Source organism: Mustela putorius, unplaced genomic scaffold (genome assembly GCF_011764305.1).
Source record: "Mustela putorius furo isolate JIRA1106 unplaced genomic scaffold, ASM1176430v1.1 tig00000695_pilon_pilon_pilon, whole genome shotgun sequence".
NCBI lineage: Eukaryota > Metazoa > Chordata > Mammalia > Carnivora > Mustelidae > Mustela > Mustela putorius.
In genome coordinates this window covers 4367582-4438968 of record NW_025421447.1, presented here as the reverse complement: position 1 = coordinate 4438968, position 71387 = coordinate 4367582, and the positions used below count along the sequence as shown (strand labels likewise).

General features: G+C 44.3%; 2 protein-coding genes and 1 non-coding gene across 9 annotated transcripts; 2 read left to right on the top strand and 1 right to left on the bottom strand.

Annotated features, from left to right (window-relative positions):
* Nucleotides 1-2194: 2194 nt before the first annotated feature.
* LOC123392919 (conserved oligomeric Golgi complex subunit 2-like) lies at nt 2195-18361 on the top strand. Its single transcript, XM_045083152.1, has 3 exons — nt 2195-2319; nt 3964-4091; nt 18180-18361. Exons 1-3 carry the CDS (start codon nt 2311-2313, stop codon nt 18331-18333), a joined length of 291 nt encoding a protein of 96 aa, XP_044939087.1. The 5' UTR covers nt 2195-2310; the 3' UTR covers nt 18334-18361.
* Nucleotides 18362-34315: 15954 nt separating this feature from the next.
* On the top strand, nt 34316-58295 carry LOC101686763. Of its 7 annotated transcripts, XR_006607618.1 has the most exons (10): nt 34316-34467; nt 37177-37357; nt 38191-38315; nt 43219-43442; nt 43707-43810; nt 45869-45984; nt 54990-55093; nt 56388-56552; nt 57066-57136; nt 57804-58295. It is a non-coding gene; the product is annotated as an uncharacterized LOC101686763 (transcript). The 7 variants fall into 7 exon arrangements; XR_006607617.1 differs by lacking the exon at nt 43707-43810; XR_006607619.1 differs by lacking the exons at nt 34316-34467; nt 43707-43810 and adding an exon at nt 34476-34594.
* Nucleotides 58296-59660: 1365 nt separating this feature from the next.
* Nucleotides 59661-67166, bottom strand: LOC123392944 (myomegalin-like). The gene is made up of 4 exons (XM_045083411.1): nt 67045-67166; nt 64301-64422; nt 62932-63198; nt 59661-59947 (listed from the first exon to the last, which is right to left on the bottom strand). Exons 1-4 carry the CDS (start codon nt 67164-67166, stop codon nt 59871-59873), a joined length of 588 nt encoding a protein of 195 aa, XP_044939346.1. The 3' UTR covers nt 59661-59870.
* Between the last annotated feature and the right edge of the window lie 4221 nt (nt 67167-71387).

The following is a 71387-nucleotide window of genomic DNA, read 5'->3' as shown; positions in this document are numbered from 1 at the left end:
GGCCCCTGGGGAGCTGGCCCTCCAGTGTTCTTCCCGTCTTTGCTGTTGCTGCTGTGCTCCTCCGATAGAAACACGTCAGTGAGCTCTGTGTCTACAATCCTGTCCCTTTGCAGCACTGTCCTTGATAAACAGACATTGTGCGCTTGCTTGCTCAGAATTACCTTGGAGGACTTTTTTCTCCAGAAGAGCAGCTCTGAGCTCTGGAGTCAGGAAAGCCAGAGCAGTGTCAGCGCACAGTAAATCCATCATGCTCTGCTAGGCCCAGAAATGCTGAGATAAGGATAAATAGAAAATGCGCATGGGATCAGTCAGTAGAGGTTGGGATTAGGCTTCCGCGTTGGTCGTGCCGAGCGCTTGCCTTCCCTCCATACCAGTTCTGATGCTCTGGGATGGGGCACACCGTGGCAGGTCTCCAGACATTTTTGGGTTTCCTTACAGTGTGTTTCCTCACTACCTGACTGCCCATCCTCAGATGTGGGATGCCTCATAGAGTCCAGCAGGGGCTTTGGGGCCTTTGTTGTGTGGTTTTTTTTTTTTTCTTTCACTGTTCAGCTTCCTTTTGAATGGGGTTGACACTTTCTAATGTGGGGGGCAAGAGGGAAGTGTATCCAGTCCACTTGATGGCAGATGCACTGTGAGTGATTTCTCACCAGCTCCCGGAGCACCGAGCTTGCTCTTTCTGCCGTTGGGTAAATTTAAACTTGGAGTCTGCTGCTCTGAGCGATTTCCCAGGTTGCTGCTAGGCGGTCAGTTTTAGCTGATTGAGGAGACAGCAGTAGTTCGTACTGGGGAGGTACTTGGGAGGGAGAATGAGGCAGGCAGAGAAGAAGAGGGGGATTCGGGTATGAATGGTAGGACAGGGGAAGAGAGAGGAGGGGGTTAGAGAATGGGAGAAGAAGGGAGAAGAAGGGCACGAATGGGAGAGCCCGAGTAACGTGGTGGAAACATGCAGTTGTACCCACACTGACCTAAAATAGCTCCATCCCCTTGCCTGGGCCCTGTGGCCCGGGCCAGGCTGTGTCGGTGGCTTCTACGACCTCTGCGCTCCTCACCCCTCGCACCTGGGGCCTGCTGCACAGACAGTTTGTCCTGAAAATTGATGGCGTGCATTTGCAGGTGCCTGAGCGCTATAAGGCATGGGGGGGGGCGATGGGGGTGGCAGGTTTTAACTTTGGGAATTACACTTCTCTAATTGTCTCTACTAGTCCTCTCTGGACTAGACAGATTTTGGAGAGAATTGCCACAGAATTTAACCAGTTACACTTTCATGCTGTTCAGAGCAAAGGCATGCCTCTTCTGGACAAAGTAAGACCAGTAAGTGTTGGTTTCGATTTTCAATTTGCTGTTTGCGAATTTCATGGATGATTTTGGTTTGACCTAGCATTGCCCCCTGATAATTGCTACTCTACAGGATTTTGAAGCTAGCTTTGAATTTTTTTTTCAGTATCTCCTGCTTGGGACCCTGCTTCCATTTTGTCACACTAGATAGATTTTGTGAAAGACACAAGCGTAGTCTCCAAACTATGCAAGTAAAATTAATTCTGAATTTCATGTAACTTGACACATCATATGATGTAGTCAGAGTTCATTTATCCAAAGCCCTTGACTGGGTTTAAATGCACGTTTGTCAGATTTACTCTGTAGCTTAAGAGGCAAATAACTTTTTGTCGTTCTGTAATTGTCTAAACTTCACTTTGATGAAGCCGACTTACTTTCAAAGAAATCATAGGGAGGGGACGCCTCAGTGGCTCAGTCAGTTAAGCCACTGCCTCTGGCTTAGGTCATGATCCCAGGGTCCTGGGATCGAGTCCCACCTTGGGCTCCTTGCTTGGCAGGAAGCCTGCTTCTCTTTCTGCCTATGCCTCCTTATGTGCTTGTGCTCTCTCTCGACAAATAAATAAATAAAAACCTTTAAAAAAGAAAGAAAGAAAGAAAGCAAGAAAGCAAGCAATCATGGGGAGAAGAGATTCATTGTTATTTTCTAGGAAATGTTGGGATTTTAATCTTACATATATTCTGGTAGAATTAGAGGCTCGCTTTATATATATAACACATATGTATATAAATTACACACATATATTTGAGCTTTTAGAAACTGTTGTGCCTGGACCTTCTTTCCTGGTCTCTCTGTTCTTACAGCATATAGACCACATTATGGCCATGCTGCAGCAGTCCCTGTGAGGCCTGCTGCTAGAAGGGCTTCAGACTTCCAATGTGGACATCATACAGCACTGCCTCTGGACTTACGCTACATTTGACAAGACACGGGATGCAGAGGCGTTAGTTGGTCAAGTACTGGTGAAACCGTACATGGATGAGGTTTGTGCCCCCATGCACCTCATTCCACAAACACAGAGCATCTAATCTGGCTTCGTTTCTTGACTGGGTACGAGAGAGCTCAGGGCTCTTCCTTGAAGATGCTCCTAGTTCCTGCTCTTCTGGTTGTAAGAAAAGGTTGGTCCTGCTTGGTGCCCATCAGCATGGCAGGAATCAGGCATGTGCTCTGGTCTCTTCCAGTGATGCCATAGCTCAGGGATCATCTTAATTTAGTAGGGGTGAGGGACTTGCCTAGGAAGAAGGTATGGATCAGAACATTTTCAGGTCAATTTCCATTTCCATAAGTTATACGTTAATGAAGTTGCCGAAAAGCGTGACCCCACCAAGGCGCCCGTGCCCACTGAAGGAGCTGGAAGACAGCTCTCTGCGCAGGGAAAGTCCGTGAGGGGAGGTGTCTTCGCAGAATTGATGTGGCCTAAGTCTTGAAGACCATGGAGGAGTTTCCCGGCTAGGAAGGTGGGAGGGAGGGAATATTCAAAGATAAAGGGCTTTTAAGGGCGAGTTAGCAGGGTAGTACCTTAAGTCCGGAACTTGGTTACCTAGTGTTCTTGACCTATGAGGATACAGTTAAATACAGGGAGTCAGTGTATCCTGCCGGAGTATGGGCTGCACTGTGTGAGGCCGCCAGCAATCAGCAGCTTCCCACTTAGAGCGTGTCAGTTTCATCTAGTTCAAGCTGACAGAAGTCATGAAGCCAGTCTCAGCGTTTGAGGGCTTTCTTCCAGTCACCTGCCAGTGCGAGTGCTCTTTCTGTCCGGTAATTATAAAGCTACCCACCATGACTTCAGGATGAAAGGCTTCCAGTTTTAAAACGGGACAGTATCCCAGTGATAGAAGTGAAATTGAAGGATTAATTTCAGTAATCATCTCAGCTTCATTAGGACTACTAAAAGTAAATGATCTGTCACTTCTTTGTATGTATCCTATTATAGTTCATAGCTCTCTCTGTGGGGGTGAAAAAGATCACATTATCCTTTGTCACTAAATGAAAATATTTTAGTTATTTAATTTATGCCCTTTTCATTGAACTGAATCTAATATGCTAAATTAGGGAAGTACTTTACGTTTCCGTGTCGTTAAATGAACTGTGGCCACGTTTGTATTTTAAGTTTGTATGCTTGTCATTCACCTCCTGCAAGTCAGCCTCACCAAAAAAAATAAAATACTAAAGCAAAATAAGATGTGTTTTCTTCCATCACTTTCCATATCAGCCCTTTCCCAGTTCTGGAGATGGTAGAGGATAAGGCCAGGGTGAAGATGGTACAGAGCTGTTGTCTACCGATACAGTATTTCGCTTTTAAGCTCAGAAGGGAAGCAGATGAGTGTGTGTGATGTTTTAGCTTCAGGCCAGTCTGTGTCCCTCAGCCTCTGTGTCTCCTAGGGTTGTAGCAGTATTCCCAAATCCCAGGACCTATATTTTCATGCCGTTGTTACTTACCTCCTGTTTAGAAAGCATACTGAGTGGGGAGGAGGAAGGACGAAGTGCATTTTTAAGGTTTACACAATTCTTTTCTCTGTAGTGTATAGTTCATACTTCCCTTGTAGGTGCTTTAAAAACAAACAAGAACACAAACAAACAAACAAACAAACAAATAAATAAAAATAAAACGCTCTTACTTCTGCTAGGTGATTGTAGAGCAGATCGTTGAGTCTCATCCGGACGGCCTGAAGATCATGTATGCTAATAAGCTCCTGGAGTTGGTTCCTCACCACTGCCACCTTCTTCGAGAGGTCACAGGAGGAGCCATCTCAAGGTGAGGTAAACTGCTGTGTATGCACCTGAGCTCAGTTTAGTGACCACCTGTCACCTCCTCATGTGCCGCTGATCCCTGACTGTCCTGTCTGACCCGGGAACGTGTGCTCTTCCCTATTTGTTACCAGTGCTGTGAGGCAGGTGTCGCTTGCCTGGGTTTACAGGGAAGGGAATGAAGAGTGGGGACGAATCTCAACGGTGACATTTGTGTGACTCCAGAGCCTCTGCTTTTCTCTGGTCTATACTTTCTCCTTAACCAGGTTCAAAATCAAAATTTGTTTCCTTCCATTATTGTGATGTCATCATCGGTCTAGAAATACCAATTCATTTTAATTCAACACGTTTTATACTGATGGCAATTAAAGTCATGTTCGGTTTTCCCTCACTCTCTTATTTCATTTCCATGGCTTTCCAGTTCTGTTTCATGAATATCCCATTACCTTCCACCATCTCCGTCATCCCAGTCCAGACCTTTGTCGCCTTTTGTTCGAGGGTAGCGGGCTCTCCCCACCTGGTCTCCCAGCTCCACCTGTCCCTCTTCATTGCAGCCCTCAGCTGTCCCACCTGCCCAGAGCTCTGCAGCCTTCCTGAGTCGCTCGTGGCTTCTCATCACCCACAAAAGAGCATCCAGTCTTCCTGGCGTAACCTGTGACCCTTGGTGCTTGAGTCCTAGTGGTTCTCTGCTGTAGAACTTTCTACTGTGGAACTTTCCCCCATACGACTATGGTTCCTGGCCAGACAGGAGCGCTTGACCTTCCCTAACACACCTGGTACAGAAGATCCCTGACTTCACCTTGGTTCAGTTTATGGTTTTTTGACTTTTTATAATAGTGCAGAAGTGATATGCATTTAGTCTGGATCTTTTCCCAGGCTGGCGATCTACAGTAGGGTCCTCTTTTGTAATGCTGTGCAGGGGCAGCGAGCACAGCCCCCAGGCAAACTATATGATCACGAGGGTCAGCAACCAACACACTTGAACCATCCTGTTCTGGCTTTCAGTGCAGTGTTCAGTAAGTTACATGAGATACCAGACACTTTATTGTGAAATAGGCTTTGTGTTGGAGGATTTTGCCCAACTGTGCAATACTGTAAGTGTTCTCAACACATTTAAGGTTGGTGGGGCTAAGCTCTGATGTTCAGTCGCTTAGGTGTTTTCCATGCATTTTCAACTAAAGAGATTTCCAGCTGAACAATGTGTTTATTAGAAGCTGAGGCCGTCATAAGCTGAGGAACATCTGTCTATACTGTGCGCCTCTGTGTTTTCCTTCATTGCTTCCTGTCTCTTATCCCTTTGTCTTTCTGTTGATCTGTCACTCCACATGAAGCTCCAGTCAAATACAACTTCTTTTTTTTTAGGTTATTTATTTATTTACTTATTAGAGAAAGCATAAGCAGAGGGGGAGGCAAAGAGTGAAGCAGGCTCCCCACTGAGCAGGGAGTCCGATGTGGGACTCGATCCCAGGACCCTGAGATCATGACCTGAGCCACTCAAGCGCCCCCAGGCTATGGTTATTTCAAGAAAAAGTCCTATTTGTGAATTCTTCATCTAGTGAAGATGAATTAAAATCAGAAAGTCAACTCTGCCACCTTTAAAAACCCAGGAACAGAAAAAAATTCCACGAGCAGGTATAACCCTATCCACAATAAATCACTTTCAATCCAGTCCTGAAAACTAATACAGAGTAGGAAGAAAGCATTACAGAAAAATTTTGTTTTCATTAATCATCTGGAAAATAATGGGCCTTACACGAATGCCCTTTAGGAAGACAGTTCTTATAGTTATATGTTGATGGAAACTAACATTACATTCAAAATGCATGTTAAAACCATGACTGTAGACTTTCAGTCGTCAGAAGATGAAAAATGGTCAAGAGTCACCCAAACTGAATCCTGGTTCCTCCTGGAAAATGTGTTCCTAAATATTTTCCCCCTGAACTACTGTGCTCTTTCTGTATCTTACACAGCAGACACTGCGATGCACAAACACATCCAGAAGGCCTTTGAGGGCTGACAGCCTGCTGGAACAATGAGGAATTCACTCGGGTTTCTGCCTTTCTGCCGGGCCCAGAAAGTTCTGGGTAACCCAGGTGACGTGTCATGAGAAAACAAGTGTACCTCACACCGTATGTATCATCTCCTAGGGTAGACACCAAAATCCATGTTCGTATATGAAAATCCGAGATGCGTACAGAAATCAAGAGTGATTCTGTCATCTTGAAAGAAAAACACACTGTTGCGCTGCCACATACCTCGTTTCTCCTTGAGTGACTGCAGGAAGTAGCGATTGCAGTCAGAAATCTCAGAAAGAAAAATTAGAGTAAGGGCAACACCTCAAGTTTACTCCTGAAAATACTTGGAGAACGACTGTGACCAATAAAGCAGGGCTTAGTTCATGAGACTATGTCAATGAGCTTATACCATCCCATGTCCTGGTCAAACCCTCATGTCTGGGAGATGGAGGGACATCTTCATCTTCCAGAGCTACTATTAGGGAAAAAGGTGGAGACAATACTGACAGGAGTCCCTACTTCAGCAGGAGAGCAAAAAACATCTTGCCCCTCCATAATCCCAAATGGAAATAAACATCTCAGGGCGCCTGGGTGGGTTAAGCTTCTGCCTTTGGCTCGGGTCATCTCAGGCTCTTGGGATCGAGCCCCACATCGGGCTCTTTGCTCAGCGGGGAGCCCACTTCCCTCCTTCTCTCTCTGCCTGCCTCTCTGCCTACTTGTGATCTCTGTCAAATAAATAAAAATCTTTAAAAAAGAAAAAAAAAGAACACAAAAGAAACATCTCATTTTACTAGTGTGCAGCAGTGACTATGCAGGAGAAATTATTATTATTAGATGATATTATTATTATTATTATTGTACTATATTGTTAACCTTTTGAATTCGGACACCTAAAATTTTTAATAAAATATGAAGGCCTTTTTTTTTTTTTTAAAGATTTTATTATTTGAAAGACAGAGATCACAAGTAGGCAGAGAGGCAGGCAGAGAGAGGGGGAAGCAGGCTCCCCACTGAACAGAAAACCCGATGCGGGGCTTGATCCCAGGACCCTGGGATCATGACCTGGGCTGAAGGCAAGAGGTTTTAGCCCACTGAGCCACCCAGGCGCCCCATGAAGGCTTTTTTTAAAGAACAAAAACTTCAGACTATATCTTTATCCTAGAAGTTCCCACTACAACTGGCTTCTGTCTTGGCCAACATTTAGCCATTCAGATAAAGTCCGTATTTAGTGCTTCGTGTGTATGCATGTGTAAAATAAGAGACAGTCATAAATCTTTAAGATTGTGTATAATAACCGTGAAATAAGGATTCTTGATACACAAGGTCTCGTCTGGGGAAAACAGCTGGAGAACAGTATGCAGTTTTCAAATAATGGAGGGGAAATACGCATTTGGTTATGAGAAAGGGAAGGAGAACAAGACCAAATATTAATAAAAGGGAAAAAAGCTTTTTCTGCCATCTTTCCATGCCACAGTAACAGTGTGAACAAATGTCCCACAGATGCCCTCAAGAACATTAACACTGCTGAAAGGGGGGGGGGCAAAGGCCAGGTTCTTAGGAGGCCATGCACCAAAGTCAACGTCCCGTTTCCTCACTGTGATTTCGAAGCATGAGTACATTTGCAAATTTGAAATTATTGATGACCACAGAGCTGGGAAAACTGCTGTGAACCTCACGTGCAAGTGAAACAAGGGTGGCATGACCAGCCCTAGACTTGTATAACTGAAAGATCTAGAAAAGTGGCAGAATATTTCCATCCCCTCAGTTTGGTTTCACTGCATGGAAAAATTCTTCTGGCATCATGCACCATGAAGAAGGAAGAATCCAGGCAGGAGGGAAAATCCTGGGATTCCTTTTTCCTAGAAATAATATACATGGCACGTGAAATGCCTCAATGGGGAAAAAAAAGGAAAATAAATTACAGTCAACTAATGTTTGACAAGGGTGCCAAACAATTCAATGGGGGTAAGAACAGTATTTTACTCCCAAGCAGCCACATGCAAATAATGAAACAGGAGTCCTGCCTCACACCATAAAGAGAAAATAACCCAAAATGCATCAAAGACATAAATGTAAGCATTAAAATGATAAAGTTCGGGATGCCTGGGTAGCTCAGTTGGACGGCTGCCTTCTGCTCAGGTCATGATCCCGGAGTTCCCGGATCGAGTCCTGCATCAGGCTCCCAGCTCCACAGGGAGTCTGCTTCTCCCTCTGACCTTCTCCTCGCTCATGCTCTCTCTCATTGTCTCTTTCTCAAATAAATAAATAAAATCTTTTAAAAAATAAAAATAAAATAAAATGATAAAGTTTTCAGAAGAAAACACAAACGTAAATATTAGTGGTCTTGAATCTAACAACGGCTCCTCAGCCATAACACTAAAGTACAAGCAACTTAAAAAACATAATAAACAAATAAATGGGACTCAACCAAAATGTCCCAGTTTTGTGCTTCCAAGGACCCCATTGACAAAGTCAAAAGACAAGCCACTAAATGGGAGAAAGTATTTGCAGGTCATATGTAAGGAACATGCATTCAGACTGTGTGAAAAATTCTTACAACTCAAATAAAAAGACAACCCAGTTAAGAAATGAGCAAAGAGAGGCGCCTGGGTGGCTCAGTGGGTTAAGCTGCTGCCGTTGGCTCAGGTCATGAATTCGGAGTCCTGGGATCGAGCCCCGCATCGGGCTCTCTGCTCAGCAGGGAGCCTGCTTCTTCCTCTCTCTCTGCCTGCCTCTCTGCCTGCTTTTGATCTCTCTCAATAAATCTCTCTCAAATAAATAAATAAAATCTTTTTAAAAAATGAGCAAAGGGGCGCCTGAGTGGCTCAGTGGGTTAAGCCGCTGCCTTCGGCTCAGGTCATGGTCTCAGGGTTCTGGGATCGAGTCCCGCATCGGGCTCTCTGCTCAGCAGGGAGCCTGCTTCCCTCTCTCTCTCTCTCTGCCTGCCTCTCCATCTACTTGTGATTTCTCTCTCTCAAATAAATAAATAAAATCTTTAAAAAAAATAGCAAGAACTTGAATATACATTTCTCCAATATTCAAATGTATACATTAATATATAAATGTATATATAAATATATTTTACATGATCATATATTTATATAAACATATTTATGTAAATATATTTACATTCTTAAATATGTATTTAAATGTAAATATAATATGAAATATATATATTTAAAGATACATATAAGGTATATATAAAATATATGGGACAATAAGCACGTGAAAATATGCTCAACATCACTAATCATTTGGGAAATGCAAATCAAAACCATGGTGAGATACCACCTCCCACCCACGTGGATGGCTACTATCAAAAAACCCAAAAGCAGGTGTTGGAAGGATGTGAAGAGCTGGAACCTGTAAATTGCTGGTGGGCTTGGAAAATAGCGCAGCCACATTAGAAATGGTTTAGTAGCTCCTCAAAATGCAGAACACAGAGTCGCCATATGACACACCAATATCACTCCTGTGTATAGAGCCAAGAAAAAAACTATGCCCACACAAAAACTTGTGCATGAAGGTTTAGGGTTTATTCGTAATAGCGAAAAGGTGAGAACAACCCAGATGTTCATCAACTGATGAAGAGATAAATAAAATGTGATCCATCCAGCCAGTGGAATATTATTCAGCCTTGAAAAGGAATAGAATTTTGATATGTGCCACGACACACAGGAGCCTTGAAAACATTCTGCTGATTGAGAGAAGTCAGTCACAGAAGACCACATATTGCATAATTTGATTTATATGGAATTTCCAGAATAGCTAAATCTACAGAGACTGAAAGTAGATTAGCGGTTGCCTAAGACTGGTGGTGATGGCTAAAGTTTTCTTTTGAGGATGATGAAAATGTGTGTGTAGTTCAGTATAGTATAGTTAACTATAGTGAAAGCCATTAAATTGTCCACATTAGATGGTGAGTGGTATGGCCTGTGAATTATATCTCAATTAAGCTGTCATCGAAAAATGCAAAGAACTTCTATATGTATCAAGTAGAAAAAGAATGAACTTGATTAAAAACATCAAAAATGGGGAAAATAAAAACAAAATAAGATGGGAGGAATAAAATCATGACTGTTTATCATTAATTTAAATGTGTACAGACTGACTTTTTCTATTCAAGCGCCTATCAGGGCTACAGATCCACGCTGTTCAAGAAACATACATAAAATGCAAAAGGGATTGCGAATGTATCAGGTGAGGAGATACCATGCAAAAGAGAAAGCTGGAATGGCAAAATTCATCGCAGACAAGTTGGGTCTAAAGTTATAGGTACTAAGATGAAGAGGGACATTTTTAAAGGCAGAGTTTGGAAAGAAGATGTAAAAGGTATAAGCAGGTATACATCTAACAACATAATACCTGAAGACTCTAAAAATGCAATAACAAGGTAAAATTTTAGCTTTTCAAATGGGAGTATCTACTAGAAGGAGGGAAAAACAAGGACACACAGAAAATAGATATCCTGGGGTGCCTGGGTGGCTCAGTGGGTTAAAGCCTCTGCCTGCAGCTCAGGTCATGATCCCAGGGTCCTAGGATCGAGCCCCACATCGTGATCTCTGCTCCGCGGGGAGCCTGCTTCCTCCTCTCTCTCTCTGCCTGCCTCTCTGCCTACTTGTGATCTCTGTCAAATAAATAAATAAATCTTTAAAAAAAAAGATTTTATTTATTTATTTGACAGAGAGAAATCACAAGTAGGCAGAGAGGCAGGCAGAGAGAGAGAGGAGGAAGCAGGCTCCCTGCTGAGCAGAGAGCCCGATGCGGGACTCGATCCCAGGACCCTGAGATCATGACCTGAGCCAAAGGCAGCAGCTTAACCCACTGAGCCACCCAGGCGCCCTAAATAAATAAAATCTTTAAAAAAAAAAAAAAGAAAATAGACATCCTTATTTCCCTCGGAAAACATTTCTTTCTTACACCTAAGAAAAGCCATATTTGTAAAGATTAATTGCATACTAGGCAACAAAGGAAACCTTTACAAGCCTTCCAAATTAAAGATTTAAAGAACAGTTCTTTGATCACAATCCAGTAGAATCAGAATTAGATAACCTGGTAACAAAAAATTGAAACTACATACAAGTTAAGAAATACAGTCTTCAGTCAAAGAAGAAATCATAAGACGACTGAAGAAAATCTTGAAAGCAATGGAAAGGAGACTATTTCATACCAAAACTTACAGAAGACACCAGAAGTTATACTCTAAGGAGACTTTAGTGTCAAATGTCTTCAATTTCAAACATTTTTTTGAATAAAAGAAACTACTCATTTAAACCCATCAGAATAGGGCAGCTCAATCAAAAGAAAGGAAGTAATTATAATAAAGATAAATTTTTAAACTAATAAAAAATATGAGGGGCAAATAAACTCAAAGTTGTTTCTATGAAAGACTAATGAAATAATAATAAAAATAAAACTTCACATGCCCTATTAAGGATAAGAGAAGAGGAAGATGGGGTGTGGGAGGAGGTGCGGAGAGAAGGAAGGGGGATGGGGAAAAGGGGGTTTCAGTGAGGAGGGGACAGAGAGAGGGAGAGAGAGAGTTGCAAAACAGATAAGGATTGGGAACAGATATAAAAGCAAATGCATAATATAAAAGAATCACTAAACTGCAAGGCACTTTATACTAATCAATTTGATAACCTAGAAGAAACGATGATTTCCTAGGGAAACAAAATCATCCAAATGATTCAAGAATGGATAATTCAGAAGATGAGTTTCAAGATCAGACAGGTTTGCAGCTGGATAACTGTTATTCTACTGTTAAATGGCAACAGGCAATTAAACAATAATAAGTCAATTCACTTGATGAAGCTGAGCACAATTTTAATACCCAAACCTGAGAGGGAGGAACGGGGAAGCTATTAACAAATCTGGCTTAGGACAGATTAGTTAACAGAAACTGAACTAATGTTAGCAAATAACAGAAGTCAGGCATCTATCAAAGGACAATATCCTGAGACCAGCTTGGATTCATTCCAGGAAAATAAAGGGAGCTCAAGACCAGAAAATCAATAAGATTTACCTCATCACTAAATTAACTGGGAAAAAACTCTTAAGACCATAGCAATAAATGCATTTGATAAAAAAATAAAGGCACCTGATAAAAGGTGAGCAGCCATTCTTTATAAAAATGAAGATAAAAACAGAAGGACGTTATGCAGGAGGGATTATTAAACGGGAAGCACTAGATCAAGAGGTAGATAAAATGAGTCCATATTTGTCAAACAGTGACAGAGCCCCATGCGTGCGTGGATAGGGGCGAATGAGCTCATGGATGAGCACCAGGCTGTCAACAGGTATTATAGGGACAAAGGCAGCGGTGAGGAGAGGAGAGTCTTAACAACAGGGAAGAAGGTAAAAGGAGGATTGCAGTTAAAAATTGTGCATGATACAAACACATGCAAATAAGACCGGATATTTTCCCGTATATAGTTTTTTAAAACCCTGCACACATTACTGGAACTACCAACTCTTGCTTTCAGCTCCGCAGCCCTCGCGTGCTTTCCCAGTACCACGATGCAGGGGTAGATCCTCCGTTGGTGAAATCCTATGTCATTGTACTCCTCAAGGGACAGGTGAAACAGGGCAGGGGCTGGAGGCCGGAAATCAGGCATCGCTTTGCCCACCCCAGCTCCCTGCTCGCCCAGCCCCCACTCTGAAGCAGCGGGCACTTGGAGCTATTAAGAAGCAGGGATCTGAGCAGTTCTCTGGTTTCCCCTGGAGCCATCTGCATCCATCATATTTCCCACAGCTCTCCCCGAGTGTTGGTGCTGGCTCCCCCCGAGTGTTCCCTTAGCTCCTAGCACACCCTTCTTATGAGAGCAACTAGTACTCCCCGTCACAGTGCTCTGTCTGTCACATGCGTCCATTGATCCACTTTGTGCTGGTTGAGGGCTGGAGCCCCCTCCTGTTAACTCCTCAAGTCCGTTTCTAATGCAGCAGCACCTGGCATTTAAGCACCCTGTCAGTACCTGCCAAATGAACGAAATGTACTCAAAACATAGTATGAAGTCTGCGTTCTGAAACTCCTTTTTGGAGCCGTTTGCTATCATTTTCCCAGGCAATTTAAAAAATTTCCAGCCTTGCTGCCAATAACCTGAAGGGGTAAATGAATGCCGGCGTGCCCCATGGGACATGTCACTCTGGATGGTCCTTTGGCAGCAGGGACTTTGATAGCGCTCTTCGAAACCCAGCAGGATGGTGGAATGGGTACGTGGCTGAGTGCCTCCCGGGTCTGACCCTGTGTGACAACACCCGGTGCCTGCAGCTGCCCTCTGGAAGGTGTTGCTTTAGCGGCAGAGCCGGAGGGCACCAAGCGTGTGTCTGTCTCCAAAGTCCTGGGCACCACATCACAATGCCTTCCTGAGAAGCAGAATCAAGGACAGTTGCTGATCTTCATTCCTTCCCACCAAAGGTAGCTCATACACCATCTTTGGAAGTTGGAGCCAGGGGGCGCCTGGGTGGCTCAGTGGGTTAAGCCACTGCCTTCGGCTCAGGTCATGATCTCAGGGTCCTGGGATCGAGTCCCACACATTTGCCTCCCTGCTCAGCGGGGAGCCTGCTTCTCCTTCTCCCTCTGCCATTCCCTCCACTTGTGCTTTCTGGCTCTCTGTGTGTCAAATGAGTGAATAAAATCTTTTTAAAAAGTTTGGGCCATACTCTTTAGCCATTCTACTTTCCCTGGGGTAATTTGCCACCTCCCTGAATTTACCTGCATCTTTCCCAAAATCTACTTACCTTCCAGCCTTCTTGACCATAATGAGTCTAAATTTTCAATAGACAGTGTGAACTTACACTTGCTAATATTTGCATAACATGCACCTCTTTCGATCTCAAAGAAAAGCTTCGCACCGCAATGGTCTCTAATCTCCAATTAGGTTCTGTTCCGGGATCCCACTGGAATTCTACATGCCTGTCCCCTAAGATGCCATAAATTGTGGTCCAGTTTCCCAGCCAGCCAAGGAAAGCACATGGGAAATCTTGCTGAAGGATGAGTAAGAGCCAACGAAAGGGAACATATTTATCTGCCTCGAATGCTGGGACCTGAGGAAAGCAAGTTTCATTACAGACAAATCAGAAAGGAGGTACAGATTGCTTTTTATGTCACTCTGGAGTGGAGATCTGCCATTGATCATTAAGGCCATTTCCTGCAATGCACTCACCAAAGTGATACTCACTTCAGAGTGGACAAAACTTAGGAAATGGCCAAGGGGAGCTCTGCTTACACTTTACACTCTCAGCATTTATTTGTATTAATTTCTTTATAGGGCAGTATAGAGACATGAGACAACATTGAAAAAGCAAAGCTTGTCATCCTGTGGCCTTGGGTCAAGGATAGAGATAGTGCTGCTCATGTCAGTTTCAACCTCCAGTGGCCAAGGGTTTGATCTGATGCTCTTTCAAGTTTTCACCATAGCCTTTCTCAAGCTCAATGGCCAATAATCCCACAGGAGATTTTAGGGCCCTCTCAAACTTCTGTTTTGCTAACTCTCCCCAGCCTGCTTCCTCTGCAAAAGTCACCACTTTGCCTGTGCATCTACCACCTCTTAGAGCTTTTGGAATCAGCCACGAATTGCAGTGCTGATTCCTTCCATGACCACATATTGTTTACAGGAAAACTCTTCTTCGTTATGCCTTGCCAGTCAGAGTGACGGTTTCATTCGCAACCTGGACCAGGTTCGGGAATGTTCTACACATAAATGTGAGCAAATGTCTTCTGTATTGAGACACATGTACATTCTGTAAATGGACTCTATTGAAAAACCAATACATAGGGTACACTTATGTCCTGACCCAGCTGGAAGGAGGCACTTCATTTCCATCTTTCAGAAAATTGGTGTAACACATTGATTTTCAAAACAAAGAAAGCAGTTTTGTGACCTCTACCAAAAGACTGTCATAGTAAGCAATAAATTGCCTCTTTGGAGTGAACAAATTAATAATATATTTTCTAAATTTCAAAATAACAAAGACAGAATGATGTCTGTAATGCTAAGTGCATACCCTTAGTTGTAGGACATTGTGCCATGGACCACCTGAGCAATGACACATGGCGGCCGGTAGTCTGATTCACCTGGCAACCTGTTAAAAGAAAGTCTTGCACATGACAAGCTTTCAATAAGACACTGACAAGATGGCCAGGAAGCCAGCCTTAGCTGCTTTTTCAGGTGTCTAGACATCTAGTCAACCTACCTCACCAACTCATCACCATGCTTACTGGAGTAAACCCAATCTCTTCCTTCCCCCCTGGAGATGGGAGAAGAGCCACTCACACGTTTGTATGGAATTCTCATTCCCCCTCGCTCTGTCCCCACATGGCGCTGTCCGTGTAATAAATAAATCTTTATGTCACCCGGAAGGTCCTGGGTCAAAGTATACAACTCGGACAATTTTAGGTCACTACAGCCTTTTGTTTTTCTCTCCACGTTAAGCCTTCTGGGTGACCAACAGCTATCTAAAACTCATGTTGCTGCCATATGCTGTTGTTCTGCTTCATCTTCCCAGTAAAGTTCAGTATTTTTACCTAAAGTTTGGTTTATCAGTATCTCCAGCATCTATCTCCAGCTCGGGTCACAATCCCAGGTCCTGGGATCAAGTCCCACTCTGGACTTCCTGCTCTGCGGGAAGCCTGCTTCTGCCTCTGCCTCCCATCTCTTATGAATAAATAAAGAAAATTTAAAAAAAAATTTTAAAAAACCATTTATATCTTCCCACTTTTAAAGATTAATTCTGGGAATTATTGCTATAAATCCAAGTGTCCTATCTCTTTCTTAAAAAGTCTTCTCCAGGGCACCTGGGTGTCTCAGTTGATTAAATGTCTGACTCAAGATTTTGGCTCAAGTCATGATCTCAGGGTCATGGGATTGAGCCCTAGTGAGGCCTCTGTGCTCAATGGGGAATCTGCTTCTCTCCTTTTCCCTTTGCCCCACCCCCCTACTCACATGTGCACACACGTGTTGTCTCTCTCTCTCTCTCAATAAATAAATAAACAAATCTTTAAAAAGTCTTCTCCAAAGGGAGTTTGACAAATAGTCCAGTAAGGGGCTGGAAGAAAATATTATAAGTTTTATTCATATTTCATGTCATCCATTTAACTGTTTAGCTTTTGCATGTCATTTATAATGTGCATAATAATTTAGTAGAGTAGTAGAGTCTATAATTTATCAAAAATTTGCTTAAATTGGTGGTATGTACGCAAATATTTTTGTATGTATGTATGTATGTACTTATGTATTTATTTATTTTTGTGAAAGAGAGGTGCACAGTAATAAAAGATCACTGCTCCAGGGACCCAGATATTTCCCCAAGTCCTGTTTCCTTCCATTCCCTCTGTGCTTCATTAGACCCCCTTAACACCAATCTTGTCCCTAAAACTTGCCCTCTGCAGCACCAAGTTCAAATGCTTAACTTGGGCCATCACTGCAGGGTGTACCGGGATGACCTTAGGGAAAAGGGCGGTGGGTCTCATGGGTTTGCTGTGTCACCCCCATGAACAGTCCTTTGTTCTGAACAGCTAGTGCAGTCCACGTTTGCAATCACAGGCTCTGGCACCAGAGTGGGCGTAGATCCCAGCTGGCCCCTCAGTAGCAATATGGCTTTGGGAAAGTTGTGTCATTTCTGGCCCAGACTTAAGGCTCATCCATAACGTGGAGGAGAAGACAGTGTGACCCTCAGTGGGCTGTTGAAAGGATCACGAGATGGTTCGACTCAGGTGCTCCGAGGTACCCAGCACACAGTAGGCCCACAGTAGAACAAAAAGTTGTTCTATTGATCTTATAGTTACTATTACTCATACTAACAAAACTGATCATTTGAGATGATTTTCAAGCGAAGTGTCTTCGCCTGGATTTCTAAGATTAACCTACTTCAAAATGAATTCTGCTCTACTGTGAAAAACGAGCTAACCAGCAGGTTTCTTCTGCGTCTTTTCTGAACTTTTTAGGATCCTCTCTAGAGAAAGGTTCTAAAGGAAGGCAAAGTGCAGAAATACTCTTGCTTCAAAGGATGTGTAGGAAATGATTAATTTTGCCAAAAAACAGTGCCTTGAACATAAAAGATGTTTGACGAAGCTCACTGTAGACAGTGTATCCCTCCAGGATTCATAAGTTGAAAACTCAATGTCCAAAGGGACATAACTAGGAGATGGGGTCCTTGGGAGATGTTTAGGTCATGAGGGTGGAGTCCTCATGGGTGAGATTAGTGTCTCCATAAGAGAGACCCCACAGAGATCCCTCGCCTCCTCCACCTTGGAGGTTATAGGGAGAAGATGATCATCTGTGACCCAGGAAGTGGTCACTTGAACAGACACGGAATCTTCCAGGGTCTTGATCGTAGACTTCCCAGCTTCCAGAACTGAGAGAAATAAGTATGTCTTTCAAGCACCTAGTTTATGGTGCTCTTGTTACATCAGCCCAAACTAAGATAAAGCTTGTCTCTTATACTGAAAAATAACACAAATGTTAACAACAATTAAAAAAAGGAACAATGTGGCCAATGACATGTAATGAACATCATCTCTCCTCTACAGAGCCAAGAGCTTAATTAGTTTCGGGCAACTCAGTAGAGTATGATTAAACCAAATAGCAGCAAGATGTCTAAATGCTCAAGTCCTCTGCCTCCTACTTTTCTGTCAAAACAAAAGAAAAGCCCTAGGCTGGTTTTGGTTGCCACCAAGCACAAAACAGCCAAATTCCAAATTAGAAAGCTCTGGGGTTTAATTGTGGATGTATGGAATCACATAGAAGCTCTCTTTGATCATTCCAAAGGATGTTTCCCTCAAAGGTTACAAATACATCTCAGCCTACCAACCATTTCAGGCCTACCACAAAAAAAAAATATATATATATATATACACACACTTTTAGCATTTTAAAATGTGTCTAAATTTCAGTTTCAGATCCAGTTTTGACTATTGTTATGAGCTTAGTTGGATGCCCCCAGATTCCTACATTGACGTCCTAACACCCAGCATCTCAGAATGTGGCAGTATTCAGAGACAGGATTTTTAAAGAGGTGATAAAGGGAAAACGAGCTCACTGGGGGTGGGCATCAAGCCAACAGGACTGGTGTGCTTACAGGAAGAAGAGATTAGGACACAGACAGTACAGACTGAAGGACAATCGATTGAAGACAGAGTGGAGAACACAGCTATCTGCAAGCCAAGGAGAGACGTTTGAAGAATCGAACCCTACTGCCACCTTGATCTTGGACTTCCAGCGCCCAGAACCATGAGGAAATAAATTGTATGTTGCCTAAGCCACCCAGCTGTTGATATTTTGTTTACAACAGCCCATGACTCAGAAATTTGAGGACCTCCCCCCCCAGACTTTATCCTGAAGTTCTGTTTCAGCTTCAGGGGCTTGTGTAATACTACTGTATCAAGGAGGGAGGCTCCTGCCATTCCCCGCACTGGGTCATTGAGACACAGCGCAGCTGTCCCCAGGGCTGGCTACATAATTTACAAGCCCCATGCAAAATGAAGATATAGGGCCCTTTGGGCAAAAACAGGGAGGAAGTGTTTGTTAAAGGTACTAAAATAGAAAGCTCATTTCCTCCATTGTCTGTCTTCTGAAAAGGCATGGCTGCTGTTTTCTATTTGCATTTAATGTCATTCCAAGCAAATAAAAATTTTAAAATGTGATTATGGGCATGATTTTTGCCATTCATCTTCACAGGGTGCAAGGTCAGTGTTAAATAACTCACGCAGGGATTCCACAGCTGGGGCACACCCACGTGCCCTCTTCTTATCAGAACCGTGGAAATCCTGAACAAGACCAGCTCTGCCATCTTTACCTCACCTGGGGACTCACACCTGTTCCACCGACCCTGCCTCCCTCGGCTTCCTGATGAGTAAGGAACTTGACAGGATCAGGAGCCGGGGGCTGCCTTTCTTTCCCTTCCCTCCTAAGTCACCACTTCCAAGGCTTGGCTAACACAGGGAGTTGACATGAGTGATAAAGGACAAGACAGGGTTCTGGGCTGCTCACAAGAGGCCCTGCCGGTGCTCAGAGCAAGCTCTGGTCTGTAGGGAAGGCGAGCTCCGGTTGACTCGGTCATAGACGTCACGTGGTCAGCGAGTCTCGTTGACCACCACTCACGAGGTGTCCATTTCCATGCTGTGCTCACTGGGCAGGGCGAGCAGTACATGCAAATGAGGAGGCAAGGAATGGTGGATACCCACAGTGGGCTGTCCCCTCCGCTATGTACGTGCTACACTGTCCCACCTGTTATGCCCCAATAATGGGTCCATGATTAAAAGAGCGAGACTGATACAAAGCGAAGGTCAAACAAAGCTTTATTTCGCACCAAGCATCAAGAATCAAACTGACCAGCCAGGGCCGCTTTTCTTACAGAGAAGTCAACCCCTCTCTCCTTTACGGACTAGCTTTTAAGGACATAGGCCATGTGGTTGGGCCTGGTCATGCACAGGTGGCCAATGAAATTGTAACACACAGAGAAAGCTGCACAGTGATGCTAGGTGACCAATTGAATTACAACTTACCTTTCAGTAGATATTTGACCTAGCCTATCACCTTGGTTAGGATTGGCGCCCAAAAGACTCACAAAGGGCGGGACCCATACTCCTTGGTAGCTAGGGAGACAGTATGCAACCCTCCACTGATCAGATGTCTTACCTGGCCTGACCCACCCTTGTATTTGGGCTTTGTTACCTGAGGTTGATTTCCGGGACTTGTTTTTAAGTAAGTCCCCTGGGAGAAGGGGAGCAGGGACAGCTTAAGGGTTAAACAACAAGGTTATTGTGTAACCTCAATGGAAGCCTCTGGCTAAAATATAAAAATATAAAATAGGTCCTTACACCACCCACTTCGCTCAAAAAACACAAAGTCAAAAATAAAACTGAGTAATTCCTAGACATTGAGAGAGAAGCACACTGACTTCACCTTAGAACCCTTTTGAGGGCGGTGCTTGGCAGGGGTAGGGGGGTGTGAGGGGGTTGGGGGTGGATAATGGGACCTCTGAGGGTGTGGCCAAAGGGCAGGGCCCTTTGTGAAGGGGCTTTCTGGGGGAGGGGCCCATTCTGGGAGCAAAGCCCTGGGTGGGGGCATTCCCTCTGGGGGCAGGGCTGGGAGCAACCCCAGAAACCTGGCCCACAGAGAAGCTGGTCCTGTCTCTCCCTCTGCCCCCTTTCCCCAGGGACCCCTAGGCTTTGGAGACTAAAGTCAAAATTAAAGCCATATGTTTAAATGGTTCATACTGTGGTTGGGTAGTGTTTTTAACATATTAATTGACTGGTTTTTCTCAGTATTTGTCAAACCTTTCCCAACTCAAGGCTTTCTCTTAAGCAGCAGCGCAAGGCTGGCCCTTCAGTTGGGTCAAGCTGTTTGGTGATTCTCTGTAAAAACCCACCCTCTTGCGCTGCTCAGGAGGGCAGTGTTGCGTCCTAGGATAAACATAAATATATATCAAATGTGTTTACAAATTATATTTATATGTATACATTCAATTCTATGTTTACATATATATGTATAAAATAAAAATAAAAATATTGTTTAAAAGGCTGTTTTCCGGGGTGCCTGGGTGGCTCAGTGGGTTAAAGCCTCTGCCTTCGGCTCAGGTCATGATCCCAGGGTCCTGGGATGGAGCCCCGCTTCGGGCTCTCTGCTCGGCGGGGAGCCTGCTTCTCCCTCTCTCTCTGCCTGCTTCTCTGCCTACTTGTGATTTCTGTCTGTCAAATTAATAAATAAAATCTTTTAAAAAAATGCTGTTTTGCAGGGAACCTGAGTGGCTCAGTCCTTAAAGCGTCTTTTTTCCACTCAGATCATGATCTTAGGGTCTTGGGATGGAGGCCCACATTGGGCTCCCTGCTCAGCAGGAAGCCTTCTTCTCCCTCTCCCACTCCCCCTGCTTGTATTCCTGCTCTGTCTCTCTGTCAAATAAATAATTTTTAAAAAAGAAATACTTTATTAAAAAAATAAGTAAAATGCTATTTTGCCCTCTATCCTGGTAAGATTGAACACATTCCTAATAAGAGATCTTCCTTGACTCCGTGATAAAAATGTAACATTGTCTTAATGAATCCTCACAACATCCGCCTCCCCAACCCTTCTCAGATGTTACAATTAAGGTTCAGTGAAGTCCAAACACTGGGCCTGAGGTAATATACCCAGTATGTGGCCTCTTGGCATAGTCTAGCAGCCCAAATTGGGGGCGAGGGTGTTTGAGTGTCGTTGGCCAGGATGAAAAAGCTGAAAGATGAAAAGAAGGGTAGTCTTGCTTTTTGGCCCAAAAAAAGAGGATTTAGAAAGAAAGAGACCTGTCGCCCTAAGGAGGAGGCTCCCCACTGATCCCGGCTGGGCAGGAGTCAGAGCAGAAGGAAAACTCCCATCACCAAGGAGAATAGGGCTTCTCCTTCATACAAAAGCATAGGATCCCTCTCACCTGATATGTTTCTGTCCCATAGTCATCCCCCTGTGCCTGCCCCATAATAGCATTCACAGGAAATGGCCGAGAGTTACATTCAACTTGCAGAATTATAGCAAATAAAGTAATCTTTTACCCATCCTGGGAGCTTCTGATTACTGGGAGGGGCCAAGCCATCCTAGGGCAAGTGCACTCATTTCAAGAACCAATAAAATGACTCCAAGAGTATCCTAAGGGCTAGTGATCATGACTGGTCCAGAAATATTTCTGGGAGTCCCTTTTAGCATCCCTCCCATCATTTCTTCTCATCTCCAAGGGAATGGTACTTAGATATTCTGAAAGAAATATGCATGACTAGTAAACTGTGTGTGACCCCTGCCACCTGATTCATCCCTCACCAGCAATTAACACTGATGGTTTGAAGGATGGCTACTCCCCTGGCAGGGCAAGAGCTGAAGCAGAACTTATGGGGCGAGGCGACTCTTCCCCCTGGATATAAATAATTAAACCCAGTAGCCACCCTTCCTGCCTGGCCACTGTCATTTAGGTATGGCTGATTATCCCTAAATGGGAATGAGATGGGGGCGGGGGTGGGGGAGGGAAGCAGGTGATGGTCAAAAAAACTACACATAGCTGCCACTGAGGGTCCAACCTGGCATTAGACTGAGCTCAAGTCCTGATTCCATCATATACGAGCTGTATGAACTTGGAAAACTGAGTTCAACTCTCGAAGCATCTGCTTTGCCCCCCTTTGGAGTGAGAATAGTCAGTAGTATTGACTTCACAGGGCTTATTAGGAGGATTAAATTAGATACTGTTCATTTAGCATTTAGCACAATTTCTGGCCTATAGAAGGCACACATAAAAGTTGATTATCGTTTTTATGGACCTCCAACTTTAAGTCTTCTATAAAGAACCAAATTATATCTCTGAAAAATACTAACTGCCTACAAGGTTGTAGGGAAAGTGGTATCTATGTTGACCTGATTAGAAAAAAGTGGAAAATCTCTCTTGTTTAAGCCTTGTTGAAAATTTTCTAAACTCTGTCCGCTCTTCTGCTTTAGTAATTAGAACAAACGTTGGAGACTCGTGGTTTTCTGATAATTGAGTTGCTTGTTTTAACGCAGGGCAATTCGACATTAGTGTTTATTTAAAAAATTACCGCAAATGAAGATAAATGGTGAGACGTGCACTAAATTTGATGAAAATCCTGACGTGAGTGTTTCTTCTTGGGATTCTCTCTCTCTCTTTTTTCTCCTATGATCTGAGAGCGGATTACATTCTACTTGGGTGATGGCTCAGGTCAAATGTGTGGTTTTGCAGGTGCCTAGCCTTTCACAGACAATCTTGGAAGAACCATCATTGTCTCTGTAAGAAAACGGAGGGAAAGATGTGATTTTAACACTCAACCTACAACAGTTCAACAATCTACCAATGTGAATTTAGAAACGCTGAGCAGGTCCCCCTTCTAGTAAGGAATATCTCTCCCGTTTTCTTATAATACCTGAGTTTCTACAACTGAGCAATCTACTCTTTTGTGTAAAACAGCTTCCCAGGATTGTTTCTCCTTTAAACGCAAATGAACTTTGGGGATGGCACTCAGATCCCTTTATTTTACTGGACAACTGTGGAGCAGGGGTTGGGTGTGTTTCAAGAGGGAAAATATCCACAAGTGACAGAAAAAGGACATAAATGTACAAAATCCCATTTTCCAAGAATGTAAAAAGCTAACTTCCAGGGGAGCCTGGGTAGCTCAATTGCTAAGCATCTGCCCTTTGGCTCAGGTCATGATCCCAGGGGCCTGAGAATCCAGCCCCGCTTCGGGATCCCTTCTCAGAGGAAAAACCTGCTTCTCCCTCTCCCACTCCCCCTGCTTGTATTCCCTGTCTCATTGTGTCTCTGTCAAATAAATAAATAAAATCTTAAAAAAAAATGCGAACTTCCAATATTTATTTTTTTCCTTTGCTCTAAATATCTCAATGTTCACTTGTTGAAAGCAATTGATTTAAGCCCTTGGAAGAGGTGGTAGATTGAAGCACTCATCAGAGTTGTTTGTGCTGCTTTGCAGGGGTCTGGCTGCACTAAATTATTTCAAGAAGTATTAATTATCTAAGTCACTCAGAAGAAGCCATTTACCTATTTCATTGTCTTTTTTTGAAGAGAATCTTTTTTTTTAAAGATTTTATTTATTTGTCAGAGAGAGAGAGGGAGCGAGAGCGAGCACAGGCAGACAGAGTGGCAGGCAGAGACAGAGGGAGAAGCAGGATCCCTGCCGAGCAAGGAGTGCCCCAGGACGCTGGGATCATGGCCTGAGCCGAAGGCAGCTGCTTAACCAACTGAGCCACCCAGGCGTCCCCCTATTTCATTTTCTGTGGTTCTTGATCCTTCCCCCAAATTCTCACAGGCCTCCGCAGCTGGCACAGAGTCCGCTCCCATAACTATAATCCCTGTCCCATACTCTCACCTCCATCATACATCATACATACCTGATAAAACCCCACCTTGGTAAAAACCCAACCCTCTGTCCACCCTACGTCTGCCCCTGGCAGCTGAAGGTGGTTTGTGAGAAAAGCAACGATGCTGGAAGCTTTCACATTAAATTCTTTTTTTTTTTTTAAGATTTTATTTATTTATTTGACAGAGAGAGATCACAGTAGGAGAGAGGAATGGAAGAGATCACAGAGAGTGGAAGGGAATCAGGCCCCCTGATGAGCAGAGAGCCTGATGTGGGACTCGATTCCAGGACCCTGAGATCATGACCTGAGCTGAAGGCAGTGGCTTAACCCACTGAGCCTACCAGGCGCCCCTTTCACATTAAATTCTCATCCACAAATCCAAGTATGTTTCTCTGACTGACAGAATCTCCGCTCTTCTCGTGAAATATTTTGACTATTTCACATCTTCTTTCCTCCAACCTTAAGCCAGGGCTTCTCAACACTGGCCACACTTTTGAATCAACTGGAAGACTTTAAAACACAGGAGTGCCCACCTCCAGAGGATCTGATCTAATTGGTGTAGAACCAATTAGATTAATATCCAATTAGGGTCTGGATATAAGTGTGCTTTTAAAATTCTCCCAGGGATTCTAATGTACAGCCATTTTGTTCAGACATTTTGTTCAGAGTGAGAACTGAACACCTTCCATCAGATACAGCTGATGACCGACCATTCTGATGACCTCACTGAGAAAAGTAAATTGAGGGCACCTGGGTGGCTTCAGCTCAGGTCATGATCTCAGGGTCTCGGGCTCTCGCATCAGGCTCTCTGCTCAGCAGGAAACCTGCTTCTCCCTCTCCCTCTGCCTGCCTCTCTGCCTACTTGTGATCTCTCTCTCTCTCTCTTTCTCTCTGTGTCAAATAAATAAATGAATTAAATATTTAAAAAAAAGAAAGAAAAACAAATTGGGTGGGTGTCTAGGTGGCTAAGTGGTTAAGCATGTGAATCTTGGCTCAAGTCATGAGCTCAGGGTTATGGAATCAAGCCCCACGTCAGGCTCCATGCTCAGCAGTGAATCTGATTGAGATTCTCTCCCTCTCCTTCTGTCTCTTCCCCCTGCATGTGTATGCTCCTGCTCTCTCTCTCTCAGATAAATCTTGAAAAGAAAATCAAATCGGCAAGGAAAGAAGACCCACTTAATCCCACTAAGTTTAGCTAGGTGGAACCCTTACTCCAATCCCTTCTGAGTGAGGACAAGCCCCTCCACTTGGGATTTCTTCTCATTTCCCTGATCTCTGAGTATGAATGTGCTCCAGGACCCAACCTCAGACTTCTCCTCTGTCTACACTGAGTCCTTGGTGACTGTCCCTCTTCTACCATCTATCTCCTGATGACTCCACATCTCCACCTCCAGTCCAGACCTGGATATTGAACTTTCTTCCACTGCCTGCTTTCCAGATCTACTTAGATGAGTTAAACCCAACATGTTCAAAACCAAGCTCTTATTCTTCTCGAGCTCTGCTGGTCTTGCAATAGCTCAAACAGGAAACTGTAGAGTCATTCTTGATTCATCTCTTTCTTTCACTTCCCACGTTTAATTCTTTGGTAGAAGCTGTGGATTCTATCTTCAAAATATATTCTAAATCTGACCAGTTCTCCACACTTCAGTTACTCCCACTGTGGTCCAAAACACCGTCTTCTATGAGTTATTGTAATAGTCTCCTATCTGGTCTTCTGGATTCCATCTTTGCTCTGTTCTAGTTTATTTTCCACTCAGCAGTTAAAGCAATCCGTTTAAGACAAAAGTCTGACCTTGTTATTTCTCTGCTCTAAGATCTCCAATGGCTCCCCACTTCACTCAATACAAAATTCAGTCTTACAAAATGTAACACTCAACTTCCTTCTCAATTCATCTCCTACCTCTTCACTCAGCTGTCTCTGACTCCGCTCACCAGGCTCCTTAGTGTTTAACAGAGTACAGCAAGTGCGTGCCCCCATTGGGGGGTTGCACTTGTTTCCTCTTCTTAAATGTACGCATCTTGTTCTCTGAATCCACTCAAGGATCTGCCAATGTCTTCTTATCAGAGTAATCTCCCCTCACTGCACACACAGCCAGCACCAGCACCATCACAATCAACATAATTTCTGTCCCTCTCTACTTTTGACTTCTTCTCAACAGCTGACATATTATATGTTTATTTATTTACTGTCTGTTCTCTCTCTTCTATTTGAATGCATGTGCTATAAAAATGGTATTTTTGGGTTTTTTTTCCTGATTTATTCTATGTTCAGAAGAGGATTTGATACATAATACTCAGTACATAATTGTTGAATGAATGAATGAATGAATGAATGGAAATATCAGGTTATCTCACAATCATAAGAGAGATTTCTCTCAAGCATTTTCTATAGTATCGCCCTATTTCATTCTCTGCATCTCTGGGTTGATTAGTAGATAAAATCATCATGTAAAATCAGTTTGAGCAAGGTTGGATCCTTAAGCTTCTATGTCACCTAGGACTCCAAATGTCACGGTGCACCATGCACATTTGCCTCCAGCCTTCTTCCCCATATTTTGGTCATGGTTCAGCAGCTGTGGCATCGTTCAGCTTTCTTTTCCCCTCCCCTGTCTCAGTTTCAGGAGGTCCTCCTTGGCTTTGGGCCCCCTCCTTGTGGGTGATGAAGGCAATGTAGGGAGAGGCAGCAGCTGCCCTGACGCACCCCTGCTTTCTCCATTCATACTGATCCAGTAACGCATAGCCTGTGCAGTACAGGGCTGGCCAGGTCAGTCTCTGCCACCTTAGGACCTCATTTTTGTTCCCTGCGGCAGCTTGGCCATTTGCAAAATCAGAAATTGTAAAAGTACAAACAGGAGACAATATGCCATATTTTATGGATTTTAAGATGCCCCTCCCCTCCCATTTTCTTTCACATCTCCAATGTCAGGAATTGTCTTATAGTTGGGGCTGAGCAGGTGGAAGTCCCTATAAAGTTACCACAGCTTGACCCTGTGCCATGTGGTTACTGCTCCTAGGGCACAACTGATCATCTACATCCCTTGGCATGCCAAGCCACAGGCCTTTTGAGGACCATTTAAAGAAAGAAAATAAACTGGTTATTATATGAAAATCTCAGATAAGGAAAAAAAAAAGAAAAAAGAAAAAGAGAAACCCCACCAGCATCAAACCAAGCAGAATGGAGGGGTGGCAATTTGGATGACCTCAGAATACTTTTATAAGAAGTGCATCATGCAAAACAATCTTGAGAAAGGAGAACAAAGCTGGAGGTATCAGTTTCTTGGATTTCAAGATATACTACAAAGTTATAGTAATCAAAACAGTAGGGTACTGGGAGAAAATATACACATAAATAAATGGAAACAGGATAGAGAGCCCAGAAATAAATCCACAATTATATGGTCAATTAATCTTTGACAAAGGAGGCAAGTATATGTAACAGAAGAAAGTCTCCTCAAAAACAGTGTTGGGAAAACTGGAGAGCCATTTGCAAAAGAATGAAACTAGACCACATTCTTTTACCATACACGTAAAAAACTCAAAACGGATCAAAGATCTAAATGTGAAGTGTGAGGTGTGCCTGTCTTGCTCAGCCTGTACAGCATGTGACTCTTATTCTTGAGGCTGTGAGTTTAGGTCCCACATTCAGTGTAAAGCTTACTTAAAAAAAAAAATTAAATGAATAAATGAGAGACCTGAAACCATAAAACTCCTAAAAGACAATAAGCAGTAATCACTTGGAGATTGGTTTTAGCAACATTATTTGTGGGTATGTCTGCTTAGGCAATGGAAACAAGAACAAAAATGAATTATTAAGACTACAACAAAATAAAAAGCTTTTGCACAGTACGGGAAACCCGCAACAAAACCAAAAGGGAACCTACAGAATGGGAGAAGATAGTGGTGAATGATAAATATAATAAAGGATTAATAACCAAAATATGTAAAGAACACACACACACACACACACAAAATCCAAAAAAACCCAAATCCCAACATATAATCCAATTGAAAAATGGGCAGAGGACTTAACAGACATTTTTCCAAAAAATACATACAGACATCCAATAGACATGTGAAAAGATGCTCAATATCACTCATCATCAGGAAAATAAAATCAAAACCACAGGGAGATCTATCACCTTATACTTGTCAGAATGGCTAGTATTAAAAAGACAAGAAAGAACAAGTGTTGGCCAGGATGTGGAGAAAAAGGAACCTCTGTACATTTTTAGTGGGAATGTAAATTGGTGCAACAACTGTGGAAAACAGTATGGAGGTTCCTCAAAAAATTAAAAATAGATTTACCATATGCTTTAGTAATTCTAGTACTTGATATTTACCCAAAGGAAATAAAAACACTTGATTCAAAAAGATATATGCCCTCCTAGGTTTTCTGCAGCACTATTTATAATAGCCAGGATATGGAAGCAGTCCAGGTGTTTATCAGTAGATGAATGGGTAAAGATATGGTGTATATAGATATATAATGGATTATTATCCAGCTATAAAAAAGAATGAGATCTTGCCATTTGTGACAATATGGCTGGATCTAGAAGGTATTAGGTTAAGAGAAATAAGTCAGACCGAGAAAGGCAAATACCATATGATTTCACTTCCTTTTTTTTTCTTTTTAAGATTTTATTTATTTATTTGAAAGAGAGAGAGATCACAAGTAGGCAGAAAGACAGGCAGAGAGGCAGGTGAAGCAGGGTCCCCACCGAGCAGAGAGCCCGACTCGGGGCTCGATTCCAGGAACCTGGTATCATGACCTGAGCCAAAGGCAGAGGCTTTAACCCACTAAGCCACCCAGGGGCCCCTGTAATTTCACTTCTATATGGAATATAAAAAAGAAACAAGTGAACGGACAAAAAAAAAAAAAAAACAGAAATAGACTCTTAAATACAAAGAACAAACTGGTGGTTATGGGAGGGAAGATGGATGGGGGATGGGTGAAATAGGTGAAGGGGATTAAGAGGTACAAATTTCCTGTTATAAAATAAATAAAATAATTTCCTGTTCTCATCTGGAGATGAAAAGTACAGCATTGGGAATACAGCCAATGATATTATAATAAGTTTATATGGTGACGTGATGATACACTTACTGTGGTGATCACTGAGTAATGTATAGAATTGACAAATTACTATGTTGTACACCTGAAACTAATTTAATATTGAATGTCAGCTATATGTCTAATAATAATTTTCTAAGTGCAGCATGACAGAAGCTCTGGGTGGCTCAGAGGAACATATTGTGAGAAAAATCTGGGCACTGAAATCTGTTAGAAAGTAAATAAAAGTGGTGAGATTCTTTTTTTTTAATAAAGATTTTATTTATTTATTTGAGAGAGAGACAGTGAGAGAGAACATGAGCAAGGAGAAGGTCAGAGAGAGAAGCAGACTCCCCGTGGAGCTGGGAGACCGATGCAGGACTCGATCCCGGGACTCCGGGATCATGACCTGAGCCGAAGGCAGTCGTCCAACCAACTGAGCCACCCAGGTGTCCCAGTAGTGAGATTCTTTTTTTTTTTTTAAAGATTTTATTTATTTATTTGACAGAGAGAGATCACAAGTAGGCAGAGAGGCAGGCAGAGAGAGAGGAAGGGAAGCAGGCTCCCTGCTGAGCAGAGAGCCTGATGCGGGACTCGATCCCAGCACCCTGAGATCATGACCTGAGCCGAAGGCAGCGGCTCAACCCACTGAGCCACCCAGGCGCCCCCAGTAGTGAGATTCTTAATGTGAGGTTTGGAAAAACGTTAACCAAAAATTTTAACTTTTATTTTATGTATGCATTAAGGCCATATGTAATAAAAATCTGCCTAAATACTTACCAAAGAGATTTTTGAATACATTTAAATTAAAATATTAATGAAAAGAAAACATTGTATCATAGTTTGAATGGTAGCATTTTTTGTTTCTTATTAAACTATACCAGGAAAAGAGGCCAAGACTCAATGAAATATGGCTATTATCCCCAGTGCAAGAGCATGAACCTCTCTGGCTTAACAAAGCCTAAGGAATCTACTACAGAAATGGGTTGTTCTTACTACCCTGGAGCCTTTTGTGCAGACTATGAACCAAAATCTCAATATTAATCTTAAAATTAATTATATTACAAAGTTGTATTATTTGGAAGATGTGTTTAAATGACTCAAAGTTAAAAGATCTCAGTAAAATGCTGGTTCTATAATTATCCTCCCAGAAAACATTACTTGTAAAACTTAATGATGTAGAACCATAATCATAGCATCGAGTAGGAGGTTGCCAAGCAGATGGGAAAGTTTTTTGGTTTTTGTTTTCCAGTTGTTTTCTTCCCTTTCCTCCCCTCCTTTCACAAGGAGAATCAGCCCCCTGTTTTTAAAGGCTGAAGTATTTTTACTGTTCTTGGTCGGAAACATTTGTTTAAACAAAGTAGCACTTGGTTGCTAAACCCTTGATTCTAAATGGACATAGCCATCTCATTTTTGTTGGGCCAGGGTTTGGATAACAATTTGATTTCCCAGTCTGTTTCTTTTGTGACCATATAATCCTCTCCCAGTGTTGCATGCTCTGTGAGCTACCAGCACTTGAGAGCTCATAAGCACAAAGACTCTAAGGTTTCTTTGGGATTAGCACCATACAAATGCAGATTTGGGACAATGGAAGATTGTGTCCATCCTTGTAACTGTTACTGCTCTACTTCCTGCTTCCTCTGGGTAGCAGAGCAAGCCACTGTTTTTAAAATACACACTCACTTTAGCTGCTGACTTTTTCATTGGCTGCCTGGAGAAGAGAAGGAGTTCTTGCCTATGTATTTCAGTGTTTTGGTCCCTTTCAATTATTTTTTAAAATATATATCATTAAATTTTACAGGAGTATTTCAGAATTCCTAATTGCAGAATTTGAACTTGAGCTACGCAGTCTTACTTTTCGTCTTCAGTCTATGTGTCATTGACCTTTTGAAGTCTGATTACCTGTATGAACTCTCTTCAGAATCTTTCCCTGGTTAACACAGTATAGAGAAGTGCTGGAAACCAGTTCTTTTCTGTGACACAATTCTTCCAACGGAGTTGAAATGCTTTGCAAACAATTTCACGTATATCAGCCAATTCATATACAAAGCAATGTCATGTGAATCCTTTCCTTTTTATATATCATCTTTCAGTGATGATCAGGAATTCATGCTGGTATAGAGACTCTGGTTTGGGAGGAGGAAACAGGGGCTTGCGAGGGGAGGGCGAGAGCAGAAGCTGCTCACCTGCTGTTAGAACTGACCTTAGCTGGTGGTACCAACATCTTCACCCTTTATGCATCTGCATCCTTTATGCATGAAATAGCAATATGCCTTTCCCTTTCGTGTAATCCTTATTTAGTTAATACCCAGTAGGATTTGCAAGCCCTTCACATCTCTGTGGATTTATTTTATTTCAGAGTGCAAGTGACTTTATGGCCCAATTACCATCATTGTGACTTATTGCATTATTGTGGGAGGGAGAGAGGAGCAAGAAACACCTGATCATGTGTATCGCCATCAACGGAATGAGTGCCACGCACTCCTGGCCAAGGCAGAAGGATGGATGAAACCTTTCTGATCTATCGTTTATCAGAACACTGAAGCCTGGGTGATTGTGCCGTATTTTAACAGACGAGTGTGTCAAATGTATGGGTGAAGATGTTGCAATGGTGTTGTTAGAGTAATTAATATTTGGAAGGTAATGAATATTTTGAGTTTAAAGATGTCAAAGATCAAAGATGGGAGGAATGACTAAGATCGGATGTTGACCCCCTCAAATTACAGGGGTATTGAAGCGAGACTGAGTCACCACCTGACCCCAGGAATGAACCAGCGAGGCGGGCTCCTTATTAGAGCAAGGCTCCCGGAAGCCAGATAGCCCTTGTGCTTGCAAGAGCTCAAGGCACAGCCGGCTGTGGAGCACCGAAGCAGCAGCAGCCACAGCAGCCACGGGAATCGTGACCCTTGGGCCCGGCGCCTACCTGGAATTTCCGCAGCGCCTGGTTCAGAACCACCGGGGCGGACAGCTCCCTGCCGCTGCGGGCGCCGACTGCGGAAGGGGACCGAGAGCGCGGGCTTCACGCTCCGTGAGCCGGCTCTGGCGGCGGGAAGACTGGCTACATCCCCCCGAACCCCCGACACCCACTCGGTTCCTCCCTTCCCCCTGCGGGGCCGCGCGGGGCCTGCGGGTGGCCGTCCCGGGCCACACGTCCCGCAGGCGAGGAAGCCACCGGCCGCCCTCCCCCCTGCCGCCGCCGCCGCCGCCGCAGCTGCTCTCCTCGCCCCGCTCGGCTGAGGGGTGTGGATCGTGCCCCGCGCGGGCCCGCCCCGGCCTGCTCCCCATTGGCCGGCGGGCCGGAGGTGCGAGGAGGCGGGGTCCGTCTCTGGCAGCTCGCGCCCGGGAAGGTCGGCCAGGGAGCGCCGGGTGCCGCGGGAGGGCGCGCGGGGACGCAGCGGGCGCCAAGGAGACGCAGCGGCGGCGGTAGCGGCGGCGCCTGGGCCCGGCTGCAGCCCCTGCCTCCCGCCCTCGCGCCCTGCGTCCCTCAGCGAACTGCAGCCTGCGGCGCCCGAGCTCCGAGGGCGCTTCCTCGGGCGCTGGGCCCGAGGCGGCCAAGACGGCGGGCCGGCCGGGCGCGGGGCGGCGGGCGCTGTGCTGCGGGCTGCGCTGGTGGGGGGCGGCGGGCCGCGGCGCGGGCCCGGTGCCCGGCGCGAGCGGCTGGGAGGCGCTCTGGGGGGCGGGCGCGCGGGCGCCAGTCAGGGCCATGGCCCAGGTCGGCGGGAGCGCGCGGAGGAGGGCGTCGGCGCTGCTCGAGGCGGCCCGCGCGCGCTACGAGAGCCTGCACATCTGGGACGACGTGTTCGGCGAGTCCGGCCCCGACAGCGGCGGGAACCCCTTCTACAGCACTTACGCCGCCTCGCGCTCCTCCTGGGCCGCCTCCTCGGATGCCGAACACGAGCGCCCCGGCCCCCAGTTGCCTCCCGACGCCCCCGAAGCGCAGGAGTTTGACGAGGACGAGGCCAGCGCGGGTTGGAGTGCCACGCTGGGGGACCGCCTGCCCCCGCGCTTCGTGGACACTGGCGGTAAGGCGGGGCCAGCGCGGGGGCGGGGGCGGCCTGGGGTGGCGTGAGCGCGGGGCTGCGAGAACTCCAGACGCTCCGCGGGCCGGCTGCTTGAGGGCGGCTTTTCGGTCAGCACACAGATGGGGCCCTGGCAGCGGGGATTTGAAGTGCGAGAATCAATCTGGTTGCGCGGTGGTGGTTGGTGGGGGCCGCTCCGACTTCCCCGCGGATGGAGAGGATGAGGCGGAGGCCCAAGTGGCACCCTGCCGCTGGCAAGGACCCAAGGGGGGGCCTTCCCTCCCTTGCTGGGAGTGTCCAACCCAGTCACACCTGTGGGGTTGCTCCTTAGGGGTGCGTTTGAGTTAGGTTCCTAAAGCCCGATGCAGCTTGTGTGTGTGTGTGTGTGTGTGTGTGTGTGTGTGTCTGTGTCTGTGTGTGTGTGTTGTTGCGGGTGGGGGGTACGTAAATCGTTTTGTGTGGATGGCCCCAGAGCAGCGTTACCCAGGTGCCAGGGGTGGGGCAGCCAGCCTTTGGAGGGAGGCCTAGTGTCAGCCGGGACGTCTTCACTGGCTCGTGTTTTCTCCAGTGAATCTGACCAACTTTGTCCATGCCTTTCAGGATCACTTGCTGAGAGCAGAGAAGAGTGAGAGGACCAGTTATCAGCGTAAAGCTGTCTGTTCTCGCTCCAGAAGGCACTTGTGTGTTCTGCTTACCGACACGGTCATGGTCAAGCCCCTGATATCTGGAGGTCGCAGGCCTGCTGGCTTTTGTGGCTGCTTGAAATTCTCCTTTACTGCTGCTACTTTTTTTGGAAGGTAATTCTGACATGTCTCTGCTTAGCCTGCAGAAGCTCTGCGGCCTCTGCCCTCTGGGAGAGGTGGAGACCAGCCAGCAGTCCCACCTGTCCCCTGATGCTTTCTGTTCCTTGCTCGACAGCCTACTGTGGCAGGCCCTTGTTTCTGCACACCATTTTCTTGTGTTGAAGAGTGTGCAACCAGTGTTGTGGAGGACCAGGGAGTGGCCATACTGGACCCAATGCCGCTCTCCCTGTGGCTCTCCATGATTGTTGTTCAACCATAGGAGGGCAGGCCAAAGGGAACCCTGGCTGGTGCCTGGGCTTGGATCTGGACCTTGTGCCACAGCCTGCTGGTAGGCTGATTGGGTTGGCTGGACTCTCTCAGCAGGGAGTGGTCTGCAGACCTCCCACGGACAGGCTGCAGTGTGGACACCCTGAGCTACAGCTGGGCTCTAGGGTCCGAGTCAACTGTGCTGTGTGTTTTGGAATGGGTGAATTTAGGATTCCTCATCTCCCACCTCTCCCCCCATCCTCATGGGATGGCTGCAGGGGATGACCTGCTGGAGGAACATCTCAGAGAGATCTGGAACCTGAGCCAGCACCTGGAGGAGTCCATCTGCATCAATGACCAGCTACGGGAGCCGCTTGGACACCGGCTCAGCTGTGCAGCCTGTGGGAGTGGTAGGAGAGGCCCAGAGCCGCCCATGCTATCACGACTGGGGAGCCTCTGGAGGCTGGGCTTCATACTTTCCAAAGCATGTGATGGGCTTTCCTCTACTTGCTCCTTCCAAACAGTCCAGCAAGGCAGGTGGGGCAGGTTCTCTTATCCTCACTTAGAGCTAAGAAAGAACTTTCCTCTTGGCAGAGCTAACAAGGTGCGTCTGCAGGACATCTGACTTCCCAGCCCATTGTTAGTCTGCTCATATATGTGCCTGCTGACCTCTCTGCCTTGTCATGGGATTGGCAAGTGGTGGAGCCTGCTCAGTGGGTGCTCTCCCGCAGCCACTCACCAAGGCGGCTGTTCTCCCAACAATCTTCTCTCGGGCTGGGGTCCCTTAGAGGCCATTCCTTCTACATGCCCTTGTCCTGCCCCCAGAACCAAGGGGACTCCTGGGACAAGAACCTCTGGCACAGCTGCAGCTAGGGCACAGGGGGGGGGGCCCGCACAGAAACCAGACATTTGGCTCACCAGGCTTGGGGTCCAGGCCTTGAGGACCCAGGCACTCCTGCTGGGATGGGACAGTATTTCTGGAGGGACAGAATGGGTAGTTTCTGGAAAGCATCTATTACCCTAATGTGTAATGTGTCTGCTTACAATTTATGGGACAGGATCTACCTCCATTTTCTACAGCCCCAGCCTGGAACCCACACCTCAGCTCTACAATGAGAACAGAGTCCTTAAGGAAAAAAACCAGAGCCTTCAGACTCAGCTGAGTTATGTTTTTAGAGATGGGTGGTAAAAGCCACACACTGCACTCCTTCCTGGTCCCTTTCCTCCTGGCCACACCAAACACCTTTTGAAGCCAAGAGAAGAAGGTGGAGATAATAGCTAACCAGATCCACCAATCCAAAGTCCCATGCAGTTCTCAGTCTAGAAGGGGCTACTTCCTGAGAGGTCCCAACCAGGGGCCCTCATGCTCTGAGGTTCTAGGGACAAAGATAGCCCTAGAAAACCCACCACCTCTGTGCAACCAACCCACAGATACTCAGATACTCAGTCATTAGTTATGAACTGGATACCAATTAGGGGTCCGTTCTCCCCATCCAGACTTTACTGCAGCCTCATGTGTCTCTCCTGGTACTGAGCTGCCATCCCTGTCTCCTCACTGCTTCCCCTCACTCACCCACACTGGGATCCTCTCTGCTCAGTAATCCTCAGGACTTTCTGCCTGGAAGCACCAGCCAGATGTCCTCCAGAGTGTTTCCAACACTATTCAATGGGCATCCAAGGGAGGGAGGACATCATTTCCTCTGTGACCTGGGGGCAGCTGACCTTAGTGTCAATTGACTTGATCAAATCAGTATATGGTCAATAAAAATTATATTTATCTGCAAATATTTATTGAATAGCCATGAAAGGCTAATACTTTCCTAAAGGATTAATCCCAGAATGAAAGAATGTTGTGGAACAGGAAGAGACAACAAGTGATGTTTCTCAATCTGCCTCTTTGGAGCAGGAAGATGTGAGGGGAAAGGTCACTGATGGGGAAGTAATGAGACGTCACAGAGAAGAGAGAAGACACAACTGCTAAACCACCATTGCATGCCAGGACAGGCTAGCACAGACCTCAGTGGGGAGAAGTCACTAAGATGTGGACAAGCATGGTGGGCCATGCCCAGAGACCTCCCCCTGGTAGACTGACAGCTCTTGCAGCCTGGTTCTCAGAGCCCCTGTCCCTAGTCTCTGGGAAATCATGCAGATAATTCCACAAGCCCAGAAAAGGACAGATGTCCCCATTTTCAAATTGATGAATATAATACATTCTAAAAACTGTAGGCAAGAAGTCTTGATGTTGCTCTTTGGCAAAATTAAAGAAGGGATTATCACACAGAGGGTGTGTGAACTTAGAAAATAGTGACCATTAGAAACCACAGTGTTTGGGGCACCTGGTGGCTCGGTGGGTTAAGACCTCTGCCTTAGGCTTAGGTCATGATCCCCTGCTCTCTGCTCAGCAGGGAGTCTACTTCCCCCTTTCTCTCTGCCTGCCTCTCTGTCTCCTTGTGATCTCTGTCTGTCAAATAAATAAATAGAATCTTTGGGAAAAAGAAAAGAAAAGAAAGAAAGAAAGAAAAAGAAAGAAAGGAAGATGAAAGGAAAGAAAGAAAGAAAGAAAGAAAGAAAGAAAGAAAAGAAAAGAAAGAAAGAAGGAAAGAAAGAAAGAAAGAAGGAAGGAAAGAAAACACAGCTTTGGGGGCACCTGGGTGGTTCAGTTGGTTAAACACCTGCCTTTGGCTCAGATCATGATGCCTGGGTCCTGGGATTGGATCCCCTGCTCAGCAGGGAAAGGAGTCTGCTTCTCTCTCTCCCTCTGCTTCCTCCCTTCTGCTCCTGCTCTGTCTCTCTCTCTCTCACATAAATAAATAAATTCTCTAAGAAAAGGGAGGAAGGAAGGAAGGAAAGAAGGAAAAAAACCACAGCGTTTTCTCTAATAACAGGGTAGACCTTATGAAAGCAGATGATCAAGGGCATTGCAAAGATGGAGGCTCCACATTCCCCAGGGCATGTGGATGTAGTGAGCTGACGCCCTCTGCTTTTCTGAGCAGCTGCAGCATCAGCTTGCATTCCCGTTGCCTTAGTTCTGCACATCAGGATGGAGGAGCTTGGTTGGGCTCCTTGTCCAGCCAGCCTCTGCCCCCACAGTGTAAGCTGTCCTGTATTCTGCTCCTCAGAGTGCTTCCAGGAGATGGAATGCCTGAGGGAGGCCCTGCTGTCCTCGCGATCCTGACTTCAAGAGCTGGAGCTGGAGCGCCAAAAGGGGGAATGGCAGCAGCTTCTGGAAGACTTGGAGAAACAACAGGAGATCTTGCATTTCCAGGAGGAACACCTATCCCTATAGGAAAAAGACTCCAGGTAAGGGGGAGCCCAATAAGAAGGAAGGGGGCCCTGTTTTTATATTTAATGGGGGTATTGACAAGACAGGTATTGGAGCCTTTGGGGGCCCTCAGTTTCCCCTCTGCTATTCCTGATTTATGGATGAATTCGAGCAGAAGGAAGGACTTGTCTGAGAATGCCTTTTCACTCCAAACTTGGGAGAGTAAAACCCTATTTTGGAAGGTTCAGCATATCAGGGGCACCTGCGTGGCTCAGTCAGTTAAGTGTCTGGCTGTTGATTTTGGCTCAGGTCATGATCTCGGAGTCATGAGAATGAACCCTGTGCTGGGTCTGGCGCTCAACTTGGAGTCTGCTTGGGGTTCTTTCCTTCCTCTTCTGCTCCTCCTACCGCTTGTAGGCAAGTGATCTCTGTCTCTCTCAGATCAATCTTTAAAAAAGGGGGGGGGTCAGCATATCAGATCCTGGAGAAAAAAAAAATGTTCTCATCCTCCCCATTAGTTTAAGGATGTTGGTCTCACTGAAATGTAGGAGGCATCTCCACCAGCCCTCATGCACATCCCCGACACAAGCCCTATGACTGCCTATCACCAGGAATAGAGCACCATCGGGGCAGGAAGAATACGGAGCTTGCATTTCTGCTCCCAACTAACGTAGCTAATGGCATGACATCAAGCAAAGTTACCTCACGTCTCATAGCCTCTGTTTCCACATCTGTAAAGTAAAAGTAATGGTCTTTTACTGGTTGACATCTAAGGCTAAAGCCCCGTGATGTGAAGGTTGGCTGACAGCAGGTAGCCTGGAGGGGCTGAGGGGCACCAGACACTCAGCAGGCCCTTGCCTCCCCCATGCAGGCTGCAGCACACGCTTGCCCTCCTGCAGCAGCAGTGTGAGGAGAAACAGCAGCTCTTCCAGTCCCTCCAGTCAGAGCTACAGATCGACGAGGCACTTTATGGCAACTTCAAGAAAAAGCTGAAAGGTATGTGTTCTCACTCTCCCCTCCCTGGTGAGCTCCTTGTTCTTGCTTAGGATTCTGGTGTCCTTTCCTTGGGAGTTGTAGAGCTCTGGAAAACTACAGAGTTCTGCCTCAGCCAGGTCTGGGGCTCCCAGTAAGAACAAAGTGTTTCTCTCATGTCCAAAGCCCAGAGGTTGGTGACATGTGCAAGATCCAGCCGAGACATCCTTAAAAGTAGTCGGACAAGAGTCCAACTCTGCCTGCCTAGGTGGCCAGAGAAAAGTTGAGCAAAGTATAGGTTATACAGTGATTAAAAAAAAAATTCAAAGAACTGTCCTGATGGCACCATAATGTGAGAAGCTCTTGAATATTGTGACTAATACATATTGCCCCCATGCAGCCAGTACGGTGGGCACCCTGCTCCTACCCTGACTCATTCCCCAGGGAGAAAGTTAAAAGATGCACATTTACAGAAATACCTCTGTTAGGATCTAAATTCCAAGCCTGGATTTAAATTTTAAACTGTTTTATGAGGACTTTTTGCCATCTGCTAAAATACTGATCTAATGTTGGAGAATCTTCTTCTATTTCCCCATTGTCCTTCAAATGGGGGAGGGTATTGTAAACATCAAGTTAATAACTCAAACCAGGCTGAAACAGAGTACTGATGTCAATATGATAAAATTTAGAAAAGATTGGGATGCCTGGGTGGCTCAGGGGGTGAAGCCTCTGCCTTCATCTTAAGTCATGATATCAGGGTCCTGGCATCAAGCCCACATCAGGTTCTCTGCTCGGCAGAGAGCCTGCTCCCGCCTCTCTCTCTGACTGCCTCTCTACCTGCTTGTGATCTCTGTCAAATAAATCAATAAAATCTTTTAAAAATAAAAGAAATTTAGAAAATATAAAAAAGAAATCCTGACCTTGATTAAAAATATCAGTGATAGAGGTACAGAATCAGGAGGCCTGGCTCTCTAGCCTTTCATGGACTTAAGAATAGGGAGTTACTTAGAAACCGTCTGAGACAAGGAACTTGTAGGCAAAGGTTGCTACAAAAACCAATTCAACCTGAGACCACGGTAGGGTGAGAGACCTTGTCAGAAATATTGTTAGATTGTGGGACACCCATCTTGTAAAAGGGGACTTTGGCAAACCAGGGAGCAAAGTGAAGACAGGAGCCACCATGCCGGGTGACCAGAAATCTTGAACTGTCGGAGAAACTAAACAATTTTTGGCCTGGACAAGATCACAAAGAGATGAGAACTGGTTTTAAATATTTGAAGATCAGATGAAAAAGAGCTGTTGTGTTTGGCATCCCTTTAGAGGTCTGATCAAGGGTCATCAAAGGGTAAAGGGCAGTAGAATTTGGACTTAGATCATTCTTATGCCTTCCTGACCACTAGAGATTTTGAGTGATGGAATTGCTGGTTTGTGAAGGAATAAGCCTCCCATCCAAGCCCCTTTAAATAGAAGGGGATGACTTGTGAAGAATCTCATAGAAATAGCTCTTGCTTTGGATAGGATGTCTAAGCCTTTCAATTCTATTTTTTTTTATTATCTGTTTTAAAATTCCTTAAGCAATACAGAATTTTCAATATTCAGCCAAATTTGAATTTTCATAAAACCTGATTGGATTTCCTAACTTGCTGATGAGAAGGTAAACCAGAACTTGAAGAAGTATCAGGGGCACCACAGGCTGGGAGAATAACTTCTGTGCACTCCTGGGAGCATCAGGTCCAGACTTTCCCGTGGGAGAGCTTTGTATCAGGGAGTGTGAGAAGTCCGGTCAGTTGAGAAGGCTGCTGTTATACAGAGGAGCTATGAAGTACCATGGAAGTTTACATTCTACAGAGTGGGCCATGGAAAATGAGTACGTTTTTCCAAACAAAACATATACTTGATGGGAACAGAACTCTCAGACTAGTGGGACACACTGGTGTCAGAAGACACTCAAATCAAGGAAACCCACTAAATGGGTGTAGTTATAGGGTATTTACATGAGGAGAGCCTGATCTAAGATGCCGTTGGGAAGATAAAGAGGAATGGATAGAAGAAAAAATTTTTAGAAAGAAGTAAATCTTTGTGAGAATTTAGATATAGGGGGAAGAAAGATAGGAAGGAGCTTCATGGAGCTTTGGGGTTGGTAGATACTAACCATAGACTGAAGGTGCCCCGTGAGGACTTCTTAGGAGGAGTTGCCTCCTACCTCATGACCTCCAGCCTCCTTATGAGATGCTATAGCAGTATTTGGATACTATGGTGCTTATAAAAACATAATGCAAATGAGTAAAAATGGAAAATATGGGATGTTTCCAGAAAATTTCTCATAGTAAACTCTAATCCTTTATAACTTGTAGTAATGACTTAGAGAAGACTTTCTCTACTAACTTCTTGGGAGCATTTTTTTCATTTGTAAATTCAGTATGTTTTTTTTTTTTCCTTTCAATTTTGTTTTTATATGACAGAGGGAAAAAAATCCATTCATCCTGACTTCATCCTACTTCATACCTCTCCTTTCTTATAGTTGTTTTAGGAGTCATTTCGAAGCTCCTACCTCTGAAGCCCCATACTTTCTTATCCTTAATTCTGTAATCTCATGAGAACTGTGAATTCTTCTGATAGCTTTCATATACTCATTTGGTCACAAAACCTGTCTGAACTGACCAAAATGGTATTCACAGACTTGACTTAACCCCACTCAGTGGTAATGTTCACTCAGCTTGTCACAGAAATTTGAATGTATTTGCCTAAAGGCCTGTGGCCCAGAGGCAACCTGGTGTATGGGCTACATGAGAGATGGCGTACAGATCCTATGGCCTTCCTAAACAACAAAACAAATTCTACTTTTTGAAATGTATTTGGCTTCAAGCTTTCAGATAAGATATGTGGTTTTGTAGAATATTTATTAGCTGTTTTCATACCTAGTACAAAGAAACAGACTGTGGTAGCAAATAGAGATTTAAACAAAACAAAACAAAACAAAAAACAGTCTCTTCAATAAATGGTGCTGGGAAAACTGGACAGCTATATGTAGAAGAATGAAACTCGACTATTCTCTTACACCGTACACAAAGATAAATTCAAAATGGATAAAAGACCTCAATGTGAGACAGGAATCCATCAGAATCCTAGAGGAGAACATAGGCAGTAATCTCTTCGATATCAGCCACAGCAACTTCTTTCAAGATATGTCTCCAAAGGCTAAGCAAACAAAAGCGAAAATAAACTTTTGGGACTTAATCAAAATCAAAAGCTTCTGCACAGCAAAAGAAACAGTCAAGAAAACAAAGAGGCAACCCACGGAATGGGAGAAGATATTTGCAAATGACAGTACAGACAAAAGGTTGATATCCAGGATCTATAATGAACTCCTCAAACTCAACACACACAAAACAGACAATCATATCAAAAAATGGGCAGAAGATATGGACAGACACTTCTTCCATGAAGACATACAAATGGCTATCAGATACATGAAAAAATGTTCTTCATCACTAGCTCTCAGGGAGATTCAAATTAAAACCACATTGAGATATCACCTTACACCCAGTTAGAATGGCCAAAATTAACAAGACAGGAAACAACATGTGTCGGAGGGGATGTGGAGAAAGGGGAACCCTCTTACACTGCTGGTGGGAATGCAAGTTGGTGCAGCCTCTTTGGAGAACAATGTGGAGATTCCTCAAGAAATTAAAACTAGAACTTCCCTATGACCCTGCTATTGCACTACTGGGTATTTACCCCAAAGATACAGATGTTGTGAAAGGAAGGGCCATCTGTACCCCAATGTTATAGCAGCAATGGCCACGGTCGCCAAACTGTGGAAAGAACCAAGATGCTCTTCAATGGACGAAGGGATAAGGAAGATGTGGAACATATACACTATGGAGTATTATGCCTCCATCAGAAAGGATGAATACCCAACTTTTGTAGCAACAAAAATCTCTTCCAGGACTGGAAAATATTATGCTGAGTGAAATAAGTCAAGCAGAGAGAGTCAATTATCATATGGTTTCACTTATTTGTAGAACATAACAAATAGCATGGAGGTCAAGGGGAGATGGAGAGGAGAAGGGATTTGAGGGAAATTGGAAGGGGAGGTGAACCATGAGAGACTATGGACTCTGAGAAACAATCTGAGGGGTCTGAAGGGGAGGGGGTGGGAGGTTGGGGGAACCAGGTGGTGGGTATTGGAGAAGGCACATATTGCATGGAGCACTGGGTGTGGTGCAAAAACAATGAATACTGTTACACTGAAAATAAATAAAAATATTTTTTTGAAAAAGTGAAAGTTATGCAAAGCCTTATTCTATGCCAAGTATTAGAATTTAGACTAACCAGCCAGGGGAACAAGGCTCAGGCAAAGTGAAAGTTATGTAAAGCTTTATTCTATGCCAAGCATTAGATGTCAGACTGACTGACTATGGCCGCCTCCAAAGAGAGAAACTCCCCTTGGTCTTACAGGCTAGTTCTTATAGGGCACAACCGCAGACTTCTAAGTATGTGGCTTTGGCTGATTGGATGTCTCCTACCTGTGTGTTTTAGTAATGGTTACCGGGAACCAATACTAGTAACTGCTGAGGCATTTATTAAACAACAAAATGGCCTTGTTTTAAGGTCTGTGTTTTAGCAACGGTTACCCGGAACTGGTATGAGTAACTGCTGAGGCATTTATTAAACAACAAAATGGCTACCTAGGCAACATGGAGTCACTATGGCTAAGTAGGCCCAGGCAGGCCCTACGGGTTTAACAGGTTTTAATGTGAAATCAGCCCCAATAGAGGCAGCTGCATCCCAAATGCGTTGCCTGGGGCCCTGAGAGGACAGTGGGGTCCCGAGCAGAAAGGAATGCCCTGGAGGAGTGTTCTGACAAATGCCTGGAAAAGCTTGGATCTGAGCCACCAGACCCCTTCACTCTCTCTTCTTTCAGCTGCCACCTGGGATGCTGGTCTCCAGGTCCCTTTGAGCAGTGAGCTGAGCCACCTGGTGGCAGAGATCTGAGCTTTGGGAGGGCAGCTGGAGCAAAGCATCCAGGTGAACAGCTGTCTAAGATTGCAGCTGGAGCACCAGTTGGATGGCAGGGGGAGAAAAACCGGCCTCAGCCTCTCCTCGCCCACCAGGAGGACCCTGGAAACAAGCAACCACTCTTCCAAGGTAGGAAGCAGGGGGACCAGGAAGCCCGTGAGCAGTGGGGCAGTGGCCAGGATGTCTGTGTTGAAGGGATCTTCCCTCTTCCATACTCCTTAAGGTCCAGGTGAAATCAGAGGCATTTCAATCTCCAACCTTGGGTGAGAGGGTGGGATTGAGGGTCCCAGCTGGCTCGGGCCCCAGATTCTGAGTTTTCAGGTACAGGTTGCTTGCTTTGGGCAAGGTGTTTGAAGTCCCCAAGTACTGAAGCCTTACTTTCCTCATTTTCAGGGTGAGGACAATAATCACATGTATCTTATGGACAATCATATGCATGTCATATGGTAATATGGTAATTATGCCTTAAGTGCAATAATTTACAAGTGCCTGACATGGTAAGCATTGCTCAACAGTTAATAGGTTGTGAGTTAATATCTATTCCTTGTATTTGTGGAGTGCTTTAAAATTTACCATGAGTTTTCAAACAATTTTCCAAACTGTTTCATCTGAGGTAAGGGAGGTTTTGCCTTTGTATTTCAACGTGGGAAAACTTTGGGATTGAGACATTAACCAGCTAAGACCTGACCCAGGATTCGAACTGGATGTTTTTATTTCCAGCTGCTGGCCTTCCTCTTCACGTCCTTCCTCCTCACCAGCCTCTGTCTCAGTATTGCTTGCCTTCCAGTTTCCCATTCCCTGATTGGAGGGGAGCTCAGCTGAGTGGAAACCATTCCCGTCCCGCAGGCAATGCTGGTTGTGGAAAGCAGGGGGATGATAGCTCCCTTTATTCCCAGTGGCTGTCATCTCCTCCCCTCCCCTCCGCATCTGCCCTTCCAGATACTGCCTTGCCTGCTCTCTCCCTCTCTTCTCAATGTCCTTCATCCAGCCCCCTTCACCTAGCTTCAGTCTGAATGTTAGTACTGTCCCCACTCCATCTTGACACACTCATTTCAACTTATTCTTTTCTTTTTTTAATTAGCCATCTCCTCTCACCCCCAGGACACTATTTTCAATTTTATTTCAGTAGGAGCCATTTCTGCTCAGGATTCTCTAAAGATGAGCTTTCAGACATGTTCCTGCCTGCTCTTCCTAGGGCATGTTAATCCTTAGCTTTTCCCCCCAGTCCTTTTGGATTTTCACTAATTAGGCACTGACTTGTCAAATGAAGTCACATTCCCAATATCCTGTGTTGTGGCCATTAGATGAGAAAGTGTCACGTGAACTGTGTCCCATAGTAACTGCTCAGCCACAGTAGGGTGGATGGCTGGCTCTCCCTGGGGAGCCGTGATGGTTGTAGTGTTCAGTTATAACTCCCTGCTCTGCCCTCGTGGCCAGCTTTCCTCCATCACTGCGTCCCCACAACCCCAGCCAGGACTCAGCCCCAGTGACTCCAACACTGTGACTGCTCCTTACCCACCACAATGGCCTGAGCTGGAGAGCTGGTTCTAGGCCACCTCCTGAGCAGGACTTCCTGCCTTCTCTGATATTTTCCAATTCTTCCACTGTAGAATTGCTGCCTGGTCTCCAGGAGGGTGTCTCTAACCTGCCATGCCTTCTGTCTCTACCCTTCTCATCCTGCTACATTTTTCCCATCACTAACTCATCAGAATGGTGATTGGAATGCTAATTTAATTGCCCACAAGTCCATTCATACTTTGATTCAGTATTTTTGACACATATACTACACATATTTGATGTGGAAATATTAGGGTTCAGAGCTCAAGAAAGAATTCTTGAGACATTTTCTATGCAAAAAGTTCTTTTTATGATAGCACAGGGACAGGACCAGTGGACAGAAAGAGTGGCACTGGGGTTGTGAGGAGCCATTGATTATATAGTTTGGAACTGGGGGAGCTACAGGCAAAGGGAAGTTTCTGAAAGGACTTTAATATGCTAAAGAAGACTCATGACATCCTGGAGACCTGACTTTTGTCAAGCTAAGACTGTTTTTCCCTCTAGTAGGTCATTAAGTTTAAGACAGTTGGGGTTCCTGTAATGTCTTATTCTGCCTGCCTCAAGGGTTTGTCAATGGACTATAGGTTATAAGGAAATTTAACTTTATGTACATTTCCTTTTGCCTTTGTTCTCCACATCATAGGTTTAGTCACAAGGCAGTGTATTAAAAATTGCACACACACACACACACAAAATTGCACACATAATTATATTATATAAAATTATATAAAATATAATTATATAAAATGTGGGCTAGAAAAATGCACCTAATAATCTTTCAAACCAGAAGTTGCTTCTATGGAGCTCGCTTCCATTAAAGGGACATGTTCTTGTTCCAAACTAAGGGATTTGTTTGCTGTTCCTTACTGTAGTGGTTGGGGTATAATGAGGACAATCCATGTTACCTTAGGTCTCTGATGGTGATGACTAAGCTGTGAGTGGGTTTGCTTAGTGTGGTTCCAGGGTTCCTGAAAATTGTTGTTGTCTTTACAACCTAGACTCCATTGCTTCCTCTCCAGTCCAAGATGTTGGCATGAACTCTCCAGTGCTCACATTCCCTAGCCTTTCTTCTGCTGCTCCTGGCTCAGCACCACCATTTTCAAGAGGACAAATGGTAAATATGGCAACGGAAGGATTCAGGGATTGATGATGGAGAATTACCAATACAAGTAGCCTTTGGTTACTAATGGGCACATTACCTGAATGTAGAGATTTTTCTTCTTGGGTCCCAAAATCTTTAGCCCTACTCATTGCACCTTCTGTGGCCCCCTGTTTTGCCATTATTCTTCCTCCTCTGTGGTTTTCCTATTGCTCTGTTGTGCTTCACTGCATGGTGATCTCTCTGTCCTTGAAAGTGCTCGCTGTGTCCAGCTTAATTTCTTTGTCTGTGTCTTCTTTTTAAAAATGGGTTTGTTTTTTATTTATTTTATTATTTTATTTTTTCAGTGCTCCAAGATTCATTGTTTATGTACCACACCCAGTGCTCCATGAAATATGTGCTTTCCTTAATACCCACCACTAGGCTCTCCCAACCCCTCACCTCCCTCCCTTCCAGAACCCTTAGTTTGTCTGTGTCTTCTTAACTGGAAATTTAAAATTTTTTATTAAAATAATATTTGTCCTGGATATTTCATTTGTCAGTAAGGATAAAATTTTGCCTCCTGGCAATTTGATCATTATGAGATGATGTAAGAAAGATCATAAAACCATAGAATCTGGACTGGAAGAGATTATGCTGAGTGAGATAAGTCAAGCAGAGAGAGTCAATTATCATATGGTTTCATTTATTTGTGGAACATAACAAATAGCATGGAGGACATGGGGAGATGGAGAGGAGAAGGGAGTTGAGGGAAATTGGAAGGGGATGTGAACCATGAGAGACTATGGACTCTGAAAAACAATCTGAGGGTTTTGAAGTGGCGGGGGATGGGAGGTTGGGGGAACCAGGTGGTGGGTATTATAAAGGGCACGGATGGCATGGAGCATTGGGTGTGGGTTAACAACAATGAATACGGGGGAGGAGTCAAGATGGCGGAGAAGTAGCAGGCTGAGACTGCTTCAGCTAGCCGGAGATCAGCTAGATAGCTTATCTAAAGATTGCAAACACCTGAAAATCCATCGGCAGATCGAAGAGAAGAAGAACAGTGATTCTGGAAACAGAAAAACAACCACTTTCTGAAAGGTAGGACCGGCGGAGAAGTGAATCCAAAGCGAGGGGAAGATAGACCCCGGGGGGAGGGGCCGGCTCCCGGCAAGCGGTGGAGCAACTGCGCACAAAATCAGGACTTTTAAAAGTCTGTTCCGCTGAGGGACATCGCTCCAGAGGCTACCCGGGGCAAAGCCCACACGGGGTCAGCGTGGCCTCAGGTCCTGCAGGGTCACAGAAGGATCGGGGGTGTCTGAGTGTCGCAGAGCTTGCGGGTATTGGAACAGGAAAGCCGGCTACAGAGACAGAGCTGACAGTAAGCTCGCAGCTCGGGGTGACCTTGAACTGGTCGCAGGCTCGGTGAGCTCGGAGCACGGCCAGAGGTCAGGCAGACAGGAGTAACTGGGCGCGGTTCTCTGAGCGCGCACTGAGGAGTGCGGCCCTGGGCTCTCGGCTCCTCCAGGCCGGAGACCAGAAGGCCGCCATTTGTATTCCCGTCCTCCGGAACTCTACAGAAAGCACTCAGGGAACAAAAGCTCCTGAAAGCAAACCGGAGCAGATTACTCACCCCGGCCCCGGGTAAGGGCGGTGTAATTCCGCCTGGGGCAGACACTTGAGAATCACTACAACAGGCCCCTCCCCCAGAAGATCAACAAGAAATCCAGCCGAGACCAAGTTCACCTAACAAGGAGTGTGGTTTCAATACCAAGGAGAGCAGCAGAATTCTAGAAGAGGAGAAAGCAAAGCAAGGAACTCATGGCTTTTTCCCTGTGATTTTTTTTAGTCTTGTAGTTAATTTAATTTTTTTCTTTTTCATTTTTTGTTTTTTTTTCTCGCCTTCGGGTAAAATTTTTTTTAACTGTTACCTTTTTCCTTTTTAACGATTTTTTACTAGTTTATCTAATATATATATTTTTTCTTTTTTATATTTTTCTTAGGTGTTTTCTTTTTTTAAATTCTTTTCTTTTTTTTTTCTCTTTTTTCTTTTTTTTTTCTTTCTTCCTTTTTGAACCTCTTTTTATCCACTTTCTCCCCCCTCACGATTTTGGATCTCTTCTAATTTGGTTAAAGCATATTTTCCTGGGGTTGTTGCCACCCTTTTAGTATTTTAATTGCCCCTTCATATACTCTTATCTGGACAAAATGACAAGACGGAAAAATTCAACACAAAAAAAAGAACAAGAGGCAGTACCAAAGGCTAGGGACCTAATCAATACAGACATTGGTAATATGTCAGATCTAGAGTTCAGAATGACAATTCTCAAGGTTCTAGCCGGGCTCAAAAAAGGCATGGAAGATATGAGAGAAACCCTCTCGAGAGATATAAAAGCCCTTTCTGGAGAAATAAAAGAACTAAAATCTAACCAAGTTGAAATAAAAAAAGCTATTAATGAGGTGCAATCAAAAATGGAGGCTCTAACTGCTAGGATAAATGAGGCAGAAGAAAGAATTAGTGATATAGAAGACCAAATGACAGAGAATAAAGAAGCTGAGCAAAAGAGGGACAAACAGCTACTGGACCATGAGGGGAGAATTCGAGAGATAAGTGACACCATAAGACGAAACAACATTAGAATAATTGGGATTCCAGAAGAAGAAGAAAGAGAGAGGGGAGCAGAAGGTATACTGGAGAGAATTATTGGGGAGAATTTCCCCAATATGGCAAAGGGAACGAGCATCAAAATTCAGGAGGTTCAGAGAACGCCCCTCAAAATCAATAAGAATAGGCCCACACCCCGTCACCTAATAGTAAAATTTACAAGTCTCAGTGACAAAGAGAAAATCCTGAAAGCAGCCCGGGAAAAGAAGTCTGTAACATACAATGGTAAAAATATTAGATTGGCAGCTGACTTATCCACAGAGATCTGGCAGGCCAGAAAGAGCTGGCATGATATTTTCAGAGCACTAAACGAGAAAAACATGCAGCCCAGAATACTATATCCAGCTAGGCTATCATTGAAAATGGAAGGAGAGATTAAAAGCTTCCAGAACAAACAACAACTGAAAGAATTTGCAAACACCAAACCAGCTCTACAGGAAATCTTGAAAGGGGTCCTCTAAGCAAAGAGAGAGCCTACAAGTGGTAGATCAGAAAGGAACAGAGACCATATACAGTAACAGCCACCTTACAGGCAATACAATGGCCCTAAATTCATATCTCCCAATAGTTACCCTGAATGTTAATGGGCTAAATGCCCCTGTCAAAAGTCACAGGGTATCAGAATGGATAAAAAAACAAAACCCATCTATATGTTGCCTCCAAGAAACACATTTTAAGCCCGAAGACACCTCCAGATTTAAAGTGAGGGGGTGGAAAAGAATTTACCATGCTAATGGACATCAGAAGAAAGCAGGAGTGGCAATCCTTATATCAGATCAATTAGGTTTTAAGCCAAAGACTATAATAAGAGATGAGGAAGGACACTATATCATACTCAAAGGGTCTGTCCAACAAAAAGATTTAACAATTTTAAATATCTATGCCCCCAACGTGGGAGCAGCCAACTATATAAACCAATTAATAACAAAATCAAAGAAACACATCAACAATAATACAATAATAGTAGGGGACTTTAACACTCCCCTCACTGAAATGGACAGATCATCCAAGCGAAAGATCAGCAAGGAAATAAAGGCCTTAAACGACACACTGGACCAGATGGACATCACAGATATATTCAGAACATTTCATCCCAAAGCAACAGACTACACATTCTTCTCTAGTGCACATGGAACATTCTCCAGAATGGATCACATCCTCGGTCCTAAATCAGAACTCAACGGGTATCAAAAGATTGGGATCATTCCCTGCATATTTTCAGACCACAATGCTCTAAAGCTAGAACTCAACCACAAAAGGAAGTTTGAAAAGAACCAAAATACATGGAGACTAAACAGCATCCTTCTAAAGAATGAATGGGTCAACCGGGAAATTAAAGAAGAATTGAAAAAAATCATGGAAACAAATGATAATGAAAATACAACGGTTCAAAATCTGTGGGACACAACAAAGGCAGTCCTGAGAGGAAAATATATAGCGGTACAAGCCTTTCTCAAGAAACAAGAAAGGTCTCAGGTACACAACCTAACCCTACACCTAAAGGAGCTGGAGAAAGTCTACTGCAGATCTCTGATTTGCCTAAAATATTTAGAACCAAGAAAATGCAGACACAATTGGTGGACAAGGAAGGCCTCTTGATTTCATCTAGGATCTGATACCTAGAAGCCTCTGACAGTAGAAACATTCGTCCCTGAAGAAAAGTCAAACAGGCTGCTGAGGGAAAGGAGACAGCGCTCCTGCTGTGTTGGCTGTTGCATACCTGGATGGGCCTGGCTGGCCTCCTGGTGGGGGGGTGGTTCTGGGGAGCTGGCAAGCTGATGGGGTTGCTGCTGGGTTTGGCTTTAACCCCTCGAGGCTCACTGGTTGCTGATGGCTTAGAAGACAGTACAGTGGAATGACTTGAATGACGGTGGAATCTACAAAACCCATGAATGTAAGAAAATGTTCAGTGGTCGACAAAGAACTGGCCTTCTATTGAGAGAGGGGTACCAGGGCAGGGCCTGGCTTTCTGGGAAAGCACCAAGCACAAACACTGTGAGTCATGTGTATTTCCTTATTTGCAGTTAGCTTCTTGCGGGAGGCAAACCACCTGAGAGGTGAGAGTGGGCCCAGACCCAAAAACTGTGAAAATGGCATTTCCAAAAGTACCAGATGGGAGCAACAGCATCCATGATTGCAGACAGATACCCAGGGGACACTAGTTCAGGACATGCAGTGAGCAAGACCTCTGCAGGAGGGAGATGATGTCCCATTTGGAGAAGGAAGTCAGACAGACGGTCTGTGCTCATAAGACAATGGGGAAGAGCCTGTCTGGATGTTCTCGCTCTCCCCACTGTGCTTCCCCTTGGGTCTACCAGCTTGCAAATCCAGTGGAGACCCCACAACACCCCCTAGAGTCAGGAGCAGAGCAAATATCCTGAGGCACTGGGGCCCTGTACTTGGTGCTTGGTCCCAGGGTCACATTCAGCCTGATACAAACCAGGGAGGATCTACAAGGCCAGGCTAGAGAAACAGGTTACCTGAATGACCAGGCAGCGCCTTCTTCTCTATGTAGTGTGTGTACACGCTGGCTATATCCATGTCAGAGCAGGCTTCCAGCTCATCAGACAGGAAGGAGGAACTGCTGGGAGAGCGCTGGGAGTCCGACAAGGCGTGGCTGCTGGAGGGAGTGATGGGCCGGGTATTCAGCTTGGCCTGCAGGACCTCAATCACTTTCTCTTTCTCTGGCAGTTCTCTGCTGAGCCTAGTGGGGTGAAAGGAGACAATAGGTGAAGCCAAGGACACTGGCCCAACTTGTCCTGACCAAGGCACATAGGAAAAAACACCTAAGTCAAGGGAACCATTCCTGTGAAGAACCACCAAAATACATTGACTTTCTATCCTGCCACATTGCTCAATTGCTGTATGAGTTCTAGTAGTTTGAGGGTGGAGTCTTTGGGGTTTTCATATAAAGAATCATGTCATCTGCAAAGAGAGAGAGTTTGACTTCTTCATTGCCAATTTGGATACCTTTTATTTCTCTTTGTTGTCTGATTGCTGTTGCTAGGACTTCTAATACTATGTTGAACAAGAGTGATGAGAGTGGGCATTCTTGTCTTGTTCCTGATCTCAATGGGAAGTCTGCAAGCTTTTACCCATTGAGGATGATATTTGCTGTGGGTCTTTCATAGATAGATTTGATAAAGTTCAGGAATGTTCCCTCTATCCCTATACTTTGAAGCATTTTAATCAGAAACGGATGCTGGATTTTGTCAAAGGCTTTTTCTGCATCGATTGAGAGGACCATGTGGTTCTTCTCTCTTCTCTTATTAATTTGTTCTATCACATTGATTGATTTGTGAATGTTGAACCATCCTTGTAGCCCAGGGATGAATCCCACCTGGTCATGGTGGATAATCTTTTTAATGTGCTGTTAGATCTTGCTTGCTAGGATCTTGTTGAGAATCTTAGCATCCATATTCATCACTGATATTGGTCTGAAATTCTTCTTTTTGGTAGGGTCTTTGCCTGGTTTGGGGATCAGGGTAATTCTGGATTCATAGAAAGAGTCTGGAAGTTTTCCTTCTGCTTCAATTTTCTGAAACAGCTTCAGGAGAATAGGTGTTATTTCTTCTTTGAAAGTTTGGTAGAGTTCCCCAGGGAATCCATCAGGTCCTGGGCTCTTGTATTTTGGGAGGTTGTTGATCACAGCTTCAATCTCGTTACTAGATACCGGTCTATTCAGGTTGTCAATTTCTTCCTGGTTCAGTTGTGGGAGTTTATAGTTCTCCAAGAATGCATCCATTTCATCTAGGTTGCTTAGCTTATTGGCATATAACTGTTGAAAATAGCTTCTGATGATTGTTTCTACTTCCTTGGTGTTCGTTGTGATCTCTCCCTTTTCATTCATAATTTTATGAATTTGGGCTTTCTCTCTTTTCTTTTGGATTAGTGTGGACAATGATTTATCGATCTTATTGATTCTTTAAAAAAACGGCTTCTAGTTTCATTGATACGTTCTACTGAGTCAATGTACAGAAACCAGTGGCTTTCTTATACACTAACAATGAAAATACAGAAAAGGAAATTAGAGAATTGATTCCATTTACTATAGCACCAAGAACCATAAAACACCTGAGAATAAACCTAACCAAAGAGGTAAAGGATCTGTGTTCGATGAACTACAGGACACTCATGAAAGAAATTGAAGAAGACACAAAAAGATGGAAGACCATTCCATGCTCTTGGATCAGAAGAATAAACATTGTTAAAATGTCTATACTGCCTAGAGCAATATATACTTTTAATGCCATTCCGATCAAAATTCCACCGATATTCTTCAAAGAGCTGGAGCAAATAATCCAAAAATTTGTATGGAACCAGAAGAGACCCCGAATTGCTAAGGAAATGTTGAAAAACAAAAATAAAGCTGGGGGTATCACGTTACCTGATTTCAAGCTTTACTACAAAGCTGTGATCACCGAGACAGCATGGTACTGGCATAAAAACAGACACATAGACCAGTGGAACAGAGTAGAGAGCCCAATATGGACCCTCAAGTCTATGGGCAAATAATCTTCAACAAAGCAGGAAAAAATATACAGTGGAAAAAAGACAGTCTTCAATAAATAGTGCTGGGAAATATGTAGAATGAAACTTGACCATTCTTTTACACCATACCTAAAGATAAACTCAAAATGGATAAAAGACCTCAACGTGAGACAGGAATCCATCAGAATCCTAGAGGAGAACATAGGCAGTAATCTCTTCGATATCAGCCACAGCAACTTCTTTCAAGATATGTCTCCAAAGGCAAAGGAAACAAAAGCGAAAATAAAGTTTTGGGACTTAATCAAAATCAAAAGCTTCTGCACAGCAAAAGAAACAGTCAAGAAAACAAAGAGGCAACCCACAGAATGGGAGAAGATATTTGCAAATGACAGTACAGACAAAAGGTTGATATCCAGGATCTATCATGAACTCCTCAAACTCAACACACACAAAACAGACAATCATATCAAAAAATGGGGGGCGCCTGGGTGGCTCAGTGGATTGGGCCGCTGCCTTCGGCTCAGGTCGTGATCTCGGGGTCCTGGGATCGAGTCCCGCATTGGGCTCTCTGCTCAGCAGGGAGCCTGCTTCCTTCTCTCTCTCTCTCTGCCTGCCTCTCAGTGTACTTGTAATTTCTCTGTCAAATAAATAAATAAAATCTTTAAAAAAAATGGGCAAAAGATATAAACAGACACTTCTCCAATAAAGACATACAAATGGCTATCAGACACATGAAAAAATGTTCATCATCACTAGCCATCAGGGAGATTCAAATTAAAACCACTTTGAGATATCACCTTACACCAGTTAGAGTGGCCAAAATTAACAAGACAGGAAACAACATGTGTTGGAGGGGATGTGGAGAAAGGGGAACTCTCTTACAGTGCGGTGGGAATGCAAGTTGGTGCAGCCTCTTTGGAGAACAGTGTGGAGATTCCTCAAGAAATTAAAAATAGAACTTCCTTATGATCCTGCAATTGCACTCCTGGGTATTTACCCCCAAAATACAGATGTAGTGAAAACAAGGGCCATCTGTACCCCAATGTTTATAGCAGCAATGGCCAAACTGTGGAAAGAACCAAGATGCCCTTCAGTGGACAAATGGATAAGGAAGATGTGGTCCATATACACTATGGAGTATTATGCCTCCATCAGAAAGGAGGAATCCCAACTTTTGTAGCAACAGGGACGGTACTGGAAGAGATTATGCTGAGTGAAATAAGTCAAGCAGAGAGAGTCAATCATCCTATGATTTCAGTTATTTGTGAAGCATAACAAATAGCATGGAGGACCTGGGGAGTTAGAGAGGAGTAGGGAGTTGGGGAAAATTGAAAAGGTAGGAGAACCATGAGAGACTATGGACTCTGAAAAACAATCTGAGGGTTTAGAAAGGGTGGGGGGTGGGAGGTTGGGGTACTAGGTGGTGGGTATTATAGAGGGCATGGATTGCATGGAGCACTGGGGGTGGTGCAAAAATAATGAATACTGTTATGCTGAAAATAAATAAAAAATAAATTAAAAAAAAAAAGAACCACCAAAATAGCCTATCACTGCTTAGGGGTGGAGAGTAGGTTGGTGCAGTGGCAAGAAGAGTGCCAATCACCACCCAGGGCACTGGCCACAGGAGACGCCAGAAACTAGCACAGACTCTGTGAGCCCTGTAAGGCACAGCTGCTCCACGTTTGGCCCCAAGAGCTGCTGGTTACCAGTCTCCAAGTAACTGAAGGTAAGTGGTGACAAATACATAGCAGTCTGGCATCGCCCTTGACAACCGAGAGCAGGATGCATGGAATCATGTGGATGATTGAAATACAGCCCAGGTATGTGTCCAGGATGGATTAGCAATGAAAACAAAACCAAAAAGCTTTGCTCTTCAACGCAGGGACTTGGAGCAGCACTACATGGTCTAAAGCAGGCTTCTGACAGAGAGGGGCTTGGACTAGAGGCTACAGCTACAGATTTTGAGCCCATATTTTACTGTACATGGTAAGATTCTCTGCAGTGACTCATTGAAAACTGGTTCCTAAGAGATCATAGCCTCCCAGGAGTTTGCAACACCCAGGCCTTTCCCCCATCCTCTGAGAAACTACATTATTATTCTCTAATTCTTTTTTCCCCCCAGAGGAACTGGACTACTACTACCAAATGAGCTGCCAATGTGGCTTAACCTAAGTCAACTCAGCAGCACAGCCTCATGTTTAAATGCCCAGGAAGAAAGCAGAGGAGAGCCTTGGGGGTACCAAGGACCCCTGGAACCTGGTTACTTTACTGTTGGGTCAGACTGAGTTATGCTCCAAGCCTGGAGCATAATTACACAATAGAAATCAACAGAATTGTAGCAAAAGAGAGGCTAAAGTGTCTCATGAATAAATGAACATGTTATAATCAGCATTTCCCTGCCCCAATTTGTAAAGTTACAGTCATCTGGACCCCTTGGGCCTTGTTCCTGATTCCTTTACCAGATCCTATTTCAAGTTACCTGAGGGCCAGCGGTTCAATTCCAGCTTGATCTTTCTCACTTTTATGATCCTCTGTAAGCCAAATTTAGAAAAACATGGTAAGAAATTAAATAGATCCCCACTTCCTAAATTATAAATGCAAGAGCATCTTTGGGTACAGAATGGTGATTCCTCTGTGTGTGTCCAAGACATGTAGGAGAATTACTTGGGAAGGGTGCAGATTGTAGCTTCAGAGGGGCTGTGGGCTCTCTTGAACTCACCAGGCAGACCTCCCCTGACCTCATGATCAGTCTCAGGACTTCCTCTACCCTAAATCAATGCAAAGAAGTTTGAAGCACACTTGCTCAGCTTCTCTCTGGAATATTCCACCTTCTAAGCCTGCAACAGACTCACTCTCAGATGCATGCTCTGTGTCCCATCATAGCATTCATGGAGAGCCCACTCTCGCTCTATCCTGTCCCACCTCTGCACCTGCCACCAGTGTGTGGGATGGTTGGTCCCCAAGACTGATCCCGCTATCTCTTGGTACTCTCAGGAAATGTCTTCTAAGTAAAGAACTCCAATAATAACCCATATTCCTAGCTCTTGCACTATGACATTCAGTGCTCAAACCACATCCAAAGGGCAGCGTGCTTTAACTATACTGGAATTATATTTATGTATGATACCATGTGATACAAAGAGATGTTGAAAGGCTAAACCATTGCCCAAAGCAAATTAATGGCAGCATACGGGACACCAATGGGGTCTTGCAATTCTCAGGTCAGGCTCTTTTCACTATGATGACATCCTCCAATCTCTTCTCCCTTTCTCCCCCTTAGCACTGGATGGACACAGCCTGCTTCCTTAAAGGTCACTTGCCATGAGTGCTCCAGTTTCTGCCATTGCAATAATGAACTCCGAATCTTGTGTTTCTCCTCAGTGTTCCCCACCAGCCAGTCTTGATACTGTAATGGCCCCAGGAAATGAAATGGAATATGACCTGGGTATGGGGAGTTAGAGAGGAGAAGGGAGTTGGGGGAAATTGGAAGGGGAGGTGAACCATGAAAGACTATGGACTCTGAAAAACAATCTGAGGGTTTTGAAGGGGCGGGGGGTGGGAGGTTGGGGTACCAGGTGGTGGGTATTAGAGAGGGCATGGATTGCATGGAGCACTGGGTGTGGTGCAAAAATAATAAATACTGTTATGCTGAAAATAAAGAAAAAATAAATTAAAAAAAAAAAAGACTGTGGTGGAGGTGTGGTGGCCACCTGGGCCTGGGGCTATGGGAGTGACTGAGTGTGTGCCAAAGCCCTGTGGTAAACTTACTAGGGCTGAGTTTGCTGGCAAGCCTCTCTGTCAGCTGGCTTCCCTGGGCAAGTTGCTCTCAAAAGCTCTGCCCCAGGTAGTAGTCAATGTCATTGCTCCTAATAAGGTCCTCAAAAGATTTTACTGTCTCTTTCACATGCTGGGTAAGAAGGTAACACATGTCTTTCCCTTCTCGTATCTTCTGGCATAGGTATAACAGCTCTCGGGCCTGATCCTGAATCAGGGAATCATATTTCCTAATACAGGAGAGAAGAGGAAAAAGTAAGAATGAAAAGGAGTGAATGTGAAATTATGGGCCTTCAGTAGAGATTTCTGTGAGAACATTTCAAAGGAGCTCCCCAGGCTGAATTCTGGCACAAAAACTGAAGTATATAAGAGTAAATCCCGCTCTGATACATGATGTCAGTTTAGCAATTTAGTGGTTCTTACAATGTTTTGTGCATGTTAGCCTTATGTCCAGGAGAATTGTAGGTCCTGTAGAGGTAAATATGCTGCCCAGTTTTACATTTCTCATGGGACTAGTAGAGTGTAGATTCATAGCTGATACTCAAGAAACACTAAACATATTTGCTGAGTAGATATTCAAAAGACACAATAAATAAAATTAAGTTCAGTGACTAGAATCACTTAATCCTGGGATACCTGGCTGGCTGGCTCAGTAAGAAGAGCTCACGACTCTTGATGATGGGGTCAGGAGTTCAAGCCCCAAGTTGAGTGGAGACATTATGTAAAATAAATAAATAAATATATAAACTTGAGGGGAAAAAGGAATCACTTAATTCTAAGCCTAGATAAGATCTTTCACGCCTTCGTGATGATCATGGAAGATCATCTCTATTATGGCAGACTGTTTTGCCAAGATAGCCATTGCTTTCCTTTTCCACATGTTGTTTTGCCAATGTGCCTTTGCTCCTTCTCTCACTGGCAGGTAGAGGCTGTTCTCCACCTCCTTAAATCTGGGCAAGCTCTGTGACTACTGTGACTGAGGTAATAAGGGAAGCGACACTGTGCTAAGTCCAGGAGTAGCTCTGAAATGTCCTGGCAACTTCTACTTCTGCTCTGTTGGAAGCCAGCCACCATGCAGAAGTGGAACAACCTAAGACCACTTGAGAGGCCCACCCCAAGAAGAAAGGCCCTGGAAGACAAGGAGACAAGGGGGGGAAAGAGAGAAGGCAAGGAGCATCATATCACCGGACACATGAAGCTATTGGACGGCTGCCCCAGGAGAGACACCCAAGCAATAGCCACCTTGCTGAGCCCTGTAAATCCACATAAATTATTGTTTGAGGCCACTAAGCTTTTGCATGGTTTGATGCTCAGCGCAGATAACAAGGACAGATACCCAGTGTCTTCCAACACAAAGTATTGTATTCCAACACAAAGTCATACTGAGAGCTTAATATATGTTAGGCAATTTTGATCACTTGTACTAATTCATTTAAACCCAGTAACCACCTGTTGAGATAGGTTCTCTTATTCTCTTCATTTAATAGGTAAGGAAAGAGCCCAGAAAGTCTAAGTAAGTTGAACAGCTAGAAAGTGCTAGAGCTAGGATTCAGACCCAGGCAATCTAACTCCAGCCTTCCTACTACACCACATATCCAGTTGCTTTACTAATAGATTCCTGAGAGGAAATCCCAGAGACCTGGTGTTTCCCAAGCAGGGCCCATGGACCTTTCTTTGGATCTAGGCCTAGCATGGAAGTAGGCACTCTTCTGATCACCTTATTGGGTTCTCTCTTCTACCTGTCTGGGCTAGCCCACGTCCAACACAAACTTAGACATTTTCAATCCTATCAGGAGCCAAAGATTGTCCCCCTTACCCAGCCCAGGAGGCTGATCTCAGTTCCTCTGCCAGTTTCCCTTCTACTCCAGTTTTTGGGAGCTGGGCCTCTAGCTGGGACACTCTCTGGATCAGACTCTCCAGATCCTTTTTAACCTGAAGCCCAGGGGGTAGAAAGCCCCAGTGTCATCAGACAGCTACCTCTCATCTTCATCAGTGACACTGTGAGGTGAAGATCCCTCAACAGTGTCAATGGCCTTCAGCTTCCGTGGTGTCTCCAAACTAGATGAATAATCACTTGTAACTGAGAGAGACCGGACCTGGCTCTTGAGGTTCTGGATGATCTTGTTGGCATTCTGCAGCTGGGCCTTCAGGTCTCTGATGTCCTTCTGCAGGAGAGAGATGTCTTCTAACTTTCCATATGCATGGAACTCCTCCTGCTTCCCTTGAGAGCTCTCCAAGGGCTTCTTCCCTGGGGAGCTAGTCACTGAGAAGCCCAGGCACCCCTCCATCAGGGCTGTTTCCCCTCAGAGCTGTCGTGTTCCTCACTCTCTTAGAAAAGACAAAGACATCTTCCTGCATAAAGCTACACATACTGCTAAGGCTTGGAGGCAGCTCTGGTGCCGGGGATAGGAATCGCTAGAGTGAAGGTTGAGGTGGTACTTTATTCAGCCCCATGCTTTACCAGCATTCAGACATGGTATTTCCACCCACTCAACAGCCCTGCAGGTCAGGAACCAGGCACAGTCACCTTCCACTGCCCTGAGTGTTTTTTCTATTCTCAATTTCAGTTTGGTGGGTGTACCTACAGGCAAAGTCCTTCTAGGATGGAAAAACAGATATTTTTAGCTTAGGGTTTACATATCTCCACAAGCTCATCTGGTCTCTTCATTAACAATTAAGCCTTAGATGATCACCAGTTGAACAGAACTTTCCTTCTTTTAATCAGCAGCAATATGTTGGAAACTAATTAGAGACATTCCCACTCACACTCAACCTCATGTTGGACAAGAGTTCTCTGCCAAACTTCCTGTGCCTCACTGGTTCTGGGTACCCTTCCATCTACCATATCCCTGGGCCCTACTCCTCATTAGGTGTGGGACTGGCCAGTAGCTCCCAGATGGGAAGGCCGACTCCAGGGAGGTCAGGTGAGACTTGCCCTTGTGTTCCTACAGTGACTGGTGCTCTCCTTCCACTGAGATTCATTCTCACTTCAGCCGCAGGTCTCATAGCCCAGATGCTGGAGGTCCACCTGCACCTGCTTGCTGTCCTGCTTCACCAAGGATTCACCTGCCCAGGAAGAGACAGAGGGTGTCACAGAGTTCTCTTGGAATGTCCCACATACCCCCTCAACCTCAGGGGCATGTGCCCTAGCCCTCAGGGGACAGGGAGTTAACAGTCAAAGTGGAATGGGTGCTTCTTTGGACCCAAGTGAGAGAAGAGACCACTCACTCCAGGCAGGACTTCCTTCCACCAGAATGAGCTCTGTGTGCCACTGGTGATCTCACCTACAACAACTGAGGCTTTGTGGGGACCAGATATCTTTATGTTAGGTATTATATATATTAACATCCCTAGAAACCCCCATGAAACTAGCAAGTGCTTTATCCACAGAGGCTCAGTAAATATGTGAATGGGGCTAAACTAATTTAGAGTCCTAAAACATCGAGATCCATACAGTTCTATAAGATAGCTACTAGCCCACAGCAAATATCATCCTCCATGGGGCTCACAGCCTTACCATTGAGATCAGCAACACGACAAGGATGCCCCCTCTCACCATTCTTGTTCAACATAGTATTAGAAGCCCTAGCAACAGCAATCAGACAACAAAGAGAAATAAAAGGTATTCAAATTGGCAAGGAAGAAGTCAAACTCTCTCTCCTCACAGATGACAGGATACTTTATACGGAAAACCCAAAAGACTCCATCCCCAAACTACTAGAACTAATATAGCAGTTCAGTCATGTCGTAGGATACAAAGTCAATGTACAGAAATCAGTTGCTTTCTTATATGCTAACAATGAAAATACAGAAAGGGAAATTAGAGAATTGATTCCATCTACTATAGCACCAAGAGCCATAAGATATCTGGGAATAAACCTAACCAAAGAGGTAAAGGGTGTGTACTCAAGGAACAACAGAACACACATGAAAGAAATCAAAGAAAACACAAAAAGATGGAAGACTATACCATGGTCATGGATCAGAAAAATAAACATTGCAAAAATGTCTATACTGCCTAGAGCAATCTATACTTTCAATGCCATTCCAATTAAAATTCCACCAGCATTTTCCAAAGAGCTGGAACAAACAATCCTAAAATCTGTATGGAATCAGAAAAGATGCCAAATTGCTAAGGAAACGTTGAAAAAGAAAAACAAAACCGGGGCATCACCTTGCCTGATTTCAAGCTTTACTACAAAGTTGTGATCACCAGGACAGCATGGCACTGGCATAAAAACAGACACATAGACCAGTGGAACAGAGTAGAGAGCTCAGATACGGACCCTCAACTCTACGAGCAAATAATCCTCGACAAAACAGGAAAAAATATCCAGTGGAAAAAAGACAGACTCTTCAATAAATGGTGCTGGGAAAATTGGACAGCTATATGTAGAAGAATGAAACTCGACCATTCTCTTATACTGTACACAAAGGTAAACTCAAGATGGACAAAAGACCTCAATGTGTGCAGGAATCCATCAGAATCCTAGAGGAGAACATAGGCAGTAGCCTCTTCTATATCAGCCACAGCAACATCTTTCAAGATATGTCTCCAAAGGCAAAGAAAACAAAAGTGAAAATGAATTTTGGGGACTTCATCAACATCAAAAGCTTCTGCACAGCAAAGGAAATAGTCAAGAAAACAATGAGGCAACCCACGGAATGGGAGAAGATATTCGCAAATGACAGTACAGACAAAAGGTTGATATCCAGGATCTATAATGAACTCCTCAAACTCAACACACATAAAACAGATAATAATATCAAAAAATGGGCAGAAGACATGAACAGACACTTCTCCAATGAAGACATGCAACTAGCTAAGAGACACATGGAAAAATGTTCATCATCACTAGCCATCAGGGAGATTCAAATCAAAATCACATTGAGATACCACCTTACACCAGTCAGAATGGCCAAAATTAACAAAACAGTAAATAATGTGTGTTGGAGAGGATGTGGAAAAAGGGGAACCCTCTTACACAAGTTGGTGCAGCCACATTGGAAAACAGTGTGTAGATTCCTTAAGAAATTAAAAATAGAGCTTCCCTACGACTCTGCAATTGCACTACTGGGTATTTAACCCAAAGATACAGATGTAGTGAAAAGAAGGGCCATCTGTACCCCAATGTTCATAGCAGCAATGGCCACGGTCACCAAACTGTGGAAAGAACCAAGATGCCCTTCAACAGATTAATGGATAAGGAAGATGTGGTCCATATACGCTATGGAGTATTATGCCTCCATCAGAAAGGATGAATACCCAACTTTTGTAGCAACATGGACGGGACTGGAAGAGATGATGCTGAGTGAAAGAAGTCAAGCAGAGAGAGTCAATTATCATATGGTTTCACTTATTTGTGGAGCATAACAAATAGCATGGAGGACATGGGGTGATGGAGAGGAGAAGGGAGCTGAGAGAAATTGGAAGGGGAGGTGAACCGTGAGAGACTATGGACCCTGAAAAACAACCTGAGGGTTTTGAAGGGGTGGGGGTGGGAGGTTGGGGAACCAGGTGGTGGGTATAGGAGAGGGCACGGATTGCATGGAGCACTGGGTATGGTGCAAAAACAATGAATACTGTTATACTGAAAACAGATAAAAAAAATTAATTAAAAGTAAACAAAATTTTGAAGCTGAATCAGACACATCTCATGTGCTCCATAAGCATTTCAATCACCATAGAAGGTTCTAGGAGAAAGCATGGATTCTAAACCAACAGTGATGGTATATTTTTGAAGAATGTGATTTGGTACCAAGAGGAGGAGAGAAACTATCAGTATATGTTGAGGGATGTAAAGCACTTTGCTGACTATAGCAAAAATCAGCAAACCTAGATGTTAGCCCATTTCTTTCCTATATGCTTACTGCAAACTTGCTTTGTTTTTTTATTCTTCTCTTCCAGGTGCTAAAACTGAAGTTAAATAACCATTTCCACAATTCTAGGACCCTGGTCAGGATTAAATTTGTTTTGAGGCTGGGGAAGAAAAGGGAAGTCTACAAAGCACATAGACAGATGTCTTAGTGATGGTGAACCTAAGACTTACTAAGCATGACTCTGTATTTCTCCAGCTGGTTGGCCTGGGCAAAGACTGTGGCTTCTGATATCAGCAGTTTCTCCTGGAGGTCCTGGTAGCATTGTCTGCACTGGGCCAGCTGGGAGTGCAGGTGCTTGGTGGATCCAGGAAGGCTAAATTCTGATGGAATCCCATGGTCTCGGGCCTGGGGCCAGTTATTCACCTGTGAAAAGAGCCAGCATAGGGACCAGGCAGTAACAGTCCTGGGCAGTCCTGGCCCCGTCCCTTTCTGACCCCCTGTGGACTATATTCATGGGTTTGTCCCAGCATTCCTCAATCCCTTTGGTAGTGGCTTGCTTTCCAGCTCCAAGCTCCTGCAGAGCTAGGATAATGTTTTATTCATCTCTGTATTTTCAGCACAAAGTACAGTGCCACTAGAGTTCACTGAGGGGCTCTCAGTAAAGGTTGGTTCAGCGGTTAAAGAGAGGAGAGGTAGAAACCTCTCATCTATCCTCATGCTCCTGTCGCAGCCTTTTCCTCCACTCCCTCCACCTCAAATCCTCTCTAGTCTCCATTTAATCAATAGTCAGCAAAGCCCCTCCCCTTAGGAGGATCCAAACAGCCCAATCCTGTGGCCCATGAACAGACACCTAGGATGGACTGTGATGAAAATGGCAGTGATATGGAGAGGTGTCATTACACACCACTTGTTGGGGCTTCCTTAAGTCCCAAGCATCCCTATATGGCATCCTATTGAAATGACCTGTTTTATGCCATCTTTCCCCACCACACTGCAGACTTAAGGGCAGAGACCAGGTCTTTTTGCCTGCTGCCGAATGCCTAGAGTGCCATATGGAAAATGAAACACTATTTATGAAAAATTAATTACCCAAGTAATGTTTATGAGACAATGTTATAAAAGCTTTTCCAAAGGCTGAATTTGTGAGGAATACTATTACAGTTGCTTTTGGGGCAAAGAAGCCCTTCCCTCAGACCTTCTGACCCATAGAGCAGAACTGTTTTAGGTAAAAACTGTTACCTCCAGGCCTTCTCCACAGGTCTCTATTCCCATCCAAACCCACACTTACTTGGTGGCCATCCATGGCGAGGCAACCCCAAGGTCAAGACTCTGGGGTCTGGGGCAGGGCCTTATGGTCACGTGCTCCTCCTCCTGGCATTGGGGTTTCTCAGGAGAACAGACCAGCTCTGTGTTCATTCTGTCGATCTCCCGGGCCAGGTGTGCAAGGAGCTCTGGGCTAAGCTTACTGTTCCCGTCCTTGCTGTTTAGCATGAGCTGTTCTTTGAGGAGGCTGATGATGTTGTGGGCATTCTTCAGTTTTCCCCGCAGCTTTCTGAATTCAGCCTGAAGGCTATTCTCATTCAGACTCCCTCTGGCTACCAGTTTCCACTGCCACCTCGCCCTTCTCCTTGTCTTCCTCAATCTCCCATCCGTCAGACATTGCTTCTCCCATCTGCTCTTTCAGCTCTGCATTCTTAAGGCAAAGGCTCAGCATGGTGTTCCTGTAGGAAACACAATACACACCATGAGGGGGTGGCTCCTCTCTCGGCCTCAGTTCCCGTAGTCCCCATCTCAGCCCATCAGAGACTAGAGACACCCCAAAGCAGGAAGCCACCTCAGAAACGGACAAGGGCTTCCTTATTGGATAGACTCAGGAGGAGAGACTCCCGCATTATCACAGCTACTTGGTGGCAACACAGTCCCTAAAATTCTTGGATTCAACACACATGGTCTAGTTGTCTTTACCCTGGTCATCAAGCCTCATGTTCATTTTTTTTTTAAGATTTTATTTTTTTGAGATAGAGAATGAGAGCATAAGTAGTAAGTAGTGGCAGAGGCAGAAGAAGAGAGGAAGAGGGAGAAACAGGCACCCATTGAGCAGGGAGCTGGATGCAGGACTTGATCCCAGAACCTGGGATCGGCGAGGTCAAGTCTAAAGCAGATGCTGAGCTGACTGAGCTACCCAGGCGCCCACTCAGCCTCATGTTCTCCTTTTCACTGGTCTCTGGAATAAACAAAGGTACTTACAGTGTTAAAAAAAAAAAAAGAATAAGAAAGACCTTTCCTGGGACAAATTTATTATGGGTTCTACAATTCTATTCATTATCATTGGTCAATTTTCAACCACTGTATGAGAAATTGGGACCTAGGAAAACAAGAAATAAATAATACCAATCAGAACTACCATCAAATATACTTCTGTAGTTATTTGCTCTTTTGACAGATCATCTTCATGAGGTCAGGGACCCTTCCTATCCTGTTCACCCTGTATCCCCAGAGCCTCCACAGTGCCTGCCACATAAAACATGCATACTTGTAGAAGACATAAAATGGATAAACAACTAATTTTCACCAAGACATTCTAGACTCTATCCTTTCTTCACACCTATCCCTTTGCCAGGGTTGGATGGAAGTTTTAAAAACAACAACAACAACAACATTGCTTTAACAAGGCAATTCATTTAAAGAGGCAGTTTGCTTAACCTCTTCAAGTCTCAGTCTCCTTTTATATGAAATAAGGGTAACTCATACCTAGTAGAGCTACTGGTTGCTTAAATGGAATTGCATATATTGTCTAGTCAGTTCAGGGTCTACAACAGAGGAGTCATTTTATTCTGCTATACCAGCTGCAGACCTGAAAAGTACTAACATCAGAATTCTATAATGTACTTGTAAAAACAACAACAACAACAACAACAACAGAACCTCACAACTTTAGACCTGAGGCCTATGGATCTACATTTTACCAAATTCCTGCAGGTAATCCATAAGCACACTGTATTGAGAACTGCTGACTAGAAGAGGCACAGTAAACTATTAGTTAACACCTGAAGAATTAGCAGTTGGCTCTCCCCCAGATTGAGTTTCTTAGAATCTTGAACTGACTGGCTCAGTCAGAAGAGCATGTGACTCTTGATCTCGAGGTTGAGAGTTCAAGCCCCATGGTGAGCAGAGAGATTACTTAAACAACAACAACTTATGCTTTCACTTAAGTAGAAAGAAATATCATGGGGGAACCTGGGTGACTCAGTCGGTTAAGGATCCAACTCTTGATTTCAGCTCAGGTCATGATCTCAGGGCTGTGAGACTTAGCCCCACATTAGGCTCTGCACCAGGCATGGAGACTGTTAAAAATTCTCTCTCTCCTCTCCTTCCAAACCTCCACCTCCTTGTGCATACAATCTCACATTTACTCTCTCTTTCTCTCTCTAAAAAAAAAAAAAAAGAAAGAAAGAAAGAAAGAAAGGGGTGCCTGGGTGGCTCAGTCCCTTAAGTGTCTGCCTTCAGCTCAGGTCATGATCCCAGGGTCCTCAGATCAAGCCCTGCATTGGGCTCCCTGCTAAACAGAGAGCCAGCTCTCCCTCCCCTCTGCCTGCTGCTCTATCTACTTGTGCTTTCTCTGTATATCTCTATCAAATAAATAAATAAAAATCTTTAAAAAAAAGGAAGGAATATCACAATTCAGAGTAAAAGAACCAACATGAAGGATGATCACAAGAATATTTCCAAGACTGTACTAAAAAGTATATAGCATAGAATAAAAGGCTTAGATATTAAAAATTCAGAGGCAGGGTTCTAGCCACAGACTAATATGCAACTTTGGTCAGTCTAACCAATGAATCAGCTATATACCACTTCTGTAAAGTTAACAAAACAGCAGAGATTTCTAAAAGTGCTATTCCATGATTTAGGGATTCATGCCACTAAGAGAGAGGTGAGTGGAAGCAAAGGGGTCCCAGTATACATCATCTTCCCTCAGGGACTCTTCTGGTTCCACACACAGCAGTGAAGCATCATGGGTAGTAGGACATTCTTCAAAATGTTCCAGCCAATGCAAAAGAGCAATACCTGTCATACACCAGGAGATTTTCACTTGTGACTCTATGGCTAATAATGGGCATTATTACACGGAATTAAGACCAGATTTAAATAATTTGAATGATCATCATTATCCAAAATTATTGAGTTTTCTCTTAAGAATTTGAACCATTAATGCACGGAGCTTGGGATGTGGACCAGGAAGCCCTAAAGCAGCACAAATGTCTTCCTTGCAGCGAGGTGAACTCCCTTGCCTATGGTGACCTCCCGATGGGCAGGCTCTCCTGCTCTGGGCAGTGTCCTACCTGATGTGGGCCACAGAGGATAATTCTGCTTCCTCAATTTGAGCCTTTAGCTCTTTCAGTTCCCCCTCAGCTCTCCTCTTCTCCTCTAAGTGTTGGTGGATCTTGGCCCTCAGGTGGAGCATTTCCTCCTGAAGACCTCTGTTATTGGCCCCTCCTGCTGAGGAAGGAGGGGGAAGACATACATTCTAGGTCTCCACAGCTGCCAGGCTTTTCCCCAAGGCCATATTGAGGAGCTGAAATATAATAATAATTTAAAGAAGTTAGGTCATGAGGAACATCAGATTGCAAAGGCAGCCATTAATGGGAACAAAAACGCCCTAAAATGAGCTCGCCCTAAGGACTTCCTTAGCCATAAGGGCCCTCGAGACTGGTCTGGATGGGGAGCACACGAGAGAGCCAGTGTTCAGAACTGCCGCCATGGGCAGGAAGAGCCACATCCAGATGTGGGTGAGAAAAAAAACACAAGCCCATCATAAATAAAAACCCAATGGAAACAATTGAGGTTTACACAGGACCAGAGTGTGGATGCTGATTTCTTCTCTCCCTGGGGAACCGAGTCTCCTGAGAGGCTTCTTACAAGACAGGAAACTTCCTTGACGCCACAATATCCAAGTCCTTGAATATAAAAATCTCAGCTTGAGACACCAGCTCTTGAGCCTAAGGCCAAGCCTGCACCTCATGCCCTAAAAAGGAAGACTGAGACAGGAGGCACTCAGCCACAGGTAAAACAGCAGCTTAATTTCACTGGCAGCAGGAGAATCACACCCCATAACTATGGAGAAGTTAAAGTGAGGGACGCCTGGGTGGCTCAGTTGGTTAAGCAGCTGACTTCGGCTCGGGTCATGATCCCAGCGTCCTGGGATCGAGTCCCGTATCGGGCTCCTTGCTCAGCGGGGAGCCTGCTTCTCCCTCTGCCTCTGCCTGCCATTCTGTCTGCCTGTGCTCGCTCTCTCCCTCTCTCTCCCTGGTAAATAAATAAAAATCTTAAAAAAAAAAAAAAAGTGAGGTCACCTGCCCACTTGTTGCTTATCACTTCTCTTGCGCTGATGCTGACAGGCAAACTCTGTCTACAAATTGAAGCACCTGAGGAGAAAACAAGATGGAAACAACTTCCCAACACCTTTCTATGTTCCGTGGATACTCCTAAAGTTACTCTTCAGTGTGTCAACTCAAGAAAATCATGTAACTTTTCCTGTAATGAGAATTTTTTAAAAGACTTTCTTATTGCTCATTTTGGGTTCCTCTCCAGTTTCCCCCACACTCTTAAAAGTATAGAAACCAAAACCTGAGTATGAGAACCCACTCCATGTATGACTAAGTATTTTTGTGCAAGGGTTTCTTGTCCATCCATCCAATATTAATCTTAATATATCCCAATGCTATGTTGCTTTTTTCTCCTCTCGGTGACTGCACTTTGGGGTTCTACTTAGCTTTGGGTCTATGTTGACCTCCCAATTTCCCACCTCTGTCCCACAGCTATTTGGGGCTCATGCTGTATCTTCTATCTGTATTAACAGTGTGGCTTGTACTTGTCACTGGTAAATTCGTTCTGGCTATCCAGAATAATTTCTCAATGATCAAAGTCTTCAAAATATTTTATTTGCATCTTCATAAATCAAGTAGTAGCCATTCGATTGGGCACGATTTGTAGAATTAATTACATGCTTTATACCTTCATTCAGGTCACAAATATATAGAACAGAACAGGGCCTGGAGCTGCTTAAATGGAACAATGACTGACAGAGCTGCTTAGCCTGGCACAAAGCCACAGACTTCTGCTTGTAATGGAGCTCAGTAAGACCTAGGCTGCATGGGTGGAGTTGATTCACAGCATTAATTTGCCAGTAGCACAGCCATTGAGGTTGCAAAAAAAGAAGAAGAATGAAGAAAGATGCATAGACACAACTGCTCATTTTCCAGGCCTTCCTTGGGTTCTGAGCCTGACTTTTGCCTCTCTTGTTCTCCGACCAGTCTCAGTTAGGTTGGTCTATCTCCACATGTGCCATCAAGCACTTGAGACAAAATAAAGGGGGACTGGATAAAACCACTTTTGAAAATTTAGGACCTCAACCCCTCATTTAAACTATGAGATGTTACCTTTCTAAATAAACCCTTTTCAATGAACTTAGCTAAAATAAACATTGGCAGGGCACCTGGGTGGCTGTCAGTTAAGCATTTGCCTTCAGCCTCAGGTCTTGATCTCAGTGTCCTGGGACTGAGTCCCACATTGGGCTTCCTGCTCAGTGGGGAATCTGCTTCCCTCCTGCCCCCATCCCTGTTTGTCCTCTCTCTCTCAAATAAATAAATAAAACCTTTAAAAAATAAATAAATAAACATTACCATCAGCTTTGAATATGGGCACTTTATTCTTCACTAAAACCTAAGTGTTGTTTCTCTTTAAAAATAACAACTCACTTTGGGGCTTCTGGGTGGTTCAGTTAATCAAGTGTCTGCCTTTGGCTCAGTTCATGATCCCAGAGTCCTGGGATCGAGCTCTTCATTGGGCTTCCTGCTCATCAGGGAGTCTGATTGTCCCTCTCCCCCTACCCCCTGTTCATGCTCTCTCTTTCTCTCTCTCAAATAAATAAATCTTTAAAAATAATCTCATCTTAATGATATCTTTCTTTTTTTTTTTTTTTTTAAGTGGGCTCCATACCCAGGGAGGAGCACAATATGGGGCCTGAACTCATGACCTGGAGAACAAGACCTCAGCTGAGATCAAGACCTGGATGCCCAAGTAACTGACTGAGTCACCCAGGTGCCCCATCTATATGTATATATTTTTAAACTGCCTTCTCACTGCTTGTTATCTTTCACTGATTTAAATACACCTACTTTCTTTAAAAATAAAAAATAAAGAACCACAGAATGTCAATACCAGAAAGGACCTGAAGGTACACCTAGTCTAATTTACCACTTTAAAATTAGAAAATAGAGCTATGATTTGCTTCCCAGCTAATTTGGGTTCTGTGTCAGAGGAAGCTTGCTTTAGGCTAACTTATCTTTAAAATTGAAATGTAAATGCATGAAAAATGACTTAGAATCTAGCTTCTTAATCAGTTTTTCTTGCTCATCTATGGAAAGTTGACATTTCTATATGTTTTCCCAAATAAAACCCCAGGGCTTTCAGTATGTGTGGTGTTAGTATGAATCCTTTAGGTCTATTTTTAATTATATCTCATACAGGATCCTCCCCACTGGCCAGTTCCTAATTCATTTGTTCTATTGCTTCCATGGTATAATTAAACCTCTTTTGTGTGTGCTGGGTTTCCTTTTACCCTACAGAAATTCATATGCAAGTATGATCTCCTGTTTGAATTGCATTGTTTTGTTTTTACCCTATGACATATGTTTCACAATGTAAAGCAGTTCTCACACATGTGAAAGGCATTAATGATTTTTTTAAGTTCTTCACATGACGTTTACTGACTTTTTTCTCCTTCATTGCATTTGATACTTGATAACTTTTTTTCTGTTGCACACATTCAAATGAAGAAAGTCAATGCTTGATTCATTTCACAAGCATTTCCTAGTTATTTATTAGAGACCTTACGTTTGCTTGAGAATGGGATTTTGTGGGAGATACCTGGGGAAAATTAGCAACATAGCCAGATCTGAGACTTCCAGATGTGAACGAAACTAAAAATAAGGATGAAGCAACTTGTTTTGGCCAAAAGATAGCTCTTACCTTGGAAGGAACACAACGTGGGATGTGTTTGTTAGGGTAAATATGTGTATACCTGAGGTAGGAAGGTAGCTTGGTCTTGAATAAAGTTTACCTTCCAAGGATGTGGCAAAGAGGAACCCAGAGACTAACTGTAAGAGACTATTTCACCAGAAACCAGCAAACACCATTTTGAGAATCTGGACACAACAGTTATGGCAAAACAAGCCTTATTTATTTGGCAGCCAGACAGTCATGCCCTCAAACTCCAGGAAAGCTGAAGTGAATTTACAATGATTTCATAAACCAAAGTTCCTCCTACCTGAAACTAGACATTGATTTTTTTTCTAATTTATCATTATTTTAATAGAGAACATTAAAATATAACATAGTGATACAAAAATATATTTAACATGTTGACATGACCCTATGGCCAAGAAGGAGCCATTCCTGTCTGAGGGTGTCACATAAGCAGACTAAAACTTAGATAACTTTCTGTCCCTGGAAATGCTTTTCTTTTTCTTTTTTTTTTAATTAATTTTTTTTACTTTTTTAGCATAACAGTATTCATTATTTTTTCACCACACCCAGTGCTCCATGCAATCCGTGCCCTCTCCTATACCCACCTCCTGGATCCCCCAACCTCCCACACCCCACCCCTTCATAACCCTCAGATTGT

What these genes read in the sequence shown, in the direction of transcription:
- LOC123392919 (XM_045083152.1), top strand. An exon ending in ACAGGAGGAGCCATCTCAAG is followed by an intron (nt 4,092 to 18,179) that starts GTGAGGTAAACT and finishes GTGTGCTTACAG; the next exon opens with GAAGAAGAGATTAGGACACA.
- LOC123392944 (XM_045083411.1), bottom strand. Translation starts at nt 67,166, where the DNA reads ATGCTCCACCTGAGGGCCAAGATCCACCAACACTTAGAGGAGAAGAGG. An exon ending in TCCTCTGTGGCCCACATCAG is followed by an intron (nt 64,423 to 67,044) that starts GTAGGACACTGC and finishes TGTTTCCTACAG; the next exon opens with GAACACCATGCTGAGCCTTT. An exon ending in GAAATACAGAGTCATGCTTA is followed by an intron (nt 59,948 to 62,931) that starts GTAAGTCTTAGG and finishes CTTCCTGGGCAG; the next exon opens with GTGAATCCTTGGTGAAGCAG.